Source organism: Eulemur rufifrons, chromosome 8 (genome assembly GCF_041146395.1).
Source record: "Eulemur rufifrons isolate Redbay chromosome 8, OSU_ERuf_1, whole genome shotgun sequence".
NCBI lineage: Eukaryota > Metazoa > Chordata > Mammalia > Primates > Lemuridae > Eulemur > Eulemur rufifrons.
Window position 1 is genome coordinate 110,693,691 of NC_090990.1, and position 72,089 is coordinate 110,765,779.

A 72,089-nucleotide genomic window follows, 5' to 3' on the forward strand; every position below is an offset into this window, starting at 1 on the left:
TGGACCGCTCTTCCTCTCGGCTCGGACTCCTTCTTCCAGACCAGATCAGGCCCACTCTCCTTAGCAATGGCTTCCCTGGCCTATGCAGTGAGGCTAGGCCCGCTCACCCAGCACCTAGCCAGGGGTGGGGAACCTGCCGCCTCGGGGCCACATGTGGCCTTCTGGATCCTTAACTGCAGCCTTTTGACTGAATCCACATTTTACAGAACATAAGGATTTTGTTCTGTAAAATTTGGATTAGGCTGAGGGGCCACACTTGGGGATCCCGAGGGCCACATGTGGCCCTGAGGCCGCAGGTCCCGCCCAACCCTCCCCACGTCTTTCTTTTACAGATCTGTCTCCACTACCAGAGAATGCGATTCCGGGCCTGGCTGTCTCCTCATTGTTGAGTCCCCAGGGCTTGCTACTACGCTGGGCTTATAATAGGCACTTAAAGTTTTGCTGAATCAACAGCACAAGCTCCCTGAATTTTACGCTTTCCTCTCTCGCCCATACTGTCTGACACCACATATTGTAGACACTTAGTCAACGGGAGTGGGAGCCTGAATTCTCCCGCCAGCAGCCGAACTTAATAAAAACAAAGCAAAACAAAACCTCCCCCTGTTCTCCCATCTCCACATCACAGTTAAGACCAGGAGAATTTGGATTCCTTCCAAGCTGGACCTGCGGAGTCGGAGTCCGACTCTTGCACGGGCCAGCTGAGCAGGGTGGGGAGCAGCTGTCAGGGCCCAGGCAGCCGCCTCCTGCGCCTTCTGCCGGTTCTTGCCTATTAAGGTAAGAATCCTCACCGGAGCGCGGGAGGGGCCACATGGGGGGTCCCCTAGAAGCGGCCTCTGCGGCCTGTGTGCTGGCCTGGCGCCGGGGAACCACATCTCTGGCCGCTCGCCTGGGTGCCCCGCGACGGGTCCTGCCAGCTTCAGGGAGGCCTCGGGTCCTACATCTCTCTTCCACCTGAAGTCGCCTTCCTAGGTTTCCACAGCCACCGAGGCCGCGTCCTTATCCCTCAACCATCATCGCGGGCCCCAAAGGAGTCTCTGCATAGGGCGCTGATTAACTGGGCTCCGCGTCCCGGGCGGACGCTCCTTCCTCGCAGATGCTCGGACAGGCGCCGGGAGCGGTGCGCCCGCGGGAGGTTAGGAAGGTGGTCCCCGCATCAGGAGGGACGGAGGTAGCCCTGGCGTCCGAGGAAGAGCGGACGCGCTGCTTCTGGCCGCTCGGTCTCCACCCTCGAGGCGCCCCCACCCCGCGCCAGCCTCGCCGCTTGGGGTCCTCGCAGGCCCCGGCCCCCTGCGCCCCGCCCCCCGCGCCCCGCCCCCCGAGGCCCCGCCCGCGGTCGTCCCCGCTCCGCCCCCTCCCCGCCGGCGCCCGCCGCTCCCGGCGCTCGGAGCGCGGGCCTGGGGACTCGGGAGCCCGCCGCCAGGGCCGCAGCATGGGGCGCTTCCGCGGGGGCCTGCGGTGCATCAAGTACCTGCTGCTCGGCTTCAACCTGCTCTTCTGGGTGAGACCCGGAGCTGGAGGGCCGGGCAGGGGGCCGGGCGGCGGGCGCGGGGCCGGGGTCCCCGGGGAGCTGACCGCTGCGGCGCCCGAGCCGCGCTCCGGGTGAGGACAGGGTGTTCAAAAGGCGAGGCGAGAAGGCGACAGACAAAGAGGGAGGGGAGCGATGGAGGGGAGAGAGCGGAGAGAGAGATTGATCAACGAGAAATGGTGAGAAGGGGAGAGACACCGTGCGGCTGTAAGGAACCCCCTGCCTTGGTTTTTATCTCCCAGCTGGTGAGGCCAGGTGCGGGGACGGCCTCTCCTCACCCCCCCTCCACCCCCGAGGGCTTGGGGCCCTGGCGGCCCCCGCTCCCTTCCAGCCCGCCGTGCACACACCCCCTTCCTCTCTGCCTTCCAGCTGGAGCCCAGGCCTGGCCGGGGCGTTGGGAGAGAAACCCCTGCCCTTGGGGCTGCCTGGGGTGGTGCCCCACGCGAGGTGTGTGGACATGCCACCCGGCTACGATGGTTCTGTATAGGAAATTAGGGGTAGGAGTGAAAATTGAAGGGAGGGAGCGTCCTTTTTCTGGGCATTAGGGAAGGTACCGCTGCATGAGAGGAGGTGGAAGGTGCTCTTCTGTGAAAGGGGTGGGGAGCGGAGGGGCTTCCAAGGGGCAGCAGCGTGTCCTCGCAACCGCCAGCCTGCAGCCTCTGCTAACTACTAATGCTCCCGGAGATGATCTCATTCAACTTTGCAGGGGTTTATGGAACTGACAGCATTCCCGGGATTAATGCCTCCCTGAGAGATAGGGCCTTGACCCTAGTCTCCTGTGTTAATGAGACATGATTAGGGCCAGACCGTCACTGGATCCCTGGATACCCTGTCCCAGACCCTGGAGGATTGTGAGACAAGGTCTGAAAATTGTCTTTTCTGCACTGTACCTCTTGGGCTTTCTTAAGAGAATGTCAGCCAGTGTAAGTGCTCAGATAGACCCTGAGGGAAAATACAGAGCTGGCTTGGGGTGAAGAGGTGCTTAGAGGGGGAGGGAGCAGCAGGGGCCTGAGTGATTTGAAACCACTGGGCTGGAGGAGGTAGCTGTCCTCTCTGCTCTGGGCAAGTTGTCTTCCCATGACTGCAACTACTTAATTATTGAATGATGGTCTCCGTGTCTGCCAACCCATTAGCCCAGACGCCCGGGTGACTCCAGCAACTCCAGGCTCTTCAGAGGCCAAGGGCCATCTTCAGCATCCTTCCGCAGTGGAAGGTGTGAAGGAGGTACCTCGTGGACATCCCCAGAATCTTTTTTTTTTTTTTTTTTTTTGTTGAGACAGAGTCTCACTTTGTTGCCCAGGCTAGAGTGAGTGCCGTGGCGTCAGCTTAGCTCACAGCAACCTCAAACTCCTGGGCTTAAGCGATCCTACTGCCTCAGCCTCCCGAGTAGCTGGGACTACAGGCATGCGCCACTATGCTCGGCTAATTTTTTTTCTATATAGATTTTTAGGTGTCCATATAATGTCTTTCTATTTTTAGTAGAGACGGGGTCTCGCTCAGGCTGGTCTCGAACTCCTGACCTTGAGCAATCCACCCGCCTCGGCCTCCCAGAGTGCTAGGATTACAGGCGTGAGCCACCGCGCCCGGCCAACATCCCCAGAATCTTAAAGATACACATGGCTTTTGTACACCTGGTCATTTACATGCAGCGTACCATAGGGAAAGGCATTTCTGAAGACCCTTTATGTTTTTTAGTAGTCTGGCTTAATTTCAAAAGCTGCTAATTATAGATGTCATGCTAAAGTGACACCTTTCACTCTCACTGCTTACAAATTCAAAAGAAGTTTTAAGCCTTAGAAGGAATTCTTAGTCTGAGTGCATTGCCTATTTAGCACCTGATGTTGTGCCAGCCTCCCCGGGGATAATGAGAAGCATTTACCGAATGTGTTCAGTGTGTGAGGGACAGTGCTAAGCACTTTACATTCATGATTACACTTAATCCTCACAACAATTCTGATGTGCATACTATTATTATCCCCATTTTTATAGATGAGGAAACAGAGGCTCAAATAGGTTTACTTGCTCAAGATCACACAGCTAGTGAGTGGCAGAGATAGGACTCAAACTCAGCCTATCTGCTCTTAAGTGCCGGGCTGCATTCAGTTAATCAGTCGTTCTCAAAAGTGTGGTTCCTGGACCAGCAGCATCAACTTCTCCTGGGAATTTGTCAGAAATGCACATTCACATCCTGTCCCAAAGCTGTTGAATGAGGGGAGGGACCCAGCAATCAGGTAATTCTGATCTCAAGTTTGAAAACTATTCTATTAAACAATTATTAAATAAATAATAATTTACAGATACAAACACTGTCCCCTAAACTGCTAATCTAGTTGAGGAAACGAGACCAAAGCATATAGCACAACAACACAAAAATAAGCCAGTGTATCAAGTGACAAATTTCACGCTGTTGACCATAAACATAGCAAGGAAGGGAAGTGGGAACAAGGCAATGTTTGAGTGCCTCCATGTGTCAGCCACTGAGGTTAGATATGACCTTTTAGATACATGATCTAATTCAGGGGTTTACAGAAAGGATCACAGCAATAGTGAGGAAACAGAAAAGCTCTCCTTAACCAGGAGATATTTAAGCTGAACCTTGAAGGACTGGGAGGATGGAGGCGAGCAAAGGTGACGCACCATCCACCAACAGGAACAGAGCAAGGGGGTGTGGGGGCCACCACCTGACCGAGGAAGCCATCAGGCTTGTGCGCAGAGATCCTGAGCAGGCGAGACTTGTACAAGCAGGGTGCGCTTGAGCAACTTATTCTTACTTCTAGTCTTGTTTCTCATCTGCACAATTGGAGTAATAAAGTTGTTGAGAGGGTTAAAAGGAAATATGTAAAGTATATGACCTCAACTTTCTATAAGTCTAGTACCCAGTAAGTGCTCAAAAAATTTTAATTATTACTAAGCGCCTGGCACATAGTAAGCATTCAGTAAGTGTGAGCTGTCTTTCTGATGCCCTTAATGTTGGGGAACAGTATCTATGTTTGCCAAGTGACTGGCTGCTTCTCTCCATTTGAGGAGAACTACACCTTATCCTTTCAATTTGTATTGGTGAATTTTCCCCACTACAACTTAAAACACTCTGAGAGCAGGAATTTTATTTTGTTTTGTTCACAGCTGTATCCCCAGCACCTAGCATAGTGCCCGGCACATAAGAGGCACTCAACAAGTATCTGTAGAATGAATTAGTGAATCTTCAGGTTAGAGAACTTGGTGTGAGTGGCCTTCTTGATTTGCACAGATAACCAATAATCATCTTTATCTGAAGGACTGAGCCTATCTCTGCCTGCTCATTACCGAGCTGTTTTTTCTCTGCTTACATAAATAGAGCACAGTAGGGAAATATGGGGACCTCCCCCTCCCCCAGTTCTATGCTGGGGTTGTGGGGGCCACTGTGCGGAACAGCAGCAGTTACCGGCTGCCTTCCCATGTCTATACCCGCACAACCAAAGCAAAAAGGGCAGACCAAAACAGGTACCCAGTGATTTAGGGGAAAGCAGTTGTGTGCGATTAATGATCTAGATCTCTACCTTCACTGCAACTGAGGGAACCTGATTCCAGAAAAGCTCCACCCTAGTTTCTGAAGTTGTTTTTTCCTGGTTGGAGGGCTTTGTGGGAAGTTTGGGGAAGGAGCAGAGGACAGCTTTCCTGGAAGGACAGGCTTTAGCCATGACTTAACGTGTAACATGTACACACACCCTTAGAAGTTCATGTGCCTGCCCTCTGAGATATAAGGTCCCCTGGGTGACAGCACTTCCTTTCCTATCAGAAACTTGCCAGTGGCAGGCATGGAGGTGGGGCGGGGTATGTTTTGTGATCTGCCATTTGACAAATCGTTTTGCAGCCTCCTCTGGCAGCTCGGTTTAAGTTTCCCTAGGCTGTGCTCCTGGTTGTATAAACATTCAGCTAGATTCTGCCCGAGCCAGCACAGTACTCCCTGGCCCAGGGCCGCTGACCCTATTCACCATTGAATTTTTAAAAACAAAAGTAAAGCCTCACCATTAACCTCACTAAATTAATTTCTGTTATCACGGCTGATGTCTGACATGAAACCCCTCCCAGCATAGTCTAAACTCAGACGCTGCAATCAGATAGCACGGCATATCCCTGTGCCTTTCATTGAAATCACCTTTATTTTTTTCCTCCGTTGCATAGCAATATAAATAAAACACTCCAACCCACCAAGCCGCATATGTTGGTTTAAAGAAAACCCTGGGCACTGTTTATTCCTTGGTTTGTTGTTGTATGCTCAGCGTTTTCCTATCATTGTGCTGTACTAGCCGCTCAGTGTTACCAACTGACAGGAAGCAGGCTGGGTCATTGTTGCAAGTCAGATGCCATATATGGCAAGCTCGAAGTTGCTCTCCTTTCCTTCTCACCATTAGTCCTGCAGCTCTGCGTTTTCACTTGCTGATACCTGACAGGTGCTTGAAGGAAAGACAGTGTCTCTCAGGCTTGGGAGTGAAAGAAGTTTGACTCAAATGAAGCTCATAGAGGTCACCTCTGCCTCTTTCTCAAACTTATTGCAGGCAGTAACTTCAGAGAAATCACCTGTCAGAAAGACTGATTTAGAAAAAAATACCTAAAGAAAATATTGTTTGGGGTCCACTCAAAAGCTAAACCACTCTAGAAGGCAGATAGGAATTTCCTCAGCCTCACTGTAGCATAGTCTTCATTTCTGATTCTGTCCAGGTGGGAAGAGAGCAGCAGTGGTCAGCTTCCCTTAGTGTGGATGAGAGGGACCTTGTGTTGCTGGGAGGGACAGGGAGTCTACAATAGGGGCCAGTCTAGGGAGGCCAGAGCTATAGTTCCAGTGGTCTGGTAGACCTCGGACAGATCTATGCAGTGTGGCACTTCAAATCCAGGAATTCAAAGCCTGGGAGGTGGATACTGGCATCACGCTGCCTGGGTTTATTCCTGGCTCCACCATTTACTACCTAGGGAACCTTGAGCAAGTTGTTTAACTTCTTTGAGCCTCAGTTTTCTCATCTGTAAAAAACATAATAAAGTACCAACATAAATCTATGATTTTTGTGCAGAAAAAAATGAGTTAAGATATGTGAGGTAATAAGTATGGCATATGCACATAGTAAATACTCAATAACATATTAGTAGTAGTCATATTTAAATACTAGAAGTACAGTGGGAAAGTAAAATCTGGAATCCAGGAGGTTCCTAAAGGTAAGGGGAAGCAAGCAGACGGCCTATGTCCAATCAGCCAAGCAAAGTGGCACGAGTCTTATGGTTTATCAAGGGCATGGAGTCAGAAGGCGAGATCCCTTCCTCTACAATCAGTTCACTCAGCAAACATGCGCCGACGACCTTCTATGTGCCTGACATCCAGCTAAGTACTGGAGATTCAAAGATGATTAAGATATAGTCCTTGATCTTGATGCACTTGTGCTGTTTTTTAGCCTCCATTTTACCTTTGATTGCAGTTTACTCCCTCTCTAGTCTTTGCTCCTTGAGGGCAGGGACTGTATCCTCCTGGCATCCCCTTCTTCCAATCCCTCGACACCTTAGAGCAGGGTTGTTTGTGCCCTGCTCACCACTGTGGGGGCCAAGGGGAGGCAGTGGGAAAGCCTTTGGTGACCAATGTCTTTCACCTTAATGTACATACAGATCACCTGAGCATCTTGTTCAACTGTACATTCTGACTCAGTGGTTCTGCACTTCAACAAGCCCCCGGGTGCTGCTGGTGCTGTTGGTGCTGCTGGTCTGGAACACACTTTGACAACTGCTATTTTAGGTGTGACCTGAGGGGTCAGACACCTGCCAGTGGCACTTGTTTCTGAATGGGGCAGGGAGTACCCCTTCTCTTGGTTGTCTCACTTGGCTGGCTCTTGGCAGTTCTCTTAATACAGTTACCACTTTACCTTTTGTTCTAAGTCTCTTTTTTTGCACTAATGCTTGATGGTTTCTAGAAAGACCAGCAAGCCATTTGTCTATGGTCCATTGCATTTCACTGTGTTATTCTAAAACATCATCTTTGGGCCTCTATCCATGTGTGACAAAAGAGAATGAAACCTCCATCCCCCAACCTTAATGGTGACAGTTAATATCACAACAGGGCTGCTCTCCTGAGACAAGTAATGTTCTGCTGATCACTGAAACAAGCCACGTCGTGGTTGCTAAGGAATTAAGGGAAGAACAATGCCAGTAAGATGGGAATACCAGCTGGGCTGGGAGCACATCTTACGGATGAGTTACGTTGGGTTACATTGGCCTGCCCTTTCCGTCATCTTTAGATTTGTTTGGAAACAGAAATAACAACACCGATTAACTTTCACCTGAGGTTTTAGATCACAAAATGCTTTCACGTGCATTATCCCCTCTGATAATGAATCGCAGCAATCCCATGAAACAGAGGTAATTGTTCCCATTTTACAGATGTGGAAGCTGAAAGTCAGGCACGGTAAGTGGTATGTCCCAGGTCGTCTGATTTTAAACCCCATGTTCTTTTCACTGTTTTAACTTATTGGGACTTGTGGAACATAAGGTATAAGAAATGCTACTGACTTGGAAAACGTGGAGTCTGTGATCAGGGAGAGTGTATCCAGTGTTGGGTTTAGTCTTGATGCATTCCAGAAATGCAGGGGCAAAGAGATGCCCGAGATACTCAGGCACAGGGAAGAGAGAGGCAGAGAGACTGAGAACACTGCTGATCACTTCCCAACAGAGGAAAAGTAGGCATGAATTGAGAAAGGGTATGTATCCAGAGACAGTTTAGCAAATTAATTTCAGCAACAAAAACTTGCAGAACATAGTGAGTGCTGTATAAATGTAAGCTGTGTGCCAGCTGCTTTCCTAAGCACCTGTGATTATTAACTCCTTTGATCTTCACAGCAACCCTGTGAGATAGCAGCTAATATCGCTCCAGTTCACATACGAGGAGACAGAGGTACAAAGAGTTGAAGGGCCCTGCCCGGGTCTCGGAGCTAGCCAGCGCCAGAGCCAGGCCTGCGTGCGTGTCCCCAGAGTCTCTGTAGGCTCTGAACCACTCCAAGTCTACAGACTAATGGGGGGAGAAGGTTGAAGCCATGACCAGCTTGTGAATTCTAGACCTGCGCTGTCCGATACAGTGGCCATGCTACTGATCACATGTGGCTCTTTAGATTAATTAAAGTTAAATGAAATGTAACATTCAGTTTGTCAGTCACACTAGCCACATTTCAGGTGTTCCATGGCCGTAAGTGGCTAGTGGATACAGTATTGGGCAGCACAGACAGAGAACATGTACATCACTGGAGAAAATTCTGTTGGACAGCTCTAGCCTAAATATAATTATTCTTTCATAAATACATCTCTTCATATTGTTCTCTTATTGGGTCTTAAAAACACTAAAGAGAGGAGGACATAGTTTCTGTAAGAGGCTACTGGCTTTCTAGTATAGAAGGTTTAGAAAACTCAAGAGAGTTTCACTGTCATGGAAAGGAGGAAGCAGAGAGTTGAAATAAGAGTGAGTAGAGGAAGGTGGCAAAGGACTAAGTCACTGGAACCATAGGAGTGGTGTTTCCTAACTTAAAGACTAAGCTTTCAGTTTGAAGGGAGCGTTAGCGAGTTTACCAACATCATAATGCAAAGTGCTGAGCACTCAATGTTCTGAGTGCGTAACATGGACTCATTTCATCTCTTAAGGAGGCACTATTATTACCTCACCTTTGCAGACGAGGAAGCTGGGGTTAGAGGGGCTAAGTGGCTCTCCTAAGACCACAGGACTAGTAAGTGGCAGAGCCTGATTCAAACCCAGATGCCTAGGACCCACATTTGTGCCCACCACAACTCTACACCGCAGCACTGTACGTGTGGACATGCTTGTTATTATCCTGTCTAAGAGCATCGTCATTCACTCTGCACACACAGAAAAGGTAAAATTTCTGGGAGGGCAGTTGGCAAATGTTCCAGTATGTGTACCACGCTCTGTCCTCCCCATCGTAATGGTGACTGGGAAGGAGTCAACTTATAAACTGGGGCCGAGGGAATTGGGCAGGGATGGCAGAATCCCCCAATAGGGGTGGGCAGGGCCAGGGGTGCATTGGAAGCTGCTGTCACTCTTCCAGGAAGCTGACGTGGTCCCCTGCACACATCCGAATCTGTCTAGTCCTCTGTGAATGGGCAAGTGCCACACTTTCCTGACCTCAAACAGGTTCTGGTAAAATTGCTATTAAAAAAAATCTCTATAGAGCACCAAGCCAGATTTTCATGATTTCTGCTGGATTCCAGCCAAGCTAACTTCTTACTGAACAGAGTGTTTTTGGCTTCTTCCGATCTAGCCTGAATTCTACTTGAAACATTTTTTTTCCCCTGCCATTGTCACTCCCTAACAACTAAAACTGGGAGAAGATCATTACTATTGACCAGTATTTAAGAATCCTGTTTATCTGCTCCCAAGTAGTTCTCTCAAACACCTTGAAGACTATTAGGCTGTAAAATAAATATTGTTTAATGTCTCATCTTGACTTGTGTAAAGCTCTGTATAGATGAGATGTCACAGTAGTCATTGTGGTGCCCAAGATACGTGATTATGTGTGCGGAGGGTGAGCCTAGGTAGGATAAGAGCCAGCTGGATGCTGGGAGGAGGAAGCCAGAGAACCAAGAAATGACCATTTCTGTCCTCCCAGAGCTTATCCCCTCACTTCTGTGACTTGGTGGATTGGATTTTCATTCTGTGTGTATTTGGTCTTCACTTCGTTGAGCCATTTGTGCACTGGAATCATTAGCTAGCAGTCTGTGATATTCATTTGCCATATAAAGAAAACTATAGAGGTATCATCTTTTTCCCAATTCTTGCTGTTTCCTACTCTCCTCCTCCTCATTTTCCTTTTATTTTTTAAGAGAAAGGGTACTATGTGTAACCGCTGAATAAACACACTGCACTTTCCACCGTCTGCCTGTAAATTCTCTGCTCTGTCATTCACAGCCAGCTTTTCATCCCAGGTAAACTTCCATCCCCCGGCCCCTCTACACTGCCTCCCAGCAACGTCAATTGGTCCATGCAAGTTAACTTTATAACAACCTAAACAAACAGAAGACGTTGTGTCTGGCACAAATATGTAGCCCAGTGTTCTTTCCAGAGATGCATAGAACATTCCCGATTCTACTATGGTTTGAGTTGCACAGCCTTCCATCAATGCAGAGAATTAAGCATTGATTGATTGCAAAATATACTCTTACCTGAAGGAAGTCTTTCTTAGCATGAGCTTGTTCTTATGAAATTGTGTCAGGAAAATAATACGGAAATCAGAAACACTGGCATCTTAAGGAGCTACCATGCATTTCCAAACCCTACAGCCTTATCATCACACACTGATGCAGCCCGGCCTCCCAGTTCCCCTCACCTGGTCCTGATGTCGAGGCCAGGGCAGCACAGTCCCTCGGAGGCCATTTGGCATGAATGTCATATGGCATTCAGCTCTTGTGTTTCTTCTGGTAAAAATCCTTGATTTTGAGAAAGTGCCATCTGAATCCTTGCCTTGCTTTCACTGCATAACAGGATGAAAACCTTCGGAGACGGTTTTCCTCTTTGAGAAAATTAGTATCATCTTCCAGAGCAAATGTGCTTCTGACTTTTGCCTGCTAAAAGGATGAGACCCCATTGCCCTCATGGTATCATAATGGGGTTTATAATCAGATCAGGAATCATAAGTGCTCATTACATGCTTCCATCTGGGGAGAGAATTGCCACCAAGAGCAACTATTCGCTTAAAAGCATTTAATGAAAATTCTAGGGTTGAAGCATCATTTCCAGTTTTGTGTGACTTCATCCCAAAGAAGAGAGTTACAAATGAGCTGGATTGTGTGTACATGTGGTATTCACCCTGGAGAAACAAAAATACAAAATTGATACTGTTCATTCTTTCATTCAAATGCAGTGTGTGTGTGTGTGTGTGTGTGTGTGTTGCTTTGATCATATTAAGTGTTCATATCCCCCTGCCAGGAGAAAACATGTATAGATTTATTCTTTGTGTCCATGTATGGTGCATGGCACACATCCCCACAGGCATAAGAAAACACAGAACTCACACTATATGCTCTAGTTTTGTTTTCTTTTTCTGTGTGCAAGTATCTTGCTAGGACTATTCAACAGTGTGTTCATACAGTGCCTTCCAAGGTATCTACGGTGTTTCCCAGGTGCAGATGAATTTCAAAATAGTACTTTGCAAAGTATCGCCTTGGAGACTTGTGAGGGAGGTTGTTCGCAATTGCTCCTGTCAGCCTGTCTTAGCTCGAGCTGACATTTTTTTAATTGACATTAATACCATAGACTGGGTAGCTTAAACAACAGGGATTTATTTCTCACAGTTCTGGAAGCTAGAAGTCAGAGATCAGAGTGCCAGCATGGTTGGGGTCTGGTGAGGGCTCTCTCCCTGGCTTGCAGACAGCTGCCTTCTTGCCCTATTCTCACATGGTGCAGAGAGCACAAACTCTCTGGTGTCTTTTCTTACAAGGTCACTAGTCTCATGACCTCATCTAAACCTAATGACCTCCCAAAGGCCCCATCTCCAAAAACCATCACATTGAGGAGTAGGTCTTTAACGTGAATTTGGGCGGATATAATTCAGTCCCTAACACAGCCTCAATGGTACCCTTGTGAAGGCCCTTCATTCATTCATTTAACAAATGTCTGCAGGGAGCCCTTTCTGCAAGGCAGAGAGGAAGGTGTTTGGGATACCAGCAACATAGACCCTGTCCCTGTCCTCACACAACTTAGGCCTTAATTTTTAATTACAGAAACATTTAAGTAGAAAAAGTTATATGAGATATAAAGGAAGGTGCACATCTAGGCCAGGGTAGGCTTCCGTAAGGAAGGACAACAGAGCAGAGAGCTGTGTCAGCTGGGGTGAGGGGCGGGGAGGAGAGCATTCTAAGGCAAGGAAACAGCAAGAGCAGAGGCCTGCAGGTGGGAGAAGGGCCTGGAACTGTGGCTGGAGCATCTGAGCACCATTAGTTGTGGCTCCTACTTAGGTATAAGACATGCTGTCTAGAACTTCCCTAAGTGATGCTTTTTTACCCAATAAAAAGGGGGGACTTTCTGCTAGATCTGGTCACCAGAGAGCAGATAGCATGTATTTGCTCTTTGTGATCCAGCTGGCTAGCATCCGGGAGAGGGAGGGCAGCGGGGCAGACTTCAGGAATGATCCTTGCATTCTTGCATCTCAGCACCACCCACCTCCAACCAGACTGTGCCCTCCTAGGCACCATGTTTGGAATTCATGAAAACTTCTTTTTTGAAATGAAAACTTATGTCCTCAAGATAAGACATTTTATCAGCAATCCCAGGAAAGTGGAAATAAATACAGTCAAATAAAATTAAAATCCGTTAATGGTTCTGCCTCATGCTAAATGACTTGTTTTTGGCAGATAGCCATTGAAGGAAACTTTGGTCCATCCACTTTGCTTTAAATGCTTTCTAATCAGGTCTCAGTCTTCTCTTTTGTTTCTTTAGCTTTAGAATATGAACTGTTTTCTCTAAAGACACATGCTTACAATTTGCAATTTTGTGTCCTGCAAACTCTCTGGAATATGGTTAGCTCCTGAAATAACTTGCCATACAAATCCATACTATAACTGTATCTGGCCATCCTGTTTAATGACACGGACTTATTACTGTCTGTTCCTTTCCCAGCATTCTTCTTTTCTTTTCTTTTTTTTTTTTCTATTTTTATTCTCTTCTCTTACTAAATAGTGGACATTCTCTTGCCCTCACAATTCCATCATCACATTCTCTGAGCACCTTGCGCACAGCCAGTCCGCAGAAAAGGAATATGGCACAAGGAATGGTGCTTTCCGCATCTTCTCGTGTGGATTCTAGTGGGCTGGTTCTGTGATGGAATTCCTGCCTACAGGGTTGGGTTTCCTCCTGGGCCACTGAGTGGAGATTACATTCTCCCTGAGCCCCTGAGATCCTCAGGAGAAGGACCAGATCTTCCTCATCTCTGGATCCTTGGCTCCTGGCTCACAGTAGATGCTCAATAAATGTTTCTTAAATGACTAACACCAAAGCCTAACTCGTGCTTTTGTATGAAAAAGTCCATTTCTGGAAAAACAACAATATTGCTGGTTGTAATTTTTCCAAAGGCATGGGGCTTGGGACTGGTTCTGGAAGCAGGGCAGCTGCCAGCAAGTTTCTCTAGTGGGTACAGTGATTGTGTATGGTTCTCATGGCCCTCCACATCCACTCCCTAGTGTCCTCTCTCTGGTCCTCAGCCACTCAGACCTTTATCTCTTGCTCCTGATTGTTCCTCTCTAAGTGAGGGCTCCCACCTCCCCTCCCCTCAAGGCCCCGTGATGGACTTTCCAAGGTGGTAGCAAGTGAGATAGAAGCCGTGAGTCTGCCCCAACTCCCCTCTCAGGCCCCAGACTCTGACCTCCGAGACTTGTCTGTTTCCCCATCACAGCACTGAGGTAAGGAGAGGAAGGCCTTAGCCATGCTGCTGCCTGGAGTTCTGCTCAGTGACTTCTAACTCATTCATCGAGCTGCGAATCAAAATGTAATGATGTCTGCTGCACGCCAGTAGTCGTACTTTGCTCCAGTCCCTTGGCAGTGTGCACGCTGTTCCTCTTCACACTTCCAGCATCATATTACATTTATTTACTCTCGTGATTGTCTTCCACGTCAAGTGTGAGCTGTGTCATCTTCGTCACTGTTTCCCTGATGTGGAGCACAGCACCTGACCTGGACCCTAGTTGATTCTTAATAAACATGCAAGGAAGAAAGACAGGGAGGAAGGGAAAGGAGATGAGGGTGGGGGCAGGAGAAGGAAAGGAAGAAAAAGGAGTCGCTTCTCATTCCTTATTTGTGTTAACATTGGCTGAGGTGCAATGCTGAGTCTCAATGCAGAAGACTGGCTGAGATTGCAAGGAGAAGAGAGAATGGGGACATGGAGAAGTTAGGCCTCACAGGGTTAAAGTTTAGGAGCAGAGGGGCTTGCAGGCTTCCCTCAGGTCATGGGGGAGACCATCTCTTCCAGCTCTAGGTAAGCAGAGAGTGATGAGGACTTAGTGACTCACTTTGTTCCTGCCTGGATTGGAATCGGTGTGAACTTTTTTCAAGCAATTTCTAGTGTGCGGTAGAGCAACCCAAGTCCCGTGAACACAGCATTCCATGAGCCTTGCAGGAGTGGTGAGTTTAAAAGGACTGGAGGGCTACGTGGTCTCTGCCGATGCCACTTTCCAAAGCAGGGATCACTCTGAGTCCTGTCACAACCAACCTCAGCGCCGGCCAGGCCCTCACCCACAGTGCCCCAACAGAGCTGGGAGCAGCACGCTGGGAGGATTCCCTTCCACACAGTGATGACATTCAGCTAAGTCACAGTTTCCTTGACCCAGGAGGAAACCCGTGTGGTTTGGGGTTAGGGGGCGTGGAGAAGCAAGCGCAGATTTTTTCCAATTGCCCGATGGCTTTAAATTGCAACCTCTCTTTTAATTTTCCATTATGCATCAAACACATCTGTGCCAGAACTGGACAAATGTATTCTGTCTGGGAGGATGATCCCAGACAGCTGTAAATTAGAGTTTGTGTACAGAGATTCCAAAAATGTGGCCTCGTGGTAGGGTGTCCCTGGGACCAGTCACCTCCTCCACAGTCTGCTCCGAGGCCGCTGGCTTTGGCCTGAGGCCTCTGTCAATAGATTTCGCTTTGTGTTTGGAAATTCTGTTTTTCCATCAAGTCGCCGCAGAAACGAGGGTGTGCAGGGTTGCCTGTGAGGCTTTGCTGGGCAGCCTTGTCCCAGGCAGCCTCTGAGTGCTCCTGGGGATGGAGCCTGACCAAGGGCATCACCCTCTTTCCTGCACAGGAGCAGTGAGGACCTCAGAGTTGGTTTCCTCCCGACTTAAAGCATGGCCCAGGAAGGCCCTCCCCACTTTTTCTGAATTGAACAAAAAAACTGCCATGTAACGCTTTTTAAAAAACAACGTTTTTAAAGCTACAAGAGAAATACATGCGTAATGCAGAGAATTTAGACAATATAGTGAGAAGAAAAAGAGTTGTCTGTAATCCCACCATTCAGCAATAAATACTGCTAATGGTTTAGCAAGACTTCTTTCAATAGGTTTCCCTGCCATGGTGCCCTTTGTAAAAATGTAGAAGTCTTTCAAAAGCTGGTTGAGCCCAGTTCCCTTAGCTATCCCTCGCATTATCCAATTAGTACTTTCCTCTGAGTACTGGAAACTTTTAGTTATTCCACATGGGAGAGTCCAGCTGGTAGAACTCTGCCCCTCTGACTCCTCACGAGTCACGCCGCTTTTCTGAAGGAGCTGGCCACAAAGGGAATTGGCCTTGGGAGACAGAAGGTGAAGAGGGATTGTGTCCTCGGATCCGTCCAGCCAGTAGCCCTAAAGGGTGATGCCAGGTCCTTGATAAGCTGCCAGAAAGAGAGAAGGATGCTGTACAAGGAAGCCTCTGATCCAGCCCTGACTTTGCTGTGGTATTTCCTTATTAGACCTCTATTCCTCTGATTTTCGTGCTCTGTCACCCTGTGGCCAGCATCTGTATATGCTCTGCTCCGTTCGGGCAGGGGCAGCCTCTGCATTGTTCACCTGGGGATAGGCTGGGGCAGCCCAACAGCAGCGGGATGGGCTGGCGGAATCAGGAGGCTATTTTTACCTCCCTGCTTACCTTCCCGTCGTGCCTTGAGCCCAGAAGGTGCCCAGTACATGTCTGCTGGTTGATTGATACAGTGAAATTCGAGAGTGGTGTTTGTGGAGAGAACACCGTGGCTACAGCCTGCTGGCTTGCAGTTGTGACAGTCCTGCATGGCAGAGAGGGCTTCCAGCTTCCACGCTGAGCCTCACAAAAGCCTTCAGAGTGGAGGAGAGGAAGCGAGTGATGACTCTACCAGCCGCCAGCCTGCCCAGCCACTGCCCGCGCCAGCCACTCAGCCTCTCCATGAGCCACACAGCACACAGACCACGCTTTTTCAGAAAATTATTTTTTCCTTTCTCACTTTCCATGGAAACTCAAAATAGCAACCAAAAAAGAAGAGAAAAAAAAAAAATAAGACCAGGCTCCCTCCCTGCCTGCAAAACCATCCCCAGGCAGGGCAGTGACCGTATAGAACAGGGCACAGAGCGGGTTATAGACGCCTCCAAAACAGCTTTCTAATTGAGGACTGTGCACTCATGAGGTGTGAGTGGGTGCTGAGGGTGGTGTATTTTCTTCCAATTTAGAAGAGTGGGTTTCCCCCGGGTCTTGGAGTTCATCTTGCTCTTGGTGACCTGGCGCGCAAGATACAGGCACCTCTCCCTGTGGAGTTGGTGAGGAGGTCCAGTGTGCCCAGCAAGGGACAATACGGCAGGTGCCTTCCAGGGGGAGCATGTGGGAGCATTGTTTGGAGATGCCTCCAGGCTGTGCTCTGTGTGCCCATAACCACACGGCAGCCTGGCAGCGTAGAGAAAGCTGCGCTCCGGTCCGGATCAGGAAAGCCTAGTTCTAGCGTGATGTCAGAGGCCTGAGGGGTTTCGAACACATCCTCCCTCCTCTCTGAGCCTCCACTTCCTCCCCTATCAAACTTGAAGGGTGGACTAGGCAATTTCTAAAGACGTGGCCCCATCCAGCCTCAGCATTCTGTGCCTCCAGCCTGCTCCTGGGCCTGTGCACACACCCTGCCCTTCCGTCTAAACATGGTGTTGTTTGCCTTCCAGCTGGCTGGCTCGGCAGTCATTGCTTTTGGACTATGGTTTCGGTTCGGAGGCACCATAAAGGATTTATCATCAGAGGACAAGTCCCCAGAGTATTTCTATGTGGGTGAGTGACTTCAGCTTTCCTAGCTTTAGCCCAGGGGAGGGCGGCCCAGAGGCTTAGAGCAGAGCCTGCACTTGGATTTTGAGGGGAGGAGGAGGAATGGAGGGGCAGGGAAAGAGGTGGAAAGGAGCCAACATCCACACCCCTATACACTGCACCCGGCCTTCAGGGATGTGCGCTGGCGAGCAGGTGGGGGAGACCAGCCCACCACTCCACCCCACCCCTCTCAGGGTCCATCCTCCACTCTCCAAAATCAAGGAAGGCCAGTGCAGCAAGGTTGAACTGTTGTGCCGCTTTTCTTCTCAAGGAAAGAAGTCTCAAGAAAATGTAACTAAAATTAATTTCAAAGCATTAGAAAACTCCCTTTAGCCCCCTGAGTAAAGTGGGTACACCACAAGGCTGTCATTCACTAGTCCAGCTGGGGTGACGTGGGGCCTCTGCAGAGCCAGGATTTTATTTTGTGCTCTTGTATTTTAAATTGTCTATGAGGGAAACGTAACTCAAAATGAAGAGAGGTATCTCGAGGTTTGGAGTTGCTAATCTCAGCCCCTCCATGGCTGGGGACTGCAGAGAGGAGGCAGGAGCGAGGGGGAGGAGGAGGGCGAGGAAGGCTGCCCCTGGGAGGAGGCTACCCTAGGAGGGGCCGTAGCCCCGCCTGGGCCAGCAGCAGGAAGGGGTGAGGAGTGGGGTGGGGACTGAGGCAGTGCTATTGGTGGGGGTAGTTGACCTACTTCTAGCCCTCTCCTGTGGCCTTTTCTTATCCTCCAGCTAGGTGGGCCTGGAGTCTAGATTTCAGAAAGCCCAAGACCATTGTCATTATAGGTGACAGCCCTATCTGACTGGCTGTTTTAAGATCCGCACCATCCACAGAGTAAGCTTCAGTTACTTGTGGCAACCTCTGTGCCTGGGGAGAAGGAGGGTCCTGCACAGGTGATTTGCTCTGAATCCCAAGAAGAGTAGAGTTTCTCCCAGGAGAGGGCGCGAGAGTCCAGCCCCGCTCGGGGCCACGGATGGATGTTTTCCTGAAGGGCCGGCTCACGGCTGTGCTGCCTCCTCCTCCAAACACTCTCCCTCCACAGCACCCTCCGTGAGGAGAAGAGCCATATCGGCTGGGATACTTTTAGAGGAAAGTAACACAATACCTCCTAAAGATGGACAACAGTAAGGACATTTCACATTTCATGAAATCTTAGATGCAGCTTTTTGTAAAACACCCAATTATTTTAGATTCCACTGAGAAAGGAAAAAATGCTGACAGTTTAGCTATGACATGCCGTAAAAGATGCACACTCATTTCAGAATTGTTAAAATGTTGGGAAAAATACATCTCAAAGTTGATGCAATGTGGTAAAAAGAAGTCTGGAGATGGAGCATTTCTAGAATTAGTTTAGGGCTCTCTCACCCAGGTTCTTCCCTCTTTCTACTCTGCCATCCTCAGAATGTCCTCGGACCTCACCTCTCGTGATTAAAAGATAGTTGCAGGGGCTCCAAGCATCACTCCCTCACACAGCAACGCCCAAAGCAGAAAAAGAGGAAGTTTCACCTCATATGCTTTTTAGGAATGAATAAAACCTTTTCAGAAGACTCTCAACACATTTCCCCTTGTAGTTTATTGGCCAGAATTCCACTGTGTCTTCACGCCTAAACCATCATGGCCAAGAAGAGAATTATTATGGCTGGGCTGGCTCTCTGACTAATTGATATTCACACTTGGGCCCTGGAGCCGCCCAGCGCCCCCACTCCCAGAGCCTCTGACACTTGGACAAGATTGGGGTGTTTGACAAGGAAAAAGTGGAGGAATCTGCAGCACACTTAATACTGAAATGCCCATTTCTACCCACACGATTTCCAGGTGGTACACACCCTTCCATCCAAGAGCTAACACATACATTTAGCATATTCTTCCTTGCCGGACTTCTGGCTCTGAAAACCTCCCCAGAAGCATTCTCCTATCCCAGAGCAGGCCTCGAGTGCCCCGAGGACAAGCTTAGCCTGTCCTTGTCCTGTACCACCCCCAAGAGTTGGTGAGCCCACCCAGAAGACGCATAGAAACAGGCGGGGGGCAAGGAATGCATCTTCCTTCACGTTGCTGATATTCCAGAACTGCTGATTTCATAACTACTCCCCACGATTTCTAACTTTGTTTTAGCCTAGTAACAACCCAGTGCTCACTGGATTAACCACAGCAAAGGTTTAATCCCACTGTAGTGGGATCCTTACTTCTACAGACGTATATAGAAGAAATGTTCCATAATCAATACCAGACAATAGTCACAAGCATAGTATGTGCCACACGCGTGGTCCAGACATAACCACTGAATTAAGAATTGAGAGAGCACCGGGACTGGTGGTGCGCGGGGCTTGAACGGGGCTTGGAAGGACAGGTGGGTTTTAGATAGAATAAGGTAGGGAGAGCCTTTTTCATGACTCTAAATTAAGGTTGGCCAACATATGGCAGGCAGCTACCATCTTTTTCCTTGTCCGTGGAGAATATGGCTAATTGTTCAGGACTTTCTCTCTGGGAGTCTTCTTAACCCAGCTCTCCCCAACCATTTACAATGGATGCTCAGGGTGAACCTTATTTTCTGTCCCTACTCTGAGGTCAGTAGTTACTTGATGTCCTCACATGAAGTCAGTCCCAATAAAACAGTGGAACTCTTTTGCTCCTAAACTTCAGGCATTTGGGGGTTCGGGGTGTGGCATTCAGTCTGTCTACTCTTATGCACTATTAGGTTTGCCCTAAAACCCTATTTATCTCATCTTCCTCAGATATAATCCTAGAACTTTCCAGCAAAAACTGCATTTGTGTGCTTAGGTCGATGAGGAGTCTACCCTTAGTTGGAGCCAAAACATGGGAAAACACCAACCAATTCAGTTACGTCCACAAATTCTGCAAGTTGTTTGCCAATAGCTAACTGCCCTAAACCCAGCCACCTACCCACCCTCACCGCCAAGTTTAAAGTTGAAGGATTTCAATTTCTATAATGTCATTTTTCTGAGATTGAACTGGAAATTTCTCAGCAATAGTAAAGAAAAGCCATTTTAAAAGGCCATCAAGGGTTATGTGAGAGACATCCAAGAGAAGCCACATCCCTCTCAGTGATAATCAACATCTGTCTATTTAAAAGTCTCTCCATGGTTATTTTAGTTTTTTGGATTTCACCAAATATTTGGTTTTATGTATATATATTTATGTATTCAAGCAGGAGTGCCTCTATTCCTTCCATATTTGGCAGTTTCTCTATTTTAGAAAAAAAGGTGACCTATCAGTACAACCTAAATATAATCCGTCGGCCAGCACTTACAGTCCTGGGCTCTGGGGTCACGCACAGAAAAGGATAAGAACTCTCTAATTGGCCCCATGTAACTTGCAACATATTTGAAAAGACTCACAGACTTCATAGTTTAAATTACAATAAAAACTAGCATGTCACTAAATACCAGCCAAGTGGTTTTTGCAGTGGGTGTATTAGAGGTCATTCTAAACTGGTGGGGCAGGCAGGGTTTGAGTTAGGTTTTAAAGACTGAGCTCTAATCAGTGGAGAGGAAGAAGAACAGGGACTTACAAAAGCTGAGGGACAGGAATGCACAGGCACGTCCACAGGGTGGCAACCAGCAAGCCCAGACTGTGCAGGGGCTCTTGCTGGAACAGGGTGCACAGGGCCCAGGCATGGCGGGGAGTAAGGTTAGGAAGGCCGGGGAGGGAGGGAGGGTACGTGTAGAGGGCCCTGAATATCAGGGTTAATTTGGTGGGCAACAGAAGGGTAATCTGGGGCTTAGGGCAGGGTCTGGTCTGCACTGCCCTTTAAAGAGACTATTCTGGCAGCCGTGGAATGAAAGAGAAGTCATAGGACAGAAAAATATATGGTAGATCATTGACATAGTCAGGCCTGAAGAAATGAGGGCATAACCCACAGTGGTTGCAGTAGGAATTATGAAGAAAGAGGCAGAAAAGAAAGAAACGTTGTTAACCATTATTAAACCTGACTAATCAAACTCAGGGACAGAAGAAATGAACATGGCGGAAGATAGCAGCGATAGACAGAGCCAAGCCTACAAGTGATAATCCAGGTTTTCAGGTGGAAACCTGAGCTGCAGGTGTAGGTAAGGCGCCTCCTGCTCAGAGGGGGGCAGTTGTGCAGAACTCGGGGTGGCAGCCAGTCCCTGGGAGCAGCCTCTGCCTGTGTTGCTCCAGAAACAAAGTGCTGGTAGTGATTTCACAGGTGTGACTTTGGGTTCAACATAAGAAAAGCTTTTTAATGATTTAGTATATCAAAAAAGTTGGACAGACTTCCACAGATGAAAGCGAGCTCTCCTTTATGTTGGTTATTTAACCACTAATGTAGGAAAAATCAGAATTAGGTATCTGTCAATTCGGGAGATTCCTGGCTTGAGCAGGCGGCTGAACTAGCTCCCCACGAACATCCCTGATTCTGTTTTCTAATCTAAACCAAAGCAATGCGCCGACTGCCTGCGGTATGAGCAGTGAGTGATTGTGTCGTATCTTTACAGGCATATCTGCCGGGACTCTCTCTATTGCCAATCACAAACGACCTACTCACATTGACTTGAGCAAAGTAGCAATTTATTGACTCATACAACTGACAGGTCCAGGGTTAGTGCTCGTCTCAGGGACTCAAATGCTGGGACCAGAATCTAGTCTGTAAGCCATTTGTTGGCCCTGCTTTCCTCTGGCTCCGTTCTTAGGCAGGTTCCTCTCCATGTGATAAAACGGCTGCCAGTGGCTCTAGGCTCCATCTCTGGAGTTAACCCCGGTAGAAGAGCCTGCTTCTTTCATCCCCGCAGATCCAACCAAGTCCCAAGCCTAATTCTCACGGGCAATATGGGCTCCAGTGGCTGCTTGCTGGCGTCAGCCTGGGCTTCACGCCTACCTTGGAGCGGGAGGTAAGTCTGCCCCCTCAAACCACGAGCCCTGGGAATGCAGGAGGTTCCTTTATCTAACAGAGGAAAAGAAGAAGTGAATCCTGTGTAGGGAAAGCAACAGTCCACAAGCAGGGCCTGAATCCTTCTTGTTTGTCCTTGGTGGCGTGGGGCAGGGATGTGGGTTTACCCACCCTCAGTTCTTCCTCAGCCCCTTCTCCCCTCTCTAAGTCCGCCCAGAGGGGCTGGTGGTGACGATGCTCACGGTAGGCAGCTGGGGCTGGCGGTCAGCCGTGGTGTCCCAGCTCCTCCTGGTGGGGCTCAGCCTCGCCCCCAGGTCTGCTGACCCAGGCCAGCGCTTGCTCTGTTTTCCCTGTCTGGATAGTGGCAACAAGAAGTCCTTGTGAAGTCAGGGACCTTTCCTCCGCTTCAAATATTTCTTACAATATAAATAAAAAGAGCAGTATACATGTTTGTAGAAGTTAATATATTTTTTTCTTCAATAAATGATTTTCCAAATAAGAAATGCTCCCTAGCAATAAAAAAAAATGAAAAATACACTAGGACACCATTTATGGACTTGGGTAGCATACAGGGTGGGATAATAGGGCCTTAATAAAGAAGCAGGCCCAGTTTTTGGAAAATCTCATTCCATGTCACAGGGCACCATTCAGTGGTGCAATCATAGCTCACTGCAACCTCCACCTCCTGGGCCCACGTATCCTCCTGCCTCAACCTCCCAAGTAGCCGGGACTACAGGTGCATGCCACCACACCCAGCTAATTTGTTTTGTTTGGTAGAGACTACAGTCTCACTATGTTACCCAAGCTGGTCTCAAACTTCTGGCCTCAAGTGATCCTCCTGCCTTAGCCTCTCAAAGTGCTAGGATTACAGGCGTGAGCCACCACACCCGGCCTCAAGTGGTGCTTAAAGAAATAAGGCCTCTGAGCTTAGATACTTCTTTCTGAGGGGAACTCCAGGAAGACATGTTGTCTGGCTCCCTGCTTCTGAGTAGATGACTGCTGAATTTTGTAATGGTCCCATCTTTTGGGGGATACTTTCCTTTCTGGCATCCCTGGTTCTCTCTTCTTGGTGATGGAGTGACTTTCCCTTCCTATGATAAAGATCGGACATGATTTCCAAGCCAGGGAGTAGTAGATCCTAGGGCAGGGCAGGGGGACTCAGCTGTGGGAAACAAGGACAAGGAGGGACGTAATCAGACTGACTGTCGCCTGCCGCCTCGTCCCAAGGACTTCTGGGTCCAGGCCGAGGCCAGTGGGCCCATCCAGGGTCTCTGTGTGTACTGGTTGCTAAGGTGGAGAAGGGAGAACCTGGCAGGAGTGGAGCTGGCAGCCAGAGGGCTTGGGCTCCTCAGTGTTTCCTAGACCGTCTCCACTCCAGTCTCTCTCAGGGCACTCTTGGGAGTAGCCCCTGCATCTTCCAAATTCCAGCAACCTGCCCCTCTGACGTTCTGCTACCGTCCCTCTCTGGCCTGCCTCTTGGGTGGGCAGATACCCCAGGGGTCTTCTTTCTAGGAGTGCAGGTGGGGAGTGATGTCCTCAGCCCCTGGAAAGCTGGAGAGGCTGTGCTGGACGCATGAAGTCATGTCTGTGAGCAGAGGATGTTAGCAGGTTTTCTCTGTGAAGGGGTTGCCCACACTCACAGGCGCCACTTGGCTCTCCAGATGGCAGCCTGACTGCAGCCGTCTCTCCCTGTCGAATTCAGAGTCTCTGAGCCTGGCTTCGGTTGTGGCTGGAAGTTATGTGTAGGGAAAGCGTTCCAGTGCTGAACATTAAGGGGCTGGCTTGCCTTTTTAAAAACTCTGACTCACTCAGGCAATATTTTTTTACTTCTTGGTTCTCAGTTGTACCTGACAGTCTTGGCAGCTGAACAACAGAGAGGTACTATAGCTTACATTGTTGAACAGTTGCTCCAGAGCATTTTCACAAGGAGTTGGAGCAGATAATCCTCTCCATACTGCAGATAACAGAGCTGAAGAATGGTAGGCTTACCTAAAGCCACGGCTGGCAGGCCGGGATCCCTGGCTCCCAGCCCTGCACTTGCAGAGGAAAACCCAGGAATCATCAATTCTAGATTCCCCAAGCACTTTTCTCAAGGAAGAAGAAGAACCCTCCTGCCATTTATAAATTGCAAGATGAACGGATTTCCAGCTAAGAGAGTCATAGTTCTGAGTTCCTAGTTAAAATGTAGATGGGCATTAAGGGTACGCACTTTGGATTAACCCCCTCGGTTCGATTCCAATTTTGTCCCGACTAGCTACCCAATCTTAGGTAAAGTACTTAATTTCTCTGTGTCTCAGATTCCTCAGCTGTGAAATATGAACATACCAGTTGTCTGATGAGCCCTCAATAAACATTGGCTATTGTTGTTACAGGTTTAGCATCCCTAATCTGAAAATCCAAAATCCGAAATTACCCAGAATCTGAACTTTTTTGAATGCCAACATGACACTCAAAAGAAATGCTCATTGGAGAATTTTAGATTTTGGATTTTCAGATTAGGAATGCTCAACTGGTACAATGCAAATACTCCAAAATCCAAACACATGCATCTGAAATCTGAAACCCTTGTGGTCCGAAGCATTTCAGATAAGAGATACTCAGCCTGTGTCGTAATGAGGCCAGGCTGAGGAAGGGGTCGCCGCGAGGGGCGTGACTATCTGGGAGAGCACAGGAAGGAAAGATAAAAGAGTGGCTTAGATGCCATTTAGTCAGAATGAGAGACTTGTATATACACTGAGATTTCTCAGCCTACAGTTCTTGAGATGATGTCTGTCAAGCGCATAGTGCAGATGCCACCCAGAGCAGGCTGAGCCAGCCAAGAAGTGGTGGTGGAAGGACTCCATGACTAAGACATGTTAAACAATTAGAACAGTGTTCAATAACTGATAGCTGCTGCTGTTGCTATTTAGAAAGAACTCAAGTCCTCCCCCTTCCCATGCACCAAGTCCCATCCAATATTCTAGATATTTATATAATTATGTGCATTTGGGAAAAACTGGGAGAGAGAGATTTTTTATGCAGAGGCATAAACAATTTTTAGATGAAAAATGGTCATTAGCACGTTATGTAAAACCATCTGCTGCCAAAAAGCCATTGAAATTGATGACTATATATAGTCCCTAAAAGGGGGGAGCCATTTTAAAATAAATTTATGCTGATAGGCCTTTAGGAGGCCCTTTCTCATTTCCATGCTAATAGACTTTAAAATAAGTATCTGAAACCTAAGAAGGAAGTGAAGTGATAGAATTGTCTGGGAAGAAGGTCTCGCCCCAAATGAGATCTGGGACATTAGAATTAATGTCTTATGATCAAAAAGACAAAAAATAACAGATGCTGGTGAGGATATGGGGAAAGGGTAATGCTTGCACACTGTTCGTTGGGAATGCAAAGTAGTACAGCGATTATGGAAAACAGTGTGGAGGTTTCTCAAAAAACTGAAAATAGAACTACCATATGACCCAGAAATCCCACTGCTGGGTACATATCCAAAAGAGGGGAATTCAGTATATCAAAAAGATATCTGTACGCACACGTTTATTGCAGCACCATTCACCATAGCCACAGTATGGAATCAATGTAAGTGTCCATCAGTGGATGAATGGATAAAGAAAATGTGGTATATATACACAATGGAATACTGTTCAGCCATAAAAAGAATGAAATTCTGTCATTTGCAGCAACGTGAATGGAAGCAAAGATAATTCAGTTAAGTGAAATAAACCAGTCACAGAAAGATAAATATTGCATGTTCTCACTCTTATGTGGGAGCTAAAAAACTGATCTCATGAGGGTAGAGAGTAGAGTCGTGGTGACCAGAGGCTGGGAAGTAAAGGGGAGGGGATTAAGAGAGGTTGGGTAATGAGTACAAAAACAGGGTTAGATAAAGGGAATAAGTTCTAGTATTTGATAGTACAGTAGGGAAATTATAATGAACAATTTTTTATATATTTCAAAATAGCTAGAAGAGAATAATTGTAATGTTCCCAACACAAAGAAAAGATAAATGGTCTGGGAGTGGTGCCTCCACCTGTAATCCCAGTACTTTGGGAGGCCAAGGTGGGAGGATCACTTGAGGCAGGAATTTGAGACCAGCCTGGGCAACACAGCAAGAAAAATAAATTTTCTAAAAATTAGCCAACTGTGGTGGTGTGCACCTATAGTCCCAGCTACTCAGGTGGCTGAGGCAGGAGGATCCCTTGAGCCCAGGAGTTTGAGGCTGTGGTGAGCTATGATCACACCACTGCACTCCAGCAAGACCCGGTCCCTAAAAAAAAAAAAAAAAGAAAGAAAGAAAGAAAGAAAGAAAAGAAAAGAAATGATAAATGCTTGAGGTGATTATTAATATCCCAATTATCCTGATTTGATTGTTACACATTGTATACATGTATCAAAATATCACATGTACCCCCAAAATATGTACAACTATTATATACAAAATACAAAATAAAAAATACAATATAAATGCAATATATATAAAATACAATCGAAAATAAAAATATAAAAATAAAAATAATTTAAAATTAAAAAAAGAAAGTGTCCCAGGGAAAGCTTTCGTTGGTAGCATGTCACTAAAGATCATTGGCATCCCAAAGCCCAGCTATCAATGATAAAAATACAATTTCAAAGTGTTTCTCTTTTCCAAGTCAAGGGAAATAGCACTCAGAAAGCATGAGGGATTTCGGAAGTAGGTCATACCTTTGTCACACATGCTGCTGTGGGAAGGCTAGGGCAATACAGAAACCTTCCTAGAATTAAAATGTGGCTGTAAACTAATTTGTTCACTCAGCAGCTATGTTTTGAGGGGCAGACCTTGAAAGGATAAGGTACCCTTGGAAGCCACAGGTGGCCGCATGGTGTGCAGAGGATGACAACCAGATTTGGAGCTGGATTCAGCAGGCCCAAGGAATTTTACCACTTGCAGAATTTCTTCTGATGTTCCCTTCAGCTCCAGCCAGCAGTGCCCATTTGGAGTTGGCCTGAGTCACGTGGCCCACGTGTACAACACGGGTGTGCTGAGAAGAGGCTCAGGAGTGGACACTGTTGGGGCAGTTTTGGGTTGTATTTGCCATGAGCATTGGGATTCTGATAGCCTAAGAATGGAATAGTGTTCAAATAAGCAAATTTTCTTGGCAAGCTCATTATTTCCGAAGGGCAAAGGACCAAGCAGTCTTGTTCACAGTGGGGAGCAACTCCGTCCTCATCAAATCCCTGTGCCTTGGTCCACTGAGCCCTGGTCTCCTCGGGAGCACCCCTTTTCCTGCAGTCCAGACTTTCTCGGGTGTGAGGCAACCATCCTCGTCTGCTTGACCCTGGAGAGCCAGCCCCATGGTGGCTTCGGGAGTGTTTGCTGAGATGTATCCCCGCATAGATCTCTAAGCAAAGATGGGCGATGAGAACCGGCCAGTCCAGAACCAATTTGATTTCCTCTCTTTATCCACTTGCCCATCACACACTGATTGGGAATTCTGCCCTGTGATGGGCACGTTCTAGACGGGATGTTTGTGGACTTGAAATCTCCAGAGAGAGACAAATAGGAGAACCTGCAAAGCCACAAGGTAGCAAGAGCAGGGCGTAGTCAGATCATGTGAATCCCAAGTGGCTGGAGTGTAGGATGGATAAGGATTTAGCGAGGACTGGCCCCTGGGCTGTGACTCCGTGTAGAATCTGCACACTGTGTTATGCAGCAGCTGCAGCAGCAGCAACGGGGTCAGCGGGCACTTTAAGCAGGAACGTGGTGCGCCATGAGACTTTCTGGGAGGGAACTGAGTGGGGGCCGATGCTGGCCCTGCACTCAGCCTCCTTCCAGGGGCTGGCGGGAGAGGAGGGTGGGGAGGGAGCCAGGGCTGCAGGCCGGGTTAGTCCCGCCTGCAACCTTCTCGCCTCTGCCCCCACATTTGTAACACAGAATAACACTTGCCTCCCCTGCCCGGGTTGTTTTGAGGAGCCAATGAGATAGAAGCGAAGATACTGAAACACAGAGAAAGACATTTCTAAAACCATTAAGCTGTGTAGACAGTGGGGCCAACAATACTATTACTTTTAATCTGGGATCATTTCCCTCATTACTACATCCATTCCCCCATGCAACTATTCTTTTAGAGCAAAGGGAGTGGGAGGAAGTGGCGGAGCTGGGATAGCAGGAAATGCACACCTGCTGCAGCAGCGCAGAGTAGCAGGGCTTTGCCCCCCGCCCCCCGCCCCCCAGAGCAGGCCAGGTTGGCTCAGGAAGCAGAGCAACCTCGCTTGCGGCTCTGTCTAGTCTGAGAACAGATAGATCTGCCCACAAACCACCGTCAGCTACCCAGAGGAGCCCCAGGAAGTGGCCTGAATGCCAGGCTCAGGGGTTCCCCATAGAGGCGGGACACCAGCCCCCCACCCTCCCTCTGTGAATGGGAGTGGTTTCCAGGTGACTCATGTGAGTGAAATGCAAAACATGACATAGAGCCTGTTAGCATGATCCGCATCGCGTGCTAGCCTATCTCCGGATCGGAGACGGAAATAAGAAAAGGCTTGGCTTTCCTTCTCTCAGTACCAGAGCATTTCTGGTTTCTGCCCTTTTCTTCTCTGCCAGAACAACTGTTCTTGAGGCTTGACTTAAGGAGTACGTAAAATCTCCACCCAAATTAAGGCTGCCGCTACTGCCGGAGAGGCAGGATAGAGTCGTGGTCATGAGTTGGCTTTTGAGGCCCACGAGTATTTTTGTCCGAGCTCTGCCCAACGCCAGCTCTATGATCTTGAGTAAGCCCCTTAACCTTTTGGGGTCCCCAGATGCCCCAAACATGGAGGTAATTATGGCACCTACTGATGGCACCATGAGAGAGCTCTTGGGCCTGCTTGGTAGTGGAGGAGGCAGTGCTGGGGGCCTCCAGGCACTTTTCTCAGTGGGCTCTCAGTGGTCTCCTCTGACCTCTCCCCCACAGGCCTCTATGTTCTGGTTGGAGCCGGGGCCCTGATGATGGCCTTGGGGTTCTTCGGGTGCTGCGGAGCCATGCGGGAGTCGCAGTGTGTGCTGGGATCAGTAAGTGGGGCGCCGGGTACGCGGTGTTGGGGGGGGCAGGGGGAGAGGGTGGGGAGCAGGTCTGAAGGGAGTCGGGACATCTGGCCCCAGCCCAGCGCCTCCCTGGACTCTTGGAACCCTTGGCCCACACTCCCTGAATCTTGGTTTCTCCATCTCTTGCATAAGGATAATATTATCTTTGTCCCTGCCTCATATGAAAAGTGTGAAAAAATGAGGTGTAAAGATGTTTTGAGAGGAAAAGTGCTTAGTAATTGTAAGGGGTGATTATGATTGTTCTTTTAAAAATAATATTTCAGTGGGTGAGGCAGCCAAAAGATTCCTGTAGCCAGGGAAGTGCTGTTATCTACAAGCAAAGCATTTCTGTTTGAGATAAATAACTTAACCAGATATCCCTCTTCTGTCTTATTTTAACAAGCAGCATCTGTTAAAAAAAAAAAAAAAAACCAAATAATTTCAATTAACTGCTATACATACAATGCCAGTGTAGCCTGGGAGAAACAAGGCAAAGGAAGAAGAGGAGCAGCGGGAGAGAAAGTGTTTGTATCTCTCCATGGGGACTCAGAAACAGCAATTTTATTAGGCAGCCTCTCATTTCTCTTTTCTCATTGTAATCTTTGGATTGTTTAACCCTGGTTGCTGCTTCTTATCCCTCACTATGTGAAGTTTCTCACGTGTTTAGCCATTCTTTCTTTCTTTTCCGTGTCTCTGAGCATCTCTGTCTTGTGTATCACTGACCTTAGCTTGATCAGAGCAAACCCAGGAGACTTGAACAGAAATCCATCCCGAAGGACACCCCCACCTCCTCGGAGGAGCCTTTTCAGACCACACAGTCTCACATCACACCCTTCCCCAGGCCCCATCAGTGACTCTCTGTCTCCTGGTCTTCTTTTGTATCTTTATAGGCCCTTTTGTTCATGAAGGTTTGTTTTTTGTTTGTTTTTGGAGACAGGGTGTGACTCTGTTGCCCAGGCTGGAGTACATTGGCATCATCACAGCTCACTGCAGCCTTGAACTCTAGTCTCAAGAGATCCTCCCACCTCAGCCACCCAAGTAGCTGGGACTACAGGCATGCACCACCATGACTGGCTAATTTTTTTATTTTTGTAGAGATGGGGGTCTCACTATGTTGCCCAGCTTAGTCTTGAACTCCTGGCCTCAAGCGATCCTCCCATTTCAGCCTCCCAAAGTGCTGGGAATATAGGCCTGAGCCACTGTGCCTGGCCTCATCACATATTTATTGAGCACACAGGTGCCAGACACTATTCCAGGTGGTGGGATTTCTATATGACTGTCTGAAATTATCTTACTCACCTTTTTATTCCTTTACTCATTTATCATGTCTTTCTCTGTCCACTATAAGGTCCATAATAGCAGAGACATTGGGATCTTATCTTGTTCATCACTGTATACCCAGCACCAAGGACAGTACGTGGGGTAGGATAGATGCTCAATAAACAATTTGCTGAATGAAGGAATGAGCAAACTACATGAAAGTGACACAGCCATTACAAAGAGGAAACTAAGGGACAAATTCTTCCTGCTGGATCGGTTCCAACTAATAATCTTGCCTAATGCTTTTCCAGTGCAACTAGAATCAAAGAGGCTAAATAAATTGAAAAGGTATTAAATTAATGAAATTAGTATTTTCTCTCCTCTACAGTTTTTCACCTGCCTACTGGTGATATTTGCTGCTGAAGTAACCACTGGAGTATTTGCTTTTATAGGCAAGGGTGTAGTAAGTAAAAATTACTTACAATGTATTTTTTATAAAGTGTTCTCTTTATGGCAAAGGATATGAGACTATAAATACCCACAATGTTATTAAGAAACCAAATAGCCCCCAATATTATAGTTTAAGCAGAACTTTTTTTAACCTAGAAGTGTACAGAACTGAGTATATGTGTGTGTAAGCGTGCATGCTTGTATGTGCACACAATTTTTCTGAAGAGATAGTTTCATTAGATTTATAAAGTGGTCTATGATATTTTTTTTAAAAAAAGCTAAGATTATCCTCAGTTTAAAATGGGGTAGGGGTTAGATTATAGACTTGAAAAAGAGGTGAGGGACAGAGGCCATGTCATCCTCAGAGACTGAGTCTGACCTGCTGTGGGCTGGTGAAGCCGGTTTAGAGTCGCTGCCCAACCCCAGGTGTCCAGAGTAGGTTATCAGGAGAACCCACAGGGGAAGTGGTCTTCTGAGAAAGGTAAAAATACCCGTGGGATAGACAGGAATAGAATGGAAAAGAAGAAAACATGGAACCATAAGTTTACTATATTTCAGATTAATTCATGTGCCATCAATATTGTGTTTATGAACTTATTTTTAGACTAAAAACATGATAAACAGGTAGAATAAGTGAACATCACCTTTGGAATTTTTAAAAAGTAGCTGGCTGTGTTTATAGGTTAGTTTAAATCCAGCTACGTAGAGAAGTGGAATCGTATCTTAGGATCTTTTGAGATTCCTATGGATTTGGGGTCACATACCTTTATCCTAGAAAAAGCATTCTCTAAGCTTTATATTATATTTGAATGTAGAAGGTTTTCCTTGGTGATGAAAACCATGTCATGAAAAGACTTGAGTCCTTTTAACCAGTGGGCACCGAGATTGCAGAGGCCCTAGCCCTGGCTGTGCAGGAATCGGGGTCCAGTTGCTGCTGCAGCCCAGTCAGGTTTGGGAACCTCCACTCCTAAGAAATCTTTCTAGTCCATGAAGACTATTCTTGGTTAGTCTGTCCTCCCATCCTCAAAAGCATCTTAGGAACTCTAGAATCTATAATCCATTCCATATATGTAGAATTATCTTAGAATACAATTAAACATATGGAAAGGCAGTGTTTTTGAAGGGTATGGAAGAGGGGATTTTCCTTGACGAGAGGAGAGTGTTTGAAATGTCCTACTCAGTGTTCCCTCAATTTTCCTGGCATTGTTTCAGGCTATACGACACGTCCAGACCATGTACGAAGAGGCTTATAATGATTACCTGAAAGACAAGGGGAAGGGAAATGAGACTCTCATTACCTTCCACTCGACAGTGAGTAACTGACTTTACTTCTCCCTTGAAACCACATCTTCTGAAGATTATGTGTAAGCCAGATTCTCTCTAATCACCTGGATTAAAAATTAAAAATTCAGTGGCTCCAAGTGGCAGCAACCTTTTTTAGCCCTTAGAGAGCCACAATTTGCATTATGTGTAGAACCCTAGGAGAGAAAGAGGCCCGCCACACGGAGTTCACAAGAGGAAGTCAAGATATGTCCCCGAAAGACACAAAAGAGCGTGAACGAGAACACAGAGAAAGCGGCCCAAATAAATACCAGGCTCTCTGAAAGGGTAGCATTGTGGCGTAGCAGAAGCAAGTGTGGCCTTGCAGTCAGAAATGCTCATTTCTAGCTGCAGTTCCACCACTTAACAGCTGTGTGACCTTGAGCAAGGTACCTGGCCTCCCTGCGGCCCCCTCAGCTCCCTCATTTATTATATAACATGAAGGGTCACAGGAGATAGCTGCATTCCCTTCTGGAACCTTCTGTGGCACTGCACTGTCAGTGGCATGCTCAGAGCTACGTACAGTTAATCGAGGAAGGCTTTTCACAGAGGAGATGGGCCAGGCCAGAGTCGTTCTGATCTTTTAAACGCTGTGATATGGAGAAGTAGCTATGCTCTTCTGGGCCAAGTGTTTTCAAGCACCTGGTTCTTGTCTGTGACAAGCCTGTCTTGGAGGGTGCCCACTGTTTGTGTGGTTTGGCCTCTGCTGCCCCAAGGACATCAAGCAGCACACAGGTTCCTTTGTTTTAGGGGCCAGCCCTGAGGCAGGACACCTGTTTGCTGGCCGGGCTTCAAGCCTGGCCTGTCAGCCCTGGAGTTCACTGTCGCCACTTCTCCTCTGCTTCCCACGCTGTCCCCAGTTAATGAGCCCTTGCTAAAGCTCATAAAATTTTAGCTCCACAGCAAGTTAAATGAGTCCCGGTCTGAAAGGAGGAACCCGAAAGCCCCAGCTCCTGTCTAAATGGCAGCAATTTACACAGACACCGTCAATTAGCTTCTTGCCTTGTTTGGGTTGCCTTGAGTCACTTCCCATCGTAAAACTCAGACGGCTTTAGAGAAGTCGTTTTCCTGTTTTGCTAGCACGATCACGTGATTCTTCATTCTCATTCCAGAAATGGCAGTTAGGGTGGCAGTGACTGGGCCTTGTCGCTGCTTCGCGGCCTGGGCACCCCAGTCCTTAGCGGGATGCCCAGACTTGCAGCCGCTGCTTCTCCCTCCCACGTCCTAAAGTCTCTTCTCTGACTCTCTAGTTTCAGTGCTGTGGAAAAGAAAGCTCCAAACAGGTCCAACCCACGTGCCCAAAGGAGCTTCTAGGACACAAGGTAAGCTTCTACCAAGGCTCCTACCCTACCTGTAGTGTGAGGTGGTTTTTGCCTTCGGGGCGGGGGCAGGAGGCTCAGGTCCTACCTCTGAGGGGTTCTAGGAGGCCCTCTCCCAGTGGCTTCGGTGCCTCCACTTTATTCCATGTAAAATAGGCCAGAAGCAATGCTTAGTCACAGTCCCTTGGTACCCAAGGATTGTGGTTTGCTGACCTACCAGTAATGATGCTACATGCCTATGGCATTGATTAGGCTCATCAGGGCTGGAGGTGTATGCCCTGAGAAGGTTGCCCCACACCTCTCCATGGAAGTCACAGCACTGATAAATGTCTCATTGATTAAGTGCTGTGTGTCAGGCACTATGCCAATTTCTAGGAACTCTAAAATGAGAAAGGCCCGGTCCCTGCCCTCAGCAGTCTTGCAGACTAACCAGGGGCAAGAGTGATGTGTGAGGAGGCTGTACAGGCTACCCCGGAAACACAGTAGAGTGAGGAAAGCTTCATAGAGGAGGGGATCCTTGAGCTGAGTTTTCACAGAGGAAGGTCATCCCAGGCCCAGAAAGCAGCAGGAGCAGGGGCTTGGTGGCGTGAAACTGCAGGGCTGCAGGAGAACAGGGAGCCCCGAGGGAACGGTGGGCAACATTGTGGGAGAGGCAGGCGAAGGCATGAGTTTACACCTGGAGGTTTGAGGAAGCCATTGCTTTCAGTGGAGAAGGAACATAATCAGTTTTGCATTGTAGGAAGAATGCTTGGGCTGCTAGGCTGAAGGATAGAATAGAAGGCTGGAGACCATAATGAAGGGAGACCGCCTAGTGGTCACCCTGGTAAGAGAGTGGCCACAGCTACTCATAAACAGTAGGGATGGAGAGGAAGCAACAGATTCAAGGGATGTTCAGGAGGTAAAATCGACAGGACTGGGTGACTTACTGGGTGTCAGTGGTGAGTAAAAGGAAGGAGGCTAAGGTTTCCAGGTTCTGCTTGGGTGAATGGGTGGGTAGAGGCTCCACTCACCGAGAGAGGTGAATACAGGGAAAGGAGGCAGATGGCAACTTCTGTTTTGGTCAAGTTTGTACTCCAGGTGCCTGTGGGACTTACGAGTAGACCGTGATGAAGACACAGGTGTAGGGATCTTAGCATGTTAGCGGTAGCTGAAGCCATAGGAGTGAATGAGAACACCCAGGGAGAGTGAGTAGAATGAGGAGTATGGGCACTGTCATTTAAGGGGTAGGCTGAGAATGAGAAGAGGGAACAAGAGGCTGTGAAGGAGGAGTCAGAGGGTCAGGCAGGTCCAAAGACAGTGGCGTCCAGGAAGCCAAGGGAAGTGTTGGTTTGTCCACACAGTGAATGCTGGGAAGAGGGAAAGCAAATGAAGGCTGGAAATCATTTGTTGGATTTGTTGCTTAGAAGATTACTAATGACTTTTGTCGCACAGCTCCAGTGAAATAACTGGGGAAAGCACAACTACAATGTGTGGGGATGCAAGAGGAAACCGTGGGATTGTGGAGACAATGATGTAGATGCTTTTAGGCCCTCAGCTGTGGAGGGATGGGTGAGATTTTAGCTCCAGCTTGTGTCCTGAATCACCCATTGGACACTTACTGGGTCCTTCTGCCTGCATGAAACGAACAAGACACGGTGCTGCCCTCAAAGTGTTCACGTTGGCTGGGAGACGTGCAAGGGAGCCACTAACGCCACACGGCAGAGTCAGGGCAACACCAGAGGGAGCACAGCAGACTCACCTGGGGCAAAGGATTCCGTTATTCACGGGAGGCTGCCCTGGTGTAATTCTTAGGATGAATTTTGAAGGGTGAATAGGAGTTCAGTAAGCAAACAAAAAAGAGCGGGATATTCCAGGCAGGGGGAATAGGGCAAAGGCACGCAGGCGAGAGAAGGTAGTCGTTTCCAGGTAAGGGCCAGTGGCTGGGCGCCCCAGGTGCCTGTGGGAGATGAGTACTTCCTTGAGGAGGGACCATTCTTATAGGGCTTTGGATACGCTTGTGAAACCAAAAGTCTAGCCTCTGTGCTGCTAGCCTCGGAAGCCGTTGAAGGTCGGATCTGGGATGGGATTTGCATTTTACTGACTTTGCTGTAGTGACAGTGTGGGGGACGGATGGCAGATGAATGACGAGGAGTGGGGGAGACCAGTGTGGGAAGGCTGCTACCCTCATCGTCAGCCAAGAGTTGTTAACTGGCACAAACCAGGCTGAACGGCAGGAATTGAGAGGAGGAGGCCATTTAGAAAGTAAAATCTACAGGACTGGTGGACAGTTAGAGATCAGAGAAGAGGGGAGAATCGCTGCTGGGTTTCTGCCTCCACCACCTACATAGATGAAAGCGTCATTTTATTGAGGTAAGGAATGGAGGAGAAGGAGCCAATTATGGGGAAAAAATGAGTTTAGTGTTTAACATGGTGATTTTGAGGAGCCAGTGGAACTTCCAAGTGGAAATATCCAGGAGGCAGCTGGAAAATCTGGTTTGTGGCTCGGGAGAGGGGTTTGTGTGTCAGTACTTTATGGGAATCTTAAAGCTATAGATTTGGGTGTGACCCATTAGATTGGGAAGAAAAGAAGGGTGAGGATAGAACCCTGGGGAACAGCAGCATTTAAAGGTGGGCAGAAGGAGTTGCCAAAGAAGGAAACTGGAAGAGCAGCCAGGCCAGGGGACGAGGAGGGAACGGTTGCCAGGGCCGGGGTGCCGTTGAGTTTGGTTTAGTATTGATCGACTACCTACCATATGTGGGGCACGGGAGACACACAGATGAATGAGAAAAAGTCCCTACTCATGAGGAACTTGTAGTCTAGTAGGAGAGGTGGACACGGAAATAGACACAGTGCGGTAATAGAGGAATGCACAGAGGAGAGGCCAGAGGCTGGGGAGTCAGAGGAAGGCTGACTAGAGGTAATGATGTCGCCGCCAAATCTTTAAAAAGGAGAAGAAATATGGCAGCGCTGGGCGTGGGAGGGGGAAGGCTGCCTGCAGAGGGAACAGTGTCAGCAGCGGCACGGAGGCAGAAACGTGACCGTTTGTGTGGGGAGCTGAAAGCACCAGGAGGTCCACTAAGATACCTATCGAAAAGCTGATAGAATTTGCCTCTAAGGAAGTAACTGGTGACTTGGGGTGAGGGACCGAGTGAGGACAGAGCCCAGGCTGCAGGAAGTGAGATGTGAAGAGAGAGGGCACCCTTTCAAGTAGTCTGACTTTGAACCAACGACACAAAAAGAGTTCATAAAAGATGAAATCCAAATTATCATTAAACACATAAAAAATGTGGGCACTTAAAAGTAATCTTAAAAGTTAAATAGTTAATGAAAATGAAAAGATGCTGTTGTTTGACCTATGAAATTGGCCAAGTTTTTTTTCCTTAATAATAATAATATAATTTTGGCAATAACGATGTGAAATGAGCTTTCTCAGACAAATTGGTACAGTAGTTTTAGAGGCCAGTATGACTGTGTAAGACTGGAGAGTTAAGTATGTTCATGCCTTTCAATTTAAAAATTCCACTTCTTGGAGTTTATTCTAAGGAAAAGGAATCAGAAAGGTAGACAGAGATTTTTGTGCAACTGTAATCATTGCAGTATTATTCATAAGAACAAAATGTTGGATAGACCCTTAATAGATGACAGTAGAGGATCGTTTAATTAAATTATGGTACATTCATACGATGGAATGTTTTACTGCCATCAAGAATCATGGTTTCAGTGGTCTCTTTTTCTCAAGTGATTTACTATCGGAATTGTGCTAAATACTGTGACACTGCTTTGTGTTCCAACTGTGCTAATATAATGGATGTTAATGGAATTTTCTGCAACTAAACTTTAAGAAGGCACACCTTTAAAAAAAAAAAGAATCATGGTTTCAAAGAATTTTTAGTGAAATAAGACACTTTTGAAGTTGCAATATTCAGTTAAAAAGCACAGTTGAATGTAAAGAATGAACTAAGTATGTGGGTGTGTTTGTGTGTGCAAGAATCGCCAACAATGTTGGTTATTACCTCTAGTGGTGGGAGTACAAATGTTTCTCTGTTTCACACATCTCTTTTCCAAATTTCTGCAATAAGCACGTATTCCTTTGGTGACTAAGTAAAGCCAATCCGTGCTGTGTTCATTTGTTTTCCACAAAGAGAAGCTGGCAATGAAGGAAAGGGGCTGTGGGCAGAGCTGGAGGAGGACGGTGTTGTGAGGGCTCGGCTGTGTAGGTTGGAGAGCTCGAGGAGGGTGCTGTATGATGAGTGAGAATGTCAGCAGAGAAGCAGAGGCTGAGCATAGAGGATGGACAGAAGGTAACTGGTGGTATGGGCTTCCCGAGGAGCCGAGACGGACTAAGCCCCGGAGCAGGATGAGGGTTAACTTGCAACACAGAAGGGCATCTCTTTGGTTCTGGTGAGAGAAAAAGGAGTTAAGAGCGGTGCTGCCTTGTTCTCTTTGTGTGTTCGCTACCTGCGACAGTGCCTGGCACCAAAGGGAGGAGCATCTAAGTGTGTAGGAGAAGGAGAGGAAGGTTGGGAGAATTGCTATAGGTTGACTCCTGCTCTCTCCAGTAAGTACAGGAGCCACTGTCTAGAGCAGTGGTTTTCAAACTTTTACCAGAATGTACTATAGTTATTTCCTCTGGGTCTGTGTCCTTCTCTAAACTGTGAACTCCCTGAGAGCAGAAGAAACCGTGTCCCGTTATCTCTGCATCCACCACCCCCTTCCAGTGATTGGTGCCGGGTAGATGCTCAAGAAATGTTTGTTGAATACATGAATGATGAATGAATGCAGTATGATAGGAGAAAGAGGAGAGTGGTGAGGGTTTCACGTAGCTTATGTGGGTTTCAGAGGGAGCTGACTAGTGACAAGTAAAAGGATCTGAGCAGCCTGAGGATGTGTTGGATTGAGAGCATCCCTCTACTTAAGAGGACTCTGAATAGCTTTTGAAGCTGGAGAAACTAATAATGGTTACAGGTGATCTATTCTGCTCCCTGTCCAATTTTTCCTCCACCCACGAAAGTTCTTTGAACCCACCCTGCACAGGGCTCTTTTGGGCACAAATGAAAGAAGAGGGACCCACCCGGCCCAGGCCAGTCACCAGAGAAGAGAATGGTCCTCTAGCTCCCAAGACTTGCCTTCCTTAAGCACTGGCTTTCCTTTGTTTAATTTGAACCTATACAAGCGTTTTGGTTTCTTGATAGGTAATGACTACTTTGCATAGTAAATTGGATCAAGTACACAGAAAATCTTTTAAACTATAAATGACAATATGAAAACAAGGGGTTATTATTTTAGGGATATTTTAATCATTTTTCTGTGCTGAATGTAAAAACAGGCCCCAAATTCTTAAATGCCTCAGATACCAGACAACTAGCTTCCTCCAGCCAAATTTCAGGACCCTGAAGCAGCCATTGGCCGAAACAGGAAAATCCCACCAAAAGGAGAGGGTTGTATTCTTTTTCCCCAAACTACATTTTTGCTTTAAGGTTGTCAGGATGATGTTACCCAAGAGGAATGGTTTAAATATGAGTAGATGCTGACACGGATTAACTCTCACAGGATGATCTGTAATGATAGAAAGGACTGGATGAGGGTGATGATTCACACATACAATCAGTTTTTATTCTTGACTTTTTTTTCCCAAAACAGAATTGCATTGATGAAATTGACACCATAATCGGTGTTAAGCTCCACCTCATTGGAATTGTCGGTATTGGAATTGCAGGTCTCACGGTGAGAAAGTTCCAGAACTTACATTTTTTGCCCCCTTAGAATCCTTGAACCTTTGCATCTTATTTCTGTTCAAGTGTGATATAGCAGTATCTTAGAAGAGAATTCTCATAAAGAACAAAGACTTTTGTTCACAGTACATCTTCCAAAAATAAAGCTAATTAAATTTTGATACATCAATACTTAGTCCTCTAAAATATAGTGCAAATTTCAACTCTTACCTAATTATGACCTTGAGTTTATCACTGTGGTAACTTCCCATTTTAAGGCCAGCAATCTTAACCTATGTAAGTGATTTTCAATTCTGGGGCTCTTTCTACTGTTGCAAATTCAAAATAACACAATGTCAGGTTAATCTATCTCACCTAGGATTTGAAGAGTCAGCATAGCATAGTGATTCATAGGGTGAGTTCTGGCATCACAGTCTAGATTCAAATCCTGGCTCCACTACTTACAAGCCCTGGGATTATAAGAAACTTTCTTATTTTGTCTATGCCTCAGTTTCCTCATCTGTAAAATGGGGAATTTAATATACCAACCTTATAAGATCGTTGTGAAGATTAAATGGGATACTGCATGTTACAGATTATGAATTAATACATAAAAAGTGTCTGGAACATATAGCACTCAGTAAGTGCCAGCTCTCTATATAATCTGAGTGTTCCCAAACCCAGAATCCAAGCACAGGGAATAACATATCTGAGAAGGTGTGAAGCTCAGTACTTCTAGGGTGCAGAAGAAGAATGTGCAGGAAGAATTAATAGCAGCAGATGGGCATGGTAGGATTAGCAAGAGATGGAAATGGAGAGGGCATTGGGTCCCCATCACTGAGGTCTTCGTGTGCCCTTTTGAGAGGCTGGGCTTCATCCTTACAGAGAGAGGGGAGCCGCCGAAGGTCAGAAAGACCTGTGGTGAAGGACAGAGGCAAGGTTAGAGGGAGGCAAGATTGGAGTCAGGGAGGCCAGCTCAGAGGTGAGTTCCATTGTCCAGGGCTTGGGCTGTAACAGCTAGTGATAAAGTCCCACTCTCTCCAGCCCTCCACTGGATTAATTCATGGCCTAAAGGCAGGGGCTTTGGGAATTGTGAGGAAATCAATGAATTGGCAGTTCTCAGGGCACATACAAGCACCTTTTCCCTTTTCTGTATTTAGACCACAGAGGAGAGCAACAGTGGCTGGAAATACCATGCTGAGGACCTCCAAATCCAGGGACATCCCTCAGGCCCTCCCCACCTGCCCTGGGGTTAGCCTGGTGCAGTTCTGCAGCTCCCCCAAAGACAATCCTGAGGCAGGGGGGTTGAAACGTTCTCCATAATGGAGGTATCAAATAGACCCTCCTAACAATCCTACGGTCTCAACAAATGAGCGTCCTGGCAGCAGTCTCCCCTGACTCATCCCAGCAGCAGGCTGGGACAGAAGTCTCTTTCCAAGGAACCTCTTCAGAGCACAGGAGGAGGGATAGGGGTGTGTCCGGCCTTACAACCATGGCAAAGGGCAAGTGCCTCATGGGTTGTCTCGAATCAGCAACCCCAGAGTTTCCTTTAATTCTTTTTCTTTTTTAATTCTTTTCTTTATAAGGGGAGAGTTGCACTGTGTAATCAGTTAGCTAAGTGTATATTAGCTGTCTCCCCTGCCACACACTGGCATTGAGGCTTGAAATCCTTCTCCCGGCTATGTCCTGACCTAAGTCTGCCCCTCCCCTTCCGAAACAACTGGTCATTCATACTTGGTTGAATTTAGCATTTATAGATCCAGGTCTGACTTAGGATGGAATTGAGGAGAGAACCAGAGAGTTATGGTACCGAATTTTTAAAACAAATGTTGACAGTAATTTATAAAATGATGCCTACAGATAGGATTTCACAGGCTCTGCAAAATTGTAAGGGAAATAATTGAGGACAAGAAGGATCTTTTGGCATTTTTCTATTCCAACCATCTAAGTGAATACTGATTTCACCCAACTATTTAACTTCTCAGAGAGCTAGCCAAGAGGTAGAAGAAGTCAGTAATATAGTTCAGATACCTGTTACACTTTGGTAAACTGAGTTAAACAGTTAAACATCATTTGTACTTAGAAATGGACCAGGAATGAAGTGATGCTCCACTTTTTAATATGTGGTCACTGTTGTAAAAACATACAGGTTTTCCAACAATAGAAAACTGTTTAGACCACAAGCATATGTAAACAAGTGGTTATGAACACATTTTTCAAAATGAATATACAAAAGAGATCTTGGATTAACCTGAAATAAAATTCCAAAACTAGTAGTATATCAGTCTTCACAATTATAAAGAACTGTTCTATAATTCTGAAACAGAGCCCTTTTCTTACAGCAGAGCATTGTTATTATGTTTTAACAATAACAATATAATAATGCATTTCAAGTAGAGTTAATATGAAAAAAGATTACCCAGTAGCCAACATTAAGTGACATATAAAAATGTTATTTATAACCAGTAATTACTGCTTATAATCACTTGTTGACTTGAAGTAGACACCCAGGGTGTTTGCTGACCTTTTATAATTCAGTACACATTTAAAAGTCACTAACGAATGGTTCCTTCTGTTTCAGATCTTTGGCATGATATTCAGCATGGTCCTTTGCTGTGCGATACGAAACTCACGGGATGTGATATGAACTATGTACTTCTACATGAAAATTGCAATCTAGGGCTTTCATACCAAATGTCACAGGAGCGGTCTCCCAGCTCATTTTTAATATTCAAACGACATTAGGATCTAAAATAATTTGCTGTCAATTGTACATTTGCACATGTATGTATGTTTGGCTCATTACTGGTTTACCCCTTGAGTGACTGCCTGTGTATGTTGACTGAGAGCATATTAATGTGTGATCTGTGTTTCTGGTATATGCATTGTACATAATGAAATCTGTTTGCTGGGAATTCCTGATTCTTGTTATGTAAGAAGAACAACCTATTTAACTCCCAGAAAAAGATCAAGAAATTTTGAGAGACTTTTAAAACTTAGCTATTCATAGAAAGTGATAATGGGTCAGTTTCTCAGACTCTAGCCATTGAAAATTAGATACAGGGAATTCAGGGATTTCTAGTTCGTGGAAGCAATAAGCTACAAGAATGGAGAGATCACAGTGGAGTGTTAAAATTGACTGTGTCTGAATTGGGTGTAAGGATTTCCTGGGATTTTTTATATACATGCTCTCCCCAGAATACAGTAAACCACAGTTTTAGAACTAAACACATCTGTAAAACTAAATATAGCATGGAAAATCTAATTTGAATAAGTCATGTTTTCCTAGTATTTAAAAACAAAAAAAAACCTTCCTCTGGAAAGAAAAGTCACACAGACAATCACGTGCCCTATAAAAGTGAGTGTTTATAGGACTAAAAACTTTTAACGATTTTTTAAGGAAATATTCGTTCTTATACAAAGATATGTAAATATTGCTTTATTACTTCCTTTTCTGACTCTGAAGTACTGCAACCCTCCCATCCCCCAAATGGCTTTTATCTCAAACTCTTCTGTGTTTCTCCAAATGTAGGGACAGAAAGACTAAAGCAAGAGATCTGACAGTTTCCAATTGTGAGAAAGAGAATTTTTACTGGCATTGTATCTTTGAAATACCTCATAATTTGAGTTTACATATTTTCCTAATTTTTTGTATTTTCTTATTTATTCACCTAAAGAATTCTTCTTCATAGATTAAGTACTACAGTTTTCACCACTTAAAATAAGTAAAACAAAGTCCTTCATAATTCAATATTATCTTATGAGCATCCTTGGCCAAACCAAAATAACAAAGAAAAGCATCTTCTCCCAATTGTGTGCACACAACAGAAACAAGTTCAGGAAACAGATATATTTATATATACACACAACACAAAAATATGTTCTTTCTGTGCAAGTCTCCTATGAAAATAAAATTTTCAGGGCTTTTCAGGGGGGGAGGGGTCTTAATGCTTGACTTTAAGCATGTAAACCCAAATTTAGGATCTAAATTGGCATGTTTGTCAGTAATTTTTAACTAGTAACTTGTTACTTTTAATAAATCATAGATTCTTAAAAATTACATTTTAAAAGGCCACACAAAAGTTGGGCGACTTTGTAAAACCCCAAGTGAACTTCTATACACATGAGAACACAAGTGTTTGGGTGTGCACTAAAGGAAAGTATTGATATCATGCTCCCAAGAAACTTTCACAAAACATTTTGTTGATACAACTGCTTGAAATAGTCTCGCTCCCATGTAGAACCACGTTTCTCTTTCTGCCGTACTTACTACTGCTACTAACAATGGAGGAAACTTTTCTAGGAAAAATGATTGGAAGCAAGCTAAAAACTTAATTGTGCATGGCTGACTGTGTCTATAGCTAAAGAAAAGATTATTTTAAGAAAATCACTTCATGAAATAAATATTTGTACCCCTGTAGTTAAGAAATGTCGCTTTTAAGCAAAGAATGTACAGTCCAGCTCTCTTAGTAGCTTTAGTTCATCTGTCTTCCTGCAGACAGGAAAAAAAGCCCAAGTACATACTCAGGTTCCTTCCAGCACGGAATCGTCTCTGGTTCCACAAAAATGTTTCATTCCCTATCTGAATTTACAGCTTTTAAAAAGACTATAACACTAAAAAGTGGAAGAATAAAAACAAATTAATTTTTTTAAAAAATTTTAATTAAAAAAAAGGGAAGAGAAGGGATCTGTTCTACATATGATTAACGTGCCCCTTTTGGGGGTAAGCTTTCCAAAAAATATGCATGAGCAAGATTAGAAAATTCCACCACTGACAGATTTTATATATATATATATATATATGTATGTGTATATATATATGTATGTGTGTGTATATATGTTTGTGCATATTTATACACACACACATACACACAGATATATAAATATAGACAAAAGATCTATATCCATCTGTGTATGTGAATAGAGTATGTCTATATGTAGATATATAATCCCTATATATCTTGAATCTATATACCTTGAATCTATACCTTTTGATTATATATACATATATAATTTAAATGTATGTATACATGTATGTGTGTGTTAAGTATGTATGTGTGTGTATATACATGCACACATGTATGCATAAATTTTTGATTATTTCTGTTTATCTGAACTAATCTGAGATCAGACCCAAACATTTTTTTAAGCCTCTCTTGCCAAAGCACTGAATTAAAATTAACGATGAAATATTTTAAGTTATTTCAAATTAAATTTTCTATGTACTGAAATTGCTTATTTGATTTCTCTTAAAGTCCTTATTATATCTTTCTACACACCTTCCCCCAACTTATCTAAATATCCAACTACCAATCAAATCACATTATATAGTAAAAAATGAAACAGAGCGGTAACCCTTCTATAATGTTAGGGTTAGCAGTTGGATTTAAAATCAACATGCTAAGGACTCTTATTACATATACAGTTGTCCCTTGGTACTTGTGGGGGATTGGTTCCAAGACCCCCCACAGATACCAAAATCTACAGATGTTCAAGTTCCTTGTATAAAATAGTATAGCTGGACGTGGTGGCTCACGCCTGTAATCCCAGCATATTGGGAGGCTGATACAGGAGGATCACTTGTTTCTTTTGAGGTGCAGAAACTTTTTAGCTTGATGTAATCCCATTTGTCAATTTTTGCTTCGGTTGCCTGTGTTTTTGAGGTCTCACTGAAGAAATCTTTGTCCAAACCATTGTCCCAAAGCATTTCCCCAAGGTTTTCTTCTAGTAGTTTCATAGTTTCATATCTTGCATTTAAGACTTTAATCCATTTTGATTGCATTTTGTATCGAGTGAGAAATAAGGGTCTAGTTTCATTCTTCTGAATATGGATATCCAGTTTTCCCAGCACCAATTATTGAAGAGACTGGCCTTTCTTCAATGTATGTTCTTGTCAGCTTTGTCAAAAATGAGGTAGCTATAAATGGATATATATCTGGGTTCTCTATTCTGTTCCGTTGATCTCTGTGTTTGTTTTTATGCCAGTACCATGCTGTCTTGGTTACTATAGCTTTGTAATATATTTTGAAGTCTATTAATGTGATTCCTCCAGCTTTATTTTTGTTTTTTGATTTCTTACCCAGGATTGCTTTGGCTATTCGGGGTCCTTTTTAGTTTCATATGAATTTTAGGATTGTATTTTATATTTCTGTTAAGAATGTCATTGGTATTTTAATAGAGATTGCACTGAATCTGTAGATCACTTTGAGTAGTATGGTCATTTTAACAATATTAATTCTTCCAATCCTTGAACATAGGATGTCTTTCCCTTTTTTTTTTTTTATCGTTTTCTATTACTTCATCAGTGTTTAAATAGTTTTCCTTGTAGAAAGCTTTATCTTCTTTAGTTAAATTTGTTCCGAGGTATTTCATTTATTAATATTTATAGTTATTGTAAATGGGATTGCTTTCTTAATTTCTTTTTCAGATTGATCACTATTAGCATATAGAAATGCTACTGATTTCTATATGTTGATTTTGTATTCTGCAACTTCACTGAGTTCATTTATCAATTCTAAGAGTTTTTTGGTGGAGTCTTTAGGTTTTTCTAAACATAAGATCATGTTGTCTGCAAGCAAGGATTATTAGACTTCTTCCTTTCCTATTTGAATATTGTTTATTTTTTTCTCATGCTGAATTGTTCTGGCTAAGACTTCTAGTACTATGTTGAATAGAAGTGGTGAAAGTGAGCATCCTTGTTTTGTTCCAGATCTTAGAGGAAAGGATTTCAATTTTTCTGCATTCAGTATACTAGCTGTGGGTTTGTAATGTATGACCTTTATTGTTTTGATGTATGTTCCTTCTATACCCAGTTTGTTGAGAGTTTTATCATGAAGGGATATTGAATTTTATCATGTGCCTTTTCAGCATCCATTGATATGATCATACAGTTTTCCTCTTTGGTTCTATTAATGTGATGTATCATGTTTATTGATTTGCATATGTTGAACCATCCTTCCATCCCTGGGATAAATGCCACTTGATCGTGGTGAATGATCTTTTTAATGTGTCATTGAATTTTGTGTGCTACTATTTTATTGAGGATTTTTGCATGTATGTTCATCAGGGATGTTGGCCTATAGTTTTCTTTTTTTGTTGTTACTTTGTCTGGTTTTGGTATCAGGGTAATGCTGGCCTCATAGAATGAATTTGGAAATATTTCTTCCTCTTCTATTTTTTGGAATAGTTTGAGTAGAATCAGTATTCTTCATTAAATGTTTGACAATTCAGCAGTGAAACCATCAGTTTCTGGGCTTTTCTTCGATGGGAGACTTTTTATTACTGTTTCTTTTTTTTCAGGATATTATGAGGATACAAACGTTTTGGTTACATTTTATGTCTTTGCCTCACCCAAGTGAGGTTTAGAGGCTTGCCCTTCCCCTCTACAATGCACACTGTGACCATTAGTTGTCCCACCCCCACCCCCCTAATCCCTGGAGAATATTTCTACCGTGTGAGCACCATAGTGTTGATCAGTTAGTGCCAATTTGATGGCGAAAACATGTGGAGGCTATTCCTCCGATCTTGTGATACCTCACTGCAGATAATGGGCTCAAGCTCAATCCAGGAAAATATAAGAGGTGCTAGATCACTGTCGTTTCTTACAATTGAGTAATATTCCATTGTATACATATACCAAATTTTAATAATCCACTCATGAATTGACAGGCACTTGGGTTGTTTCCACATCCTTGCTATAGTGAATTGTGCTGCCATAAACATTCAGGTGCAGATGTCTTTATTACAGAATGTCTTTTGCTCTTTTGGGTGGATGCCTAACAGTGCTATTGCTGGATCGAACGGTATTTCTATTTTTACTCTTTGAGGTATCTCCAAATTCTTTTCCACAGAGGTTGCACCAATTTGCAGTCCCACCAGCAGTGTAAGAGTGTTCCCGTCTCTCCACATCCTCACCAGCATTTGTTGTTTTGGGATTTTTTTGATAGAGGCCAATCTGACTGGGGTTAGGTGATATCTCATTGTGGTTTTGATTTTATTACTGTTTTCTATGTCAGTATTCATTGACGTTCAGGTTTTCTACTTCTTCATGGTTCAATCTTGGTAGGTTGTATGTGTCTAGGAATTTATCCATTTGTTCTAGGTTTTCTAATTTGTTAGCATATAGTTATTCATAATAGTCTGTAAGGATCCCTTGTATTTCTATGATATCAGTTGTAAAGTCTCCTTTTTTGTCTCTGATTTTATTTGGGTTTTCTTTCATTTTTTTCTGTTAGAAAGGTTTGTCAATTTTATTATCTTTTCAAAAAGCCAAGTTTTCTTTTTATGGATCTTTTATATTTTTTTAGTCTCAACTTCATTTATTTCTGCTCTGATCTTTATTATTTCTTTTCTCTACTAATTTTGTGTTTGGTTTTTTCTTGCTTTTCGAGTTCTTTGAAGTACATTATCATGTTGTTTATTTGAAGTCTTTCTACTTTTTTGATGTAGGTGTTTCCTCTTATTACTGCTTTTACTGTATCCTATAGGTTTTGGTATGTTGGGTTTCCATTTTCATTTGTTTCAAGAAATTTTTTAATTTTCTTCTAAATTTCTTGATTGACATTGTTTATTCAGGAGCATGTTGTTTAATTTTCATTTATTTGTACAGTTTCCAAAGTTCCTCTTGTTATTTATTTCTAGTTTTATTCCATTGTAGTCTGAGAAGAAACAATATGATTTCAATTTTTTTGAATTTTTTGAGTTTTGTGGCCTTACAGGTGTTCTATCCTGGAAAATGTTCATGTGCTGATAAGAAGAATGTGTACTCTTGCGGCAGTAGGGTAAAATGTTCTGTCTGTTAGGTCCACTTGGTCTAGAGTGTAGTTTATTTCCAATATTTCTGTGCTGATTTTCCATCTGAATGATTTTTTAGTTGCTGAAAATGAAGTCTTGAAATCCCCTATCCTTGTTGCATTGCAATCTCTCTCTCCCTTTAGATCTATGAATATTTGCTTTATATATTTGGGTGCTCTGATATTATGTACAAATATATTTACAATTGTTATATCTTCTTGCTAAATAATCTCTTTATCATTATATAATGACCTTCTTTGTCTCCTTTTTTGACTTAAAGTCTATTTTATCTGATGTAAATATGGCTACTCCTGCACTTTTTTGGTTTACATTTGTATGGAATTATCTTTTTCCATCCTTTCACTTTCAGTCTGTGTATAACTTTATATAACTTTATAGGTTAAATGATTTTCTTGTAGGCAGCATATGTAGTTGGGTCTAGGTCTTGTTTTTTATTTATTCAGTCATTGTTTTTGTTTTTGTTTTAGAGACAGGGTTTCACTGTGTCACCCAGGCTGGAGAGCAGTGGTGCAATATAGCTCACCATAACCTCAAACTCTTGGTCTCAGGTGATCCTCCTGCCTCCCAAGTAGCTAGGACTATAGACACATGCCACTGTACCTGGCAATTTTTTAAATTTTTTTTAGAATTGGGTTGAAGTGATCCTCCCACCTTGGCTTCACATATGTTGGGATTATAGATTAAGACCACTCTGTATCTTTTAATTGGAGAATTTAATCTACGTTATTTTCATAGGAAAGAACTTACTACTGCCAGTTTGACATTTGTTTTCTATTTTTTTTTAAGTCTTCTCTTCCTTTCTTTCTTTCTGTTTTTCTTTGTGGATAAGTGATTTTCTCTAGTAGTATGTTTTCACTTGTTGCTTTTTATTTTTAGTGTATCTATTATAGGTTTTTGCTTTGGTGATTGCTATAGGTGATTGCCATGGATTACAAAAAACATCTTAAAGTTAGAATAAGTTATTTTAAACTGATAAAAACTTAACTTTGATCATAAGGGAAAGAAACAAAAAAGCAAAGCAAAAACTAAAAAAAAAATACACTTTAACTCATCTTCCCCACTTTTTGTTGTCTCAATTTATGTCTTTTTATATTGCCAGTTTCTTAACTAATTGTTGTAGTTATTATTTTTGATAGCTTTGTCTTTTAGCTTTCATACTAAACATATGAGTGGTTTACACACCACAATGAGAACATTAGAATATTCTGAATTTGCCCGTGTACTTACTTTTACTAGTGAATTTTATACATTCAAATGATTTCTAGTTGCATGTTAGCATCCATGTCTTTCATATTGAAGAACTCCCTTAAGCATTTCTTATAAGGCAGTTCTGGTGGTGATGAATTCCCTTAGCTTTTGTTTGTCTGGGAAAGTCTTTATTTCTCCTTTGTGTTTGAAGGATAGATTTTCTCAGATGAATGTTTTTTTTTTTTCCTTCAGCACTTTGAATATGTCATCCCACTCCCTCCTGGCCTATAAGGTTTACACTGAGAAGTCTGCTGCCCGGCATATTGGAGCTCTTTTATATATTATTTGCTTCTTTTCTCTTGCAGCTTTTAGGATATTTTTTTGTCCTTGACCTTTGAAAGTTTAATTATTTTATGCCTTGGTGTGGTCTTACTTGAGTTGAATCTGCTTGGTGTTCTTTGCCCTTCTTGTACCTGAGTATTCTTATCTTTCTATAGGTTTGGAAAGTTCTCTGTTATTTCTTTGAATAAATTTCCTACCCCTATCACTTTCTCTACTTCTTCTTCAAAGCTAATAACTCACAGATCTGCCCTTCTTAGGCTATTTTCTAGATATTGTAAGTGTACTTCATTCTTTTTCCTCCTCTGCTTTTGTATTTTCAAATAACTTGTCCTTTTTTTTTTTTTTTTTTTTTTTTTTTTGAGACAGAGTCTCGCTCTCTTGCCTGGGCTAGAGTGCCATGGCGTCAGCCTAGCTCACAGCAACCTCAAACTCCTGGGCTCAAGCGATCCTCCTGCCTCAGCCTCCCTGGTAGCTAGGACTACAGACACGTGCCACCATACCCAGCTAATTTTTTTTATTTTTAGTTGTTTGGCTAATTTCTTTCTATTTTTAGTAGAGACAGTATCTCACTCTTGCTCAGGCTGGTCTCGAACTCCTGAGCTCAAGCGATCCTCCCACCTCAGCCTCCCAGAGTGCTAGGATTATAGGCATGAGCCACCGCACCCAGCCGGTCAGGTCTTTTCAGCTGCAAGTGTTGGAAACCCAACTCTAACTAGTTAAACAGAAAAGGAAAGTTACAGTTTCTTTAAGGGGTAAAGCTGGCTTTAGTTTAAGCTCAAATGATATCAATAGGTTTCTCGCTCTCCTCAGTCTCTCTTGCTCTCTCCCCTGGGTTAGCTTTATTCTCAGGCTAGCTGTTTCCAAGAGATGCCAAAGATGGCCAGAAGTGGCTCCAGGTTCACATTCACATTAGGAACCCCCACAGGGCAAGCACTCCTTTTTCCAATAGTACAGGCTTGGTTGAGCCTCAGTAGCATATCCAACCCCATCAGCCCCACTGAAACCACTTTAACTTAAAGTGTGGAGGATGAGAATCCCCAAAGGAAAATCAAGGTGCCGCTACCAGAAGAAAGGACGTGGGTGCTAAGCAGGCAGAAATAGCAGGTGGAAGGAGGGCAGCAGAAGTAGAGAAAGTGACAGAGTTGTCTTAAAAGATAAATAGGAATTAACCAGGAGAGATGAGAAGAATCCAATATCGAACAACAGAGTTAGAGTGGAAGTTATCTTTATAAAATAATTTTTATTGCACTTAGATTTGCTCCTCTTAAAAAAAGGCAATTTCTTATATAAAAGAGTTTTTATTACTAGAATTCCCTCGTAATTCAGAGTCAAATGACAATAAGAGAAGCCTTTTTTTTAAAGAACTGAGCCTCAAATTTCCTCTGCCAAGAACTGATTTTTTTAAACTTTAGGTTGACTTTAAAGATCCCTTCAGAGGATGTTCCAGTTTTCATCTTTCTCCTATCACACACACAATAATTCTTTGCCTTCTCATTTCTAAGCACTCCATTCATTCTCCCTGTCTTAAACCCAAAGAACACCAAGACCCTCCAAAACAGTATTTCCATATACCCAAGTTTCTGGATCCAGTTGAGGCAAAGTTTAATTATTCCCATTCCCTAAGCTCTATCCTAAGGATTCTCTGTCTCAGACAACTCCACTTTCAAGAACAGTTTAATATACAGATGCTCCTCAACTTATAATGGGGTTACATCCAGATAAACTCATCATAACATTGAAAAATCATAAGTCAGGGGCAGTCTATAATTCATATGTGCATCTGTTCCAAATGGATTACCCTCAGTGGGAGGAAACAAGTTGTCTCTGATGTGCTTACTCTAGGATTCTGTGGCCCATGATGGCACAGGCCCACCACACCATTGTCCAGGCCCAGCCTCCTCCCTGCAGGTTGAGGAAACCCATTTCAGTATTGTCTTCTGATCTAGACTGTTTATAAAGGGCTTCCCTAAACCACTTGGCCTTTCTACATTTCAAGTCCTTTAAAAAACTCTTTCAGAATCCACGAAAGTTATTTGTGACTAGTGCCAGTTAGGTTTGAACATTAGGCTTTTAATTCATTAATTAAAGTTCTATATTTTTTATATAGTTTTAAGTGCTATGCAGCTTTAAATGTCTATATTATCAAGTGATAGGAGAACCTAAAGCCCCAGATTAATATTTGGACCACACAATTATTAACTTCAATATTGAGGTAAAAATAATGTGGGTTCCTTTCGCATGTAAATATATAACCATTCCCTCCCCATTGGCAAACCACAGGCTTTGTACTAATCCATCTGTACCTCACCACCACAACCCCCACCCCCACCCTGGGTACTGTCAGCATGCAGGTATTTACAGGATGCCCAGCTAAATTTAACCAGTGGCTGTGGGATACAGTAAAGGCAACTGGCCCTGCTGATTATTAATTTTCACGTTGATACTGGCAGTGTGAATGGAGAGTAATGGACAAAGAGGATAAATACTCTTTTTGAAGTCAATTCTGCAGTGCACTAGGTCTGTCTCACTTCAAGCGTCTTTTGAAACCAAACTCTCGTGAAAGAGTATCTAAGGAAGGAAAAGAAAAATAAACAGCTGCTTACCAAGCACATTTACCAGAAAACAGTGTTTCAGTATTGATGAAGGTTTAGATTAGAATTTAGGATGATTCTACGCTATTAAATCCCTTAGCACTCTTCCCCTGTCCCTAAAACCTTTCATAATCATACTAGTTTTTCATGACATCAAAAGTCAAAACAGTACAAGTTGCTCTTGGTATAAATGCTGGAAAGTATCTCCTATTACTTGAAGGACTATGAAGGATTTAGACTTCTACATGTAAAATGATCGTGGCCTCTTTTCTAGGCTTTGTAAATTGACCTTTTAGGGTATAACTTTCACAGGTCAGTTGGCCCACCAAAGTAATTAAATTAAAGATAATAGTTCCTATAATCTTTACTGAGTTTTAATGGGTTTTATCCAGTGCATTTGAATGACTAGGATAAAGTATTATATTGTAGATTCCACATATTCCTTACTCCCCACCTCCACGCCAGCCTGCTTCTAGCCTTTGGAAGTAGATGTTTCCACTACTCTGACACCATCCTGACACCATGTGTTCCTTCAGCTTCTGATCACATCACCCTCTCTTCATAACTCTGTAGTGGTCCCACATTTACTTTCTGTGTCTAGACAAACCTCCCACCTCTATTAGGAGAGCCTGCTCAAGGCTAGCTTTCATTAGCATTTCATGTCCCGTTTCCTCCACTCCACCCTTCACATGAAAACCATTCTTCACCTGAGTTTGAAAGAGTCATTCATTCACCTTTTCTTCCAAAATTCCTTTAGCTTTCTCATGCCTTTGTGGGTGTGGGTATGGATTAAACAGTACTTAAAATGTACACAAGGTATTGTGAAACATAATGATATTTTATTAGTTTTATTCTAGGTAAACACATTTAACCAAATTGCAAATTATAGTGCTCTTAAAGTTAAACAGAAAATCCCACCAGATAAGACTTCTGAGGTTTGGTACAGTAGTTTGTCTTGATGGCCTCATGTGTACAGTCACTATAGTCAGTATTACACTTGCCACACTTACAGCTTATAGCAACAGGATAGGAAAAGTAAGGAGCAACATGGTGTGGGCATCCTGGTATTTCTACAGTTCTATAGATGATGTCTCTATATGTACAAACATCCTGGGACAGGGCATATTTGGGAAGAAATAGCTTGCCATTGATATCCTGAGGAAAGAACATAAAAGAGAGTATAATGTGATAGGATTTTAGGAAACACACAGATAATGGAAACAAAAATAAATTCATTTATATTCCTTTGTCACAAACACAACTGGGAAAGGATTCTTTAGCCTCATTCCCCAATACCAACTTAACACAACCACACTGAATCCTGCAGAGACAAAAGTGACACCCTCCTCTCTTTCATCCTTGTTCATGAGAACAAGATATGGTTTAAATAAATTTGGGACATAAAACTGTTATCAAATTATCTGTACCCATTGTGGTGAGTAGATCCACATAATATTGTAACCTGTGCACTCTACTTCTAAGGAGCCAATAACCATTAGATTGGGGAAATGAGGTTGTGATTTATCTCATTTCCTTTTTAGATAGAAATAGACTGTTTCAAGGTTTATATAATTTACAGCTAAAAGAAATGAGATGAACTACATACCCGTGTCATACAATATCCAGCACAGATGGTGGTGTTGACGGTTAAGCAATAAGCACACTCTTTTCTTTCGACGTGCATTGTATACTCAGTTGGAATACAAAATGACATTGCTTGGCCACATGCAAGGCCAAAAAGCATGGACATCAGGAAGATAGCAGTCATGCTAGATCAAAGATAAAATTAAAGAACGTTTTACATGTATCTTTTCAGGATATTCAGAAGGAACATTTGCAAAGAGCATGAATACACATACACACACACACACACACACACACACAGAGCCAATAATAACAATAACAGCTGTTTATGGAATGCCTACTTTATCCTAGGCCCCATTAGGTGTTTTGCATATTTAATACTCTCCATAACTTTCCAATATACACTAAGATGTGGCTATGATCCACATACCCCGTAGTGTACGAGCTCGCATAGTGGAGATGCTGTTTGCAAGTTCCACTAAGCACCACTGGGCAGTGAAATGGCAAGCCTGAAACACCACAATAGAAAAATGGCAGAGATGTACATGTCAACTAACTGTAAAATAATTCGTTCAGTGGATAAATAATATAAATACTTTACTTTATGATTATAAGAAGTGAGTTAACAGGTTTAAGAAAGGCTTTCCCAGAACTGTAGTTTTCTTTTTTTTTTTTTTTTTGAGACAGAGTCTCACTCTGTTGCCCAGGCTAGAGTGAGTGCCGTGGCATCAGCCTAGCTCACAGCAACCTCAAACTCTTGAGCTCAAGCGATCCTCCTGTCTCAGCCTCCCGAGTAGCTGGGACTACAGGCATGCACCACCATGCCCGGCTAATTTTTTTTCTATATATATTTTTACCTGTCCATATAATTTCTTTCTATTTTTAGTAGAGATGGGGTCTCGCTCTTGCTCAGGCTGGTCTCGAACTCCTGAGCTCAAACGATCCGCCCACCTCGGCCTCCCAGAGTGCTAGGATTACAGGAGTGAGCCACCGCGCCCGGCCTCAGAACTGTAGTTTTCTAAAAACTTTGGTTCAGTAGCTTAAATGGCAAAAAAACACTATTTGGTTATAATCAGAAAGGGCAAAGAAACTGAGAAAAAGCATAACCAAATTTCAACACCATCCCAATGCATATAATCTTGCATATAATTCTACCTATTAGCTGTCAAGGAAGACATAATGAAGCTAAGGAAAGTCCAGAAAAGGTCAGCTAAAATTGCCACTGGTGTTAAGGGGCTAACTCAGAAGCCTAAGACTCCCCACCCCTCCTCCTTCTGAACCCTTTGAATATTCCTTTAAGGTGGAAAGAAGTAGAGTTGGAAAAAGTAAAGGATTATTTTACACAGAAGGTATATGGAATTCATTACTTCAAAAAAAGTATAGAGGCAAAAATATAAGTTGACATAATGAGAATAATATAATCAAAGATGTCAGCTCCATATGGGTTAGCCAGGAACATTAAATAATTTTTGGGTACATAGAAGACAACAGAGAGTCCACAGTGCCTCAGATAGAAGTAGAACATCCATCTCAACAGAGCCTGTGTGATGAAGAACTTGTTCAATATCAACTGGACATCATAATGATCTGGGTAATGTTATGACATAATTATTTTAGTTCTACTACTGAGGGGGGTGATCAAATTTCAGATTTTTTGCATGTAAGCTGATCATATCAAAGATTAAGAAGATTTTTTTGTCTTACAAATATTGTACAGCTAGTTAGGTATGTTTGGATTTTTTTTCCTTCTCAAGTATCATTGTCAGTAAAGAAAATATATGCCTTAATGGAGTGGTATTGTTATCTATGAACATAAACTTATTTGCTTATTTTATTAAATAAATTATAATTCACTAAACATTTTTATTAAATCACCAAAAAAGTATCAAGATTTTTTCAAATTATATCCTGACAGCATCTTTAAGCTGCATACTCTAAAACCTCTGTTAACTGAAACCTCATAGACTTAGTCTCAGTTCACCAAAATTTGTTTTCAATCAACTTATAAGAAACCATGAAAACCACATTACACAGGTTACCAGTGATTTGTTTTAAATGTAAAATTCCAGGGATCAGTGGTCATTTCACCAATCTCCTATTCCTAGAATGAAAATTGCAGGTAAATTAGATGAACATATATTGAGCACCTGAGCCAGGCACTGAGAGACACAAATGGTTAAGATATGATCCTTTACCCAGATGGCTGACAGTCTAGTGGAGGAACTAAGTATGAATATAAATAATAAAAATATAGATTGTTCTATGCGCTCTGAAATAATCCAAATTATGATTCTGAGACCCACAATTATCAAAGATTTCCATATGTTTAACTTCACTTCTGGATAGATGAGGAAATGAACTAACCCATTTTAGGAAGACTTTTCGGTATTAAAGGTTAAAATAAGAAGGGTTTTCTGGTGAACTCTTTTAAATAAAATGTTATGTATTCATTCATTCTTTGGAGTTTTTTGTATTTGAATTAGGAAGCAAAAACATAAGAATTTCTTACTCATGGAGTAAGTGCTCTGATACTCTCAAGTGCTTCTCCAATGTGAGCTCCTTCTATGGTATAGAGCTGGTTCCATTATTTTAGAGCCACAGACCTAGAAGATACTCTACAGGATCTTAAAAATACCTACCAGGTAAATGATGGAAAATACTCATCCATCATGATCATTGTACCTCTTACCCATCTAGATAGCCAGCTACTGAGTTTTCGTCATAGGAAAAAATTACCTTCACATATTTTAACATCTAGCTCTATGAGTCTATATAAACTAGATTTGTGTTGACCAAGTAATGAGAATATTGGTCTAGAAACTGAGGAACAAAATTCTTACATGGATCTATGAGAAATTGACTAAAATATATAATCTGTTTGGGCCTTATTTCCCCATCTGCAAAATAGAAAAGAGACAAGCACAACTGACCTATTTTAAAATGTAGGATGAAAAATTGTTTTGGAACTGTTTTCCATTGTTACCATATTCACTATGGACACTCTGTATAACATTTTTTGAAGTTTCTCTTATAAATGTAGAACTCTAAACTAACAAAAGCAAAAAATAAAAGTGAATTACCAGCCACAGTAGCTGTACAACTTGGTGGCTATAAAGAAAGAACTATTCTTTCTCCTTTACTTCTTTACTATAAATAGTTAAACTTTACCCACAAAATCTTTCTGGACCTCAATTTCCTCATCTATACAGAGGAAGACTTAGAACCAGAAGATAATCATGAAGGTTTGTGCAGTACAAATAGTCTGTGATTCTATATGATAAATTAGTGTCAGATCCCTGACATTAAGATTGCTATGAGTTAATGATCTAGAATTCTGCTTCCAGATTTAATTGCAGTTGTATGTAACTGAACAATATCTTTGTGCTTTCATTTTTCCAGATGCCGCTTCCTAAAATCATATAAAAAATAAGTCAATGCACGTGAAGCACTTGGCATTCTATATAAGAAGGATTATATAACTATATAACAGTATCTAAATCAGTGTTAATACCTTCCTGTATGATCTGTCACAATTTCTTCTTTATTGTCACCTGGGGTCTCACCTCCGCAACTTAAGTGCTTGTTCTGAAATCAGCATAAATAATTTGTTGAGCACTTAAACACAAAAGGCATGATTTTAGGCAGTCCCTAAATAATAAGATGCCTTCTTTAGATGCATGACCATATATATCCCCATTTTCAACATATCTTCTTGTTCCAAGATATGTTCTTTCCTTTGTTCCTTCCTCCACCTTTTCTCTCTTCTTTTTGCTTTACTTTCATTCTTAATAAACACATTCCTCTCTGCTCTGCTAATTTACTTCATCAATCTTTTCTCTCCAAATTTCTTACTATACCATAAAAAGAGTCAAGTGCCTATCCTATGAACAATCCTGGAATGTCACTAAAGCAGCATATTTCTCTAGAGAGTAAAAGGTACTATACAGCAGGTGTGTGTATTGGATACTATCCAAGGGGGGTTAGCTGTTAAATACCTAAAAAGACTTTGTAATACAGAGTATATTACCCACCCCGGCAGGTACTCAAAACTGAATTTACTAAGATTTCCCAGAAGTATATTTTCATCAAAGATGACCATTAGTATAGTAATTGAGAGGATTTAATACACAGATTATTCAATTGATAAAATATTTCAATCAAAATCTAAATGGGAGAAAGCCATGCACGTCAGTTGTTCTTCATTAGGGAACTGACCAATTGTTTCTCTTCCTTTAAGTCAATGGATTTTTTTTTTTTTAAATATCCGTATGTATGTAGTTCACTCACCTTCACCCATTACTAAACAATTTGGAGCAATAATTAAAATTTTTAGAGCCTTTTGAAGTAAATTATCTCTCATCATTTGCCATTTTAAAATAAATGATAAAATAGTGAAAATGAAAGAAAATTAGCATAAGAACATTTTATTTCACAGAGCCTTCTCAGTATAGACACCTACCTTATCTTGCATTGGTGAGCGGATGCTGTGATGACCCAGACTGAAAGCTCTTGGTTCATTTTATACCCTTCAGGATAATTCCCCTCTGATCTTCTTGTTTATATAATTGCATTTGAATTACTGCTTTCTTATCTGAAAAACATCTTTTGAAAATTCATACTGAACCCCAAATAAAATGTGTTTAGATGAACAAGCTCACAATATTTTCCCCTGGAAACTCTGACATTATTGAAGCATGCATTTTCCTCTCCCCTATTTCAAAATAAAATTACTCTTTTAAATATATCCCTTATTAGTATTAACAAAGGATAGACACAAAATGGGAAAAATCGAATTAAAGAAACCCTCTAGTATCATCTAAGTCAGTCTTGGGAATGAAAATTTATTTGGGGCTTGAGTGTTCATGTAGAGATATATAAAATTATTCCTCATATATAAAGCAAAGGCAACTTCCTTTTTTGGACATCCAGAGCAGTTGGCACATATGTTGCTGATAAAAACAAAATTTTAATTAGTTCAAAATATTTTATTGTTTTTCTTTGGATTTTAAAAGATGTTAAGTAAAATTTACATGTGTAAAATAGTCACTGTTTAAATAACATGGCCAAATCTGGCAAGATGTCAAACTGGCTTGAGACCAAATTCTGGTTCTGCCATTTACTAGCTATATGACATCCGCATGCTTGACGTCTCTTTATCAGTTTCTTCACCTATTAAAAGATATTAGCAATGTTTCCAAAAAACACTTAACACAGTGCCTGGCACATAATAAGCTCTTAATAAATGATAGCTAATTTATGATAATTCAGTATATTTATTTAACAAACTTAGAATGGCTACTATGTAGTAGACAGTCAATATTATTTGTTGAATGCATAAATGGCTAAGGGAATATATGAATAATTATTGAATTTTTGGAACGAATGTATACTTTTCTCCACCTCCATGGCCATAATTGTTTTACTCCTTTCAACCCATTTCCCTCACTGTAACTAAAGTAATACACCCAAAATGCAATAGGAATTTCTCATGCCCACAAAAAATGTCCAAAATCCCTAGTATCCTTTATAAAACACTTCACAATCTGTTTTAGCAAACCAGTTTCATGTTTCCCTTCTCTCCAATCCCTCCTTCTATTTTCTCACACCCTTTCTCTACTTTCTGTTTTTCAGCCAAACTGAAATGAGTTCCTCAATTCAGTCACATTTTTTCTTGCCCCCAAGCCCTTTCATATGCCATTCTTTCTGTATGGAACACATGCCTGATCCCCCACTCCATGCCTCATGTCACTTAACTCCTACTCATCTTTCATGGCTTACCTGAGAAAGCAACTCTTTTGCATAGCCTTCTCTGATTCCCCAAGGCCCTCCTCACGGTTAGTGGTTTTAAGAGAACTAGAGAAAATATTTAGAACACTTGGCATATGAGAGATGCTCAATAAATTACAAATATTATTATAGGTTTTTGACAACTTCATTTGTCTTCACTTATCCTAGTCTTTATTGCTAATGAAAGTAAAAGAAAAAAATGAGGCCTGATTTAGGTGAATCTCCCTGGAGGATGATGGAAAGATCAAGGACGAGTTTAGGATATGTTAAAAGAATAACTTTAGAAAAATTAAATTTAATGGGGTTTAATTAAGGAAAGAATGATTGCTGAATGCTGAACTGGGCAGCCCTCAGAACCAGAAGAGGTTCAGAGAGCTGTGCTCCACAAGGTGGGCAGGAAGCATTTATAGACAGAAATGGAAGTGAGGTACAGAAACAGTTTGATTCATTACAGCTCAGTGGGCCTGATCAGTTGTCTGCCTGTGATTGACTGAAGTTCAGCTGCTGTGATGAGCTGGAACTCAGCCATTTGATATAAAAGTACACAGTTAGTTAGGCTTTCAGTTAGTTTACATACTAAGTTAGGTTGCAATTCATTATGTAGGAACTCACAGCACAGAGGCATCCTCAGGCCACATTTAGTTTAATTTAACAGATATATACCAGAAATGGCCATTACAGGAACCCCCAAGTCTTGGGAATATGATCTACCATGCAGTAAGAGAACTTTGAAAATGGAGAAAGTGAAAATGAGGATGCCAAGTTTAACCTGCTTCAAGTGATTCCAGGCAAGCTACTAACACAAGAATATGGTAACCAGGGAATGTTAGATGTGTGTTTCTAATGGAACTAGTGCCTATTTTGTATAAAGCATTCATTCAAGAACTCAGTTTTTAGTAGATTTATATACATATTTCTAAGATATATATATTAGATAATATATATATAATGGGTAACTGATATACACTTGGCCTGTTACTATAATAGAAGAATTATAATAAATATCATACATCTAGGTAGTGATTTTCTTTCTAAATAGGCCCTCATGTACATGATCTAATACTTTTAAAAGAATCCGGGCAGATTGAACTTGCACTTTTGACCCAGATTTGCTCTTCCACCTAAAATAACTATAAAATAGGGCAAAATATATGAAATAATGTTTCTATACACGTTAGACATCAGATAACAAAAAAAAAAAAGTGATTCCAGACAGATGGGAAACAAACAAGGAGAAACTGCCTGGAGAAAGTTTCTGGGACATGATACAGGGAGGGGTACCAAGGCAGAAGCCAGAAGTATTGCCAAATTGAGGAGCAGGACCTGGGAATCCATGGAGCCCAAGGCACCTAGAGTTCATAGAGAAGACATTACAAGAAAAGAAAACTACAGACCAATAACCTTCATGAAATGAACATAGATCTAAAAATTCTCAAAAAATTTATCAAACTGAATAAAACAATGTATGAAAAGGATAATACAAAAGATACTAGATAACCTTTTTTATGGCTGAGTAGCACTCCATTGTATACAAAGACCACATTTTATTAAACCAATCATGTATTGGTGGGTGCTTGGGTTATTTCCACATCTTTGTGATTATGAATTGTGCTGCTGTAAACATTTGAATACAAGTGTATTTTTTTTATAAAATGTCTTTTTTCCTTTGGATAAACAAAGCAAATTATGTAACCAAAATGTGTGTACCCCCATAATATTCTGAAATTAAAAAAAAAAGAATAATACATCATGATCAACTGGAGTTTATTCCAGGAATGCAAGGTTTATTTGCATTCAATCAATGGAATCCATCATACTACCAGAACAACAAAAAAAGATCATCTCAATGAAAACACACACACACACACACACTCTCACACACAAAAGCATTTAACAAAATCCAATATACATTCCTGACAAAATTCTCAGAAAACAAAAGATAGAAGAAAACTTCCAAATTTAATAAAAGACATCAACAAAAAATCCCTATGGTTCACATCATACTTAATATTAAAAGGGCAAGGCATGGTGGCTTACACTTGTAATCCTAGAACTTTGAGAGGTTGAGGCAGGAGGATCACATGAACCGTGGAGTTGGAGGCTGCAGTGAGCTATAATGATGTCACTTCATTCTAGCCTGGGCAACAGAGCAAGACCCAGTCTCAAAAAAAAAAAAAATATATATATATACACACACACAATGAAAGACAGAAGAATGCTTTTTCCCTAAGATTAGGAAAAAGGCAAAAATGTTTGCTTTCACATCTTCTATTCAACGTTGTACTGGAGATGCAATGTTAGTGCAATGAGACAAGGGGAAAATGGCATTCAGATTGGAAAGGAAGGAGTAAAATTTTATTCACAAATAACATGATCATCTATATAGAAAATTTCATTGAATCTACAAAATCTACTAGAACTAATAAATGAGTTAGCAAGGTTGCAAGACACAAGATTACTATACAAAAGTCAATTGTATTTCTACCTATAGATATCAGAGTTTTAAAATAATCAGATATTGAAATAAAAACAATACTATTTACAATAGCATTAATAAATATGAAATACATAGGGATATATTTGGCAAAACATGTGTAAGACCTATTCACTGAAAACCATAAAACTGAGAGAAATTAAAGAACATTTAAATCAATGCAGATATATATCATGTTCATGAATCCAAACACTCAATACTGTTAAGATTTCAGCTCTCCCCAAGTTTATCTATGGATGCAACACAGTCCCAATCAAAGTTCCAGCAGGCTTTTTTAGAGTGACTGACAAGCTGACTCCAAATTGATATTTGTATGCAAAATATATAGAATAGTCAAAAAAAGCTTGAGAAAAGAAGCATCAGTTAGATGACTTTGTACTCGCTGATTTCAAGATATTGCAAAACTATGGTAATTAAGACAGTGTCAAGACAGTGGTGGTAAGACAGACAGATCAATGGAACAGAATAGAGTCCAGAAATAAATTCATACACATATGCTGAAATGACTTTCAACAAAGGCACAAATGCAATTAAGTAGAGAATGAATAGTATTTTCAACAAATGGTGCTGGAAAAATTAGTTATCCATATATAAAAATAAATAAATAAAAAGACCTTCAATCCATACCTTGCATCATATACAAATGTTAACAGGAAATGTAAAAACTAAAATTCTCAAACTTACAGAAGAAAGAATAGGATAAAAATTTTGTTAGGCAAAACTTGGATTAAGCAAAAATTGCTTAGATACAAACCAAAAACATGACCCATTTTTTAAAAATGATAAATTGGACTTTATCAGAATTAAGAATTTCTCTCTTCAAAAGACATTCTAAGAGAGGAAAAAGACATACCACAGACTGGAAGAAAAAACTTGCAAATCACATATTAGATAAAGAACTTGTATACAGACTATATAAAAAACTTGGAAAACAATAATAAGAAAAAATTACCCCATTTTAAAAATAAGCAAAAGATTTGAATAGACATTTCACCAAAGTATACAGATGGGAAGTAAACAGATAAAATGCCCATCATTAGTCTTAGGGATATGCAAATTAAGCCCTCAATGACATAACACTGCACACTTCTTAGACTGCCAAAAATTTAAAGATTTACAATACCAAGTGTCAAGTTGTGGAACAACTGAAATTCTCATATACTGCTGATGGAAATATAAAATGGTCCAACCATTTTGTCAGTTAGGCAGTCTCTTAAATAGTTGAACATATCCCTACCATATGACCCAGCCATTCCCTCCTAAGTATTTATTCAAGAGAAATAAAAGGATATATCAACACATGGACTTATACACAAACATTGATAGCATGTTTTTTTTAAGAGATGGGGTCTTGCTCTATTGCCCAAGCTGGAGTGCTGTGGCACGGTCATAGCTCACTGTAGCCTCAAACTCCTCAATTCAAGGGATCCTCCCACCTCAGCCTCCTGAGTAACTGGCACTACAGGAGCATACCACCACATAGCACCTTTATTTCTAACAGCCCCAAACTGGAAACAACCCAAATTGCCATCCATAATTGATTAAAAAAAATTATGGCATATACATACAATAGAATACTTGTTAGCAATAAATAGGAATAAACTACTGACACAACAATGACATGGATGAATCTAAAAAAATAATTATGCTATTATATTAATATTAAGCCAGACCAAAAATAAGAGTACATGCCATACAAATATGTTTATATAAAAGTCTAGAAAATATAAATTAATCATAAGGCAGAAAGCAGATTAATGATTACTGGGGATGGATAAAGGCAAGGAGAAAAGGGATAACCAAGGGGCAGAGGAAACTTTTGGAAGTGAAGAGTACATTCATTATCTTGATTGTGTTGGTGGTTTCACAGGATATACATATATTAAAACCTATCAAATAGTATATTTCAAATACATGCAGAGTTAGGGGTTGAATGTACCCTCAAAATTCATATGCTGAAGTCCTAACCCCTAGTATCTCAGAATGTGACCTTATTTGGAAATAGGGTCATTGAAGATGAAATTAATTAAGATAAAAATAGGGTCATTGAAGGTGAAATTAATTAAGATGAAATCACACTAGAGTAGAGTAGGCCCCTATCCAACACGATTGGATACATCCTCTTACAAAAAGGGGAACTTTGGACACAAATACATGAACAAGGAGAATGCCATGTGAAAACTGGAGTTACGCTACCACAAACCAAGGACTACCAGAAGCTAGGAGAGAGGCCTGGAACAGATCCTTCCCTGGCACCTTCAGAGAGAGCATGACCCTAAAGACACCTTCATCTTGGAATTCTGGCCTCTAGAGCTGTGAGATAATAAATATCTGTTGTTTTCAGCCACTTAGTTTGTGGTACTTTGTTCTGGCAGCCCTAGGAAACTAACACATGCAGTTTATTGTGTGTCAATTATACCTCAACAAAGCTGTAGGTGAAAATGATCTGTGCCTACTTCTCCGACTTTGTGTCAGACTTATCTCTCTCTCTTTTTCTCACTACATTCCTTTTAACACTAAACGATCTTAGAACAGGGCTTTCACATTTGCTATTTGTTCATTATGAAAAGCTCTTTCACCAAATCTTTGAATGGCTTCCTCCTTATCATCCCAGCTTAAAAATTATTTCCTCAGAAAAGCCTACCTTGGCCAACAAGTCTAATGTAGCATACTGCCCCGTCATTTTTTATCCTGTTATCTCATATTTTCATCATAGCACTTATCATTTTTTGATATCATATTATTTGTTTATGGGCTTATTCTCTGTGTTTCCGAACTAGAATGTAAGCACTTTAAAGGGAGGGCCTTATCTGTCTTGCTCATCATGGTACCCTCAGAATCTAAACCAGCCTATTCCATATATTAGGTATTCAACAGATATTGATTGATTGCCTAAATAAATGTAAATATATATGCTATTCTGAGAGTTTATAATTAGATACATGGAGAGGTTCTTAAACTCTCTGATATCCTATAGATAGTTACAGGCAAAGCTAGGCTAAAATCCAAGTTTCATGACATCCTTTTCATTGCACTAAAATTTTAACTCATTTTCAAAGAAAAAGAAAGCTACCCATACTCTTTAATGACATTCATTAACTAAATGTCACTGGAATGTGAATCAGACTTACTGACTTTCTCCCCTCCACAAGGAGTACTTTTTGAGCTCCTAATATGCTTTAATTTCCATAAAATTCGAAAATCCTGGGCAACATATTTTTTTAATCAATTTATCTATCTGAGGTGTGAATTATCTGTGAGCGTCACATTAGAGTGGTCTGCTATTGGAAAAAAAAAACCTTGTTTACTTAACTGGTTCAATGCTTTTTTCATAAATATAGATAATTGATAGCAAGTAGAGTAGGCCATAACGTGTATATTGATCATTTTCTTTTTTTAAGGCTCCCAAGTGAGGAAACAATTGGTTTAATATGTATAAAAATTATGTCAATTTGCTTCTCTCTTCCGGTAACAGATTAAAACCCCTTACATACCGGATTTATGTGAATGTATGCAAACTCTTTTCTATTTCAAAACATTTTTTGAAATTAAGGTCACATATAAATGTTAATAGAAATTGCTGTAATAAAATTCGTAGTGCTATATAGTCAAATCAGTATCAAATTTTCCTTTCCTGTATATCAAAACTAGTTCCTCTATCCCTTAGCATAATATCTTTTATGCTACTTATGTTAATTTATGTAACCTATTGGTAATTAGGTATTATTTCTCTGACTGAATAATGTGAGCAGTATGAATTGTACTCACAATAACAGGTGTAACCACTTCTTAGCAACTAACCAACAATATGCTATTACTCTCACCAAAAATTATTTTAACTTTTTTCATTTTTGTTTAGCACATCTTTTATTTTAAAAAAAGTTCACAGTATTGTTAAATGCAAAAATCAATAAAAGATTCAGTAAGCAAATTAATCAGTGGTAGTCGAGGAATTATAAACTCATAATGCAGTTAACTTCCCTTACTACACGTGCATGAGTTTGTCCCAGTGTTTAGAATTGTCTTCCACTGAGAATGATGGAGACTCACAAGTCCATTAATTCATTTGTGCAGTAAATCTTTATGGGATCTCTGTCTCATGCCAGACACTGCCCTCAAGGAACTCATTCTACCAGTCACCCTCCCCAGCCCCACTATCCTCACATAGCTATAAAATAGCAGTCCAGATCTCTCCTCGAGCTTCAAATTCATATATCCAATTGTCTACAAGACATGTCTAATCTCTAACTGGATGTTCCACAGGCACTTCAAATTCAGTAAGCACTCTGACTCCCTAGGACTAGGTTATGTGCTTTCTTATAATACCAGCCTATTAACCTCTGGGCTTGCTCCCAAGAGAAGGCAAGAGAACTGAAGTAAGCCAGGTATTCTTGCCCAAAATATCAACCAGGTTTGATGAACCTCCTCATAGGTAAAGTAAGTAAAAAAAGAGAGAGAGATCCAAAATATGTTTAGGAAAAAAATCTTCTTTGAGGAAATCAAGAGCAGAGAAAAGGTCTTCCCTGCCTGGCACAGAGGAGGCCTCCCAGTCTCTGCTCCAGCACTGCTAACAATTGTTTTCATTGGTCAGAGTATTCGGCCTCTCCTCTAAGCCCCATATCATTTCTGCTTCCACTCATTGTAGGATTAATTGCTATAGGAATTTCCCTTCTGCTGCAATTAGAAAATAGGACAAAATATATGAAACAACTGTTCATAAACATTGAACAACAGGCAGCACAAGATTGATACTAAAAGGAAAACTACAGACCTGCATTCCTCAAGAACACAGATACAAAAATTCCTCATGAAATTTTTAGCAAATCAAATCCAATAATATATAAAAAGGATATTATGTCATGACCAAGTGCAGTTTATCCCAGAAATGCAAGGTTGATTTAATGTTCAAAACCAATAAATGTAATTCACCATATTAACAGGCTAAAAAAGGAATACCATATGATCATCTCAAAATATGAAGAAACAGCATGACAAAACTCAACATTCATTCATGATAAAATTTTCAGCAAACTAGTATTAAAAAGAAACTTCCTCAACCTGGTAAAGGATATCTAACATCATACTTAAAAGTAAAATAATTGAGATAAAGGTAAGGATGTCCACTCTCACCATTTGTATATGACATTGTACTGGTGTTACTAGCCTACACAGAAAGGCAAGATAATAGATAAATAGAAGAGAAAGAAGTAAAAATGTCTTTATCCACAGATGATATGATCATCACAGATGACATAATTACCTGGAAAATCCTAAAAAAAATCTATGAAAATGTTACTAAACTAATAAATGAATATATCAAGGTTATAGGATGCAAATTCACTGGACAAAAATCTCATTGATGACTTCCCCTTGCCACAGGATATCTGAAGGGCCAGACAATGCTACACTCACATCTCTTTTTGGATCCTGAGAGCCATACATAGGTATTCCCCAGGCCCATCTACTTTCTGGCCTGCCAGCTAACCTGCCTTGGCTCCCATGCACAGACACTGTCCCCTGAGTCCTTCAAAGCAGATGCAGACCTTAGCAAGGCAGAGAGAACCCCATCAGTGGAGCTAGCACCAGTAGACCCAGTGCTCCATGCTCATGTGACCCTTCATATACTGTGGCTACCTATCACTGGCCAGAGCTGCCCTGTGGTAGTCCTTATGTGTCAATTTGTAGGAACTACAGCCTCCAAGATACAGTTGATCCTTGAACAGCATGGTCTTAAACTGCACAGGTCCACTTATAGATGGATTTTTTTTTCCAGCCAAACACAAATGAAAATACAGTATCTGAGGGATGCACAACCCACATAAATGGAGGGCCAACTTTCCTGTAAACAGGTTCCACAGGGCTGACTGCAGGAGTTGATTTTTGTATACAAGGATGGAGAGGAAGTCCTGGAAGGAATTCTCTGCATATACCAAGGACAACTGTACTTCAATTTTTGTTTTGTTTTGTTTTGCTTTGTTTTAGAGACAGTGGTCTTGCTTTATTTATATTGCCCAGGCTGGTCTCAAACTCCTAGTCTCAAGCAATCCTCCTGCCTCAGCCTCCCAAGTAGCTGATACTACAGGTACACACCACTGTGCTTGGCTCTGTACTTAAATGTTTTTTGTTGTTGTTGGGACATGACTTTATTTATTTTTCTTTTTTAATTTCAGCATATTATGGGCGTACAAATGTTTAGATTATGTATATTGCCCTTGCCCCCCCCTCCCCAAGTCAGAGCTTCAAGCGTGTCCATCCCCCAGATGGTGCACATCGCGCTCATTATGTACGTATATACCCCTCTCCTTCTCCCCCTTACCATCTGCCTGACACCTGATGAATGTTATTCCTATATGTGCACTTAGGTGTTGATCAGTTAAAAGCAATTTGATGGTGAGTACATGTGGTGTTTATTTTTCCATTCTTGGGATACTTCACTTAGTAGAATGGGTTCCAGCTCTATCCAGGATAATACAAGAGGTGCTATATCACTATTGTTTCTTGCAGCTAAATAGTACTCCATGGTATACATATACCACATTTTATTAATCCACTCATGTATTGATGGGCACTTGGGTTGTTTCCACATCTTTGCAATTGTGAATTGTGCTGCTATAAACATTCGAGTGCAGATGTCTTTTTTATAGAATGTCTTTTGTTCTTTGGGGTAGATGCCCAGTAATGGGATTGCTGGATCAAATGGGAGATCTACTTGTACCTCTTTCAGGTATCTCCATATTGCTTTCCACAGAGGTTGCACTAGTTTGCAGTCCCACCAGCAGTGTATGAGTGTTCCTATCTCTCCGCATCCACGGCAACATTTATTGTTTTGGGACTTTTTGATAAAGGCCATTCTCACTGGAGTTAAGTGATGTCTCATTGTGGTTTTGATTTGCATTTCCCTGATGATTAGAGGTGTTGAGAATTTTTTCATATGTTTTTTAGCCATTATTCTGTCTTCTTTTGAAAAGTTTCTGGTCATGTCCTTTGCCCACTTTTTGATAGGTTTGTTTGATTTTTTCTTGCTGATTTTCCTGAGTTCTAAATGGATTCTAGTTATCAGTCCTTTATCGGATGTGTAGCATGCTAATATTTTCTCCCATTCTGTAGGTTGTGTGTTTGCTCTCGTGATAGTTTCTTTGGCTACGCAGAAGCTTTTTAATTTGATCAGGTCCCATTTATTTATTTTTGTTTTCTCTGTGATTGCCTTTGGGGTTTTCTTCATAAATTCTTTGCCTAGGCCAATGTCTAGAAGAGTGTTTCCAACATTTTCTCCTAGAATTCTTATAGTTTCATGCCTTAGGTTTAAGTCTGTTATATACCGTGAGTTGATTTTTGTGAGAGGTGAAAGGTGGGAAGGACTCAGCGAAAGAACTCTGAAAATATGAAGTCTGTGTTTCAATTTTTAAAGAACCTGGGAGAAGCAGGTGGGTGATAATAACGGCTACTTTCAGGAACTAGCCTGGTAATATGCGTTCTACTAACATTTCAGTTATTTCCAGAATAGGAAGGAGGTTTCTGAGAATGGAGGAAAGCCAATAGGACCAATTTGTAGCTAGGGAACTTCTGGAGCCCTGGTCCTCCGATTTCACGGTCTCTGTTGAATTTTCACTTTTATATAGTGAATAAAATTCATTAAAACCCGCTTAAGGCCCACCTTTCATGGGCATTCACAACATTGATTTTATTAATAAAAATGAAAGATAACACTTATGAGTACTTACTTGCTTTCTGCTAGGCTCCTTTCACTATGTGTATTAACTCATTTCCTCTAGTTGTCATAATCATACCATTTTACAGAAAAGAAAGCTGAGCCACAGCAAAGTTCTTCAGAACTTAAATGGCGGAGCTAGGATTACAAACTAAGGCAGCCAAATAAACTCCTTACCGTTAATTGACACATCATATATCATATACAGTCTGGCCTGAAGAATTAGTTTTGACTTAAATGTGATAATCCAATAAACTATATTTGTGATTTAGCTGACAAAGAGATTATATAAAAATATCAGATACTATGATAAGAGCTAAAAAAGTGTAATGTAATATTTGTTAATTTAGTAAAATCTGAGAGAAGATTCCACACTATGAACAATAGTATTAGTGAAAGATATTCTCTACTTATTGAGATTACAGGTCATTCAAATATTGTATTTACAAAAAGTCATTAGAAAAAATTTATCCATCTTTGTTTGACAAATCATAAGTCTCTGAAGACAGAGACTTCTTTTAATTACAGGCAGCCATATCAAAAATAACAGCAACAATTTTTAAAAATTAAAAAATAAATTGGAAATTATTGGATTAGACAATTTGCACTATAGTTCCTATTACTTTCTTAGTAGTTTTATAAGAACATAATGTTTGTAGAATATATCTTGTCATAGAACACATTTTCAACTTTTGTTTACATAGTGAAATCATACATTTAACATCTATTTCCATACCAGTGGTTTCATATTTACTATCACTCCTAGGCAACATCTATTAGAATTTTAAAAATATATATCCATAGACCTATGAATGCCAAAATTAGCTATTTATCCTCTAGAAATAAAAGTACTAACATTAGCATTGTCCATAGTGCAAAAAACTGGAAACAAAAAGAGTTTCCATTATATTAGATAGGATAGAGTAGGTTATGCCAATAATAACAACCCAAACTCTCATGAACTTAACACATCAAAGTCTTATTTCTTACGCATACTATATGACCTTGATGGGTTAATGAGGGAGCTTTGCATGATGTAATTTTCATTCAGGGACTGAGAATAACAGAGGTTTCACCATCTGTAATGTCATAAATTTCTGCAGCAAGAAAAAGAGTGTTATGGAAGGTCTCACACCACAGAATTAATTAATGTGCCTTACTTCCAGCTAAAATTCCTTGGCCAAAACTTACCATACAGCATCACCAAGGGGCGGGGGTGGTATAATCTTCTCACATGTTTTGGAGAAGACTAGATATAAGTGATCATAAAAGTCTCCATCACACCCTTTACTAGAGAAATACCTGAATTATGGTACATCCTTGAAATATTATAGTATATAGCCATTAAAAAGAATAAATTGGAACTATGCCATGTTTCAGAGAGATTTCCATGAGATATTAAGTAAAGCAAGACTCTAAAAAGTATACATAATATTATTCCATTTTTATAATTTAACCATGACCAGAAAACTCTGTGTATATGCATGTATATGTAAAAATATAACAAACTTACTAAATATATTATATCTATGTCTATCTGTCATGGAGAAAAATAGGAAAGGATATACCCTAGGTTCTTGTTAAAGGTTACCTAAGAGAGGGGGATTTAGTAGAGGGGGATTCTAATGTGCATGGAGAGGGAAAGAGAAAGGGTGAGAGAGAGAGCAAAAGGAAAAAAAGAGGGCACTAAGATTTTATAAGATCAGATTGATGCATTGCTGTAAACTGTGTATATGCATACAGAAGTTAAAAGTTGTTTTAAAACTATCTTTTCCTTTTATTTTTGATTGCTTTCATAGGCCTCAAATGATTGATCTGTTGAAATTAAATGATCTTTTTGGTTCTTTTGAGCTGTAGACTCTATGATTTCATGACTTAAATAATATTAAGTATTATATGTCTCTGTTTGTCATTTTCTATTGCTGACCCATGGTTGACCTGTCACTGATTAAAGTTCTTGATGTACTACTACAGCCTGTGGACTATTAATTATACTGAATTCAGGTTGCCTGAATTATGAATAATTTATTTCTAACCTTTATATCAACCAAAGCAACTTGCTCTTTGACATCATTAATTTACATTTACATGAAGGGGGAGATATTTTGTTACTGCTAGAGTGATAAAATTATGAATATTTTTCTTAGGACATGCATTAGATTGAATCCAAAAGTTTGGAACTTAAACTTTCAATCTAAGAAATTTTCTCATCTCTTACCTGGACTATTTCAATAACTACAATAGCCTTACCCTGTTCCAATAGCCCTTAGTGATCTTCCTAAAACAAAAGTCTTTTTCTCAAGCTGGGGGATGGATGACAGAGTTAGGAGACTT

The 72,089-nt window shown here is 42.0% G+C and overlaps 2 protein-coding genes across 4 annotated transcripts; one reads left to right on the plus strand and one right to left on the minus strand.

Moving 5' to 3' along the window:
• Window positions 1-1,357: 1,357 nt before the first annotated feature.
• On the plus strand, window positions 1,358-44,034 carry TSPAN2 (tetraspanin 2). 3 transcript variants are annotated; one of them, XM_069478932.1, is made up of 8 exons: window positions 1,358-1,498; window positions 17,174-17,276; window positions 29,098-29,195; window positions 30,856-30,930; window positions 32,130-32,228; window positions 33,488-33,559; window positions 39,177-39,260; window positions 41,829-44,034. In XM_069478932.1, the coding sequence occupies exons 1-8, from the start codon at window positions 1,430-1,432 to the stop codon at window positions 41,892-41,894; spliced, it is 666 nt and encodes a 221-aa protein (XP_069335033.1). In that variant the 5' UTR covers window positions 1,358-1,429; the 3' UTR covers window positions 41,895-44,034. The 3 variants fall into 3 exon arrangements, with proteins under 3 accessions (XP_069335033.1, XP_069335035.1, XP_069335034.1); XM_069478934.1 differs by lacking the exon at window positions 39,177-39,260; XM_069478933.1 differs by lacking the exon at window positions 30,856-30,930.
• An 8,965-nt stretch (window positions 44,035-52,999) lies between these two features.
• TSHB (thyroid stimulating hormone subunit beta) lies at window positions 53,000-58,260 on the minus strand. The gene is made up of 3 exons (XM_069478935.1): window positions 58,226-58,260; window positions 53,789-53,951; window positions 53,000-53,337 (listed from the first exon to the last, which is right to left on the minus strand). Exons 2-3 carry the CDS (start codon window positions 53,948-53,950, stop codon window positions 53,083-53,085), a joined length of 417 nt encoding a protein of 138 aa, XP_069335036.1. The 5' UTR covers window position 53,951; window positions 58,226-58,260; the 3' UTR covers window positions 53,000-53,082.
• Window positions 58,261-72,089: the final 13,829 nt, after the last annotated feature.

Bases quoted from the DNA above. Each gene is read 5' to 3' on its own strand.
- TSPAN2 (XM_069478932.1), top strand. From the start codon at position 1,430: ATGGGGCGCTTCCGCGGGGGCCTGCGGTGCATCAAGTACCTGCTGCTC. The intron at 17,277-29,097 runs GTGAGTGACTTC...TCTCCCCCACAG, and splicing joins CCCAGAGTATTTCTATGTGG to GCCTCTATGTTCTGGTTGGA. The intron at 32,229-33,487 runs GTGAGTAACTGA...CTGACTCTCTAG, and splicing joins TCATTACCTTCCACTCGACA to TTTCAGTGCTGTGGAAAAGA.
- TSHB (XM_069478935.1), bottom strand. From the start codon at position 53,950: ATGACTGCTATCTTCCTGATGTCCATGCTTTTTGGCCTTGCATGTGGC. The intron at 53,338-53,788 runs GTATGTAGTTCA...TTCTTTCCTCAG, and splicing joins CTGGATATTGTATGACACGG to GATATCAATGGCAAGCTATT.